The 72,089-nt window shown below is 40.5% G+C and overlaps 1 protein-coding gene across 1 annotated transcript; it reads right to left on the reverse strand.

Moving 5' to 3' along the window:
• Nucleotides 1–2,652: 2,652 nt before the first annotated feature.
• RAB11FIP2 (RAB11 family interacting protein 2) lies at nt 2,653–35,151 on the reverse strand. The gene is made up of 5 exons (XM_028730116.2): nt 33,884–35,151; nt 25,956–26,398; nt 23,105–23,573; nt 13,422–13,467; nt 2,653–7,091 (listed from the first exon to the last, which is right to left on the reverse strand). Exons 1-5 carry the CDS (start codon nt 34,231–34,233, stop codon nt 6,864–6,866), a joined length of 1,536 nt encoding a protein of 511 aa, XP_028585949.2. The 5' UTR covers nt 34,234–35,151; the 3' UTR covers nt 2,653–6,863.
• Between the last annotated feature and the right edge of the window lie 36,938 nt (nt 35,152–72,089).

The following is a 72,089-nucleotide window of genomic DNA, read 5'->3' on the forward strand; positions in this document are numbered from 1 at the left end:
CAATACATTTGCCCCTGACATATGTCTTACAGACAACCCCTTAGTTACTAACCCATCTGCTAAACTTCCTAACATTTGTCATTGTCTTGCACTGGAAATCAGAGCTCCACACGGATCTCTTCCTCCCACCCCACAACTAAGCTGAACTATATTTAAGATTTGTTTCAGGGTGTTGTCCGAACGGGGGATGCGGTTAAGCTGTCTCCTTAACCACAATCTGTAACACAATCTGCACTGAGCTACAAAGTAGGAGGACTGGGGAGGAGTCACCCAGCAGTGACCCTCTTCCCATGAGCCAGTGCACTTACGCTAAGCCGTGAATTACCTTAACATTCAATGGGAACATGGGCATTCATTCTATTTGTAGTTGTCCTGTTTTTATTGTGGTTTTATTTCTTAGATGATTTATTTTATCATTTGTGTTTTTGCTGTCCAGAGCTCCTTTGGAAAGAAAGGTGGGACATCAATTTAATAATCAATGAGCAAAAACATTTATTGTCTTCAGGCACTTTTTCAACTGAAATTTCCAGGCAGGATTAAAAAAAAAAAAAAGAGGACACAGATTTAGGCATGGAGGATGAGTTGTTGGTTACAATCCTGCTGATGGTTATCTACACTGGCTGCATTGGAAGCAGGTACATTTCCAAGCACAATTTAAAGCACAGGTTACTATCCTGTTTTGAACCAGGTTTTCTAAAGGAATGCTTGCAAATGTACAAGTCTTCCTGGGCTTTAAGATCAGCCATAGGTGTAACTACATTCCCATTCCCCCCCTCCCAAAATCTTCTCCAGAAGGTGCCCCAATCCACCCCTAAAGCTGATTTTGAGGGCACTTAGGGATCAGAGGTGGGGAAAATTCCATTAGCAGAATTCTGGGCAGAATGAGAGCACTGGATACCACCTTGTGGACCAAACCTTCCAGTGTTGAACAGATTAATAATAATAATAATAATAATAATAATAATAATAATAATAATTTATTATTTATACCCCGCCCATCTGGCTGGGTTTCCCCAGCCACTCTGGGCGGCTTCCAACTGAATATTAAAAACAGTACAGCATCAAACATTAAAAACTTCCCTAAAGAGGGCTGCCTTCAGATGACTTTTAAAAGTAAAATAGTTGTTTATTGCTTTGACATCTGCTGGGAGGGCGTTCCACAGGGCAGGAGCCACTACCGAGAAGGCCCTCTGCCTGGTTCCCTGTAACCTTACTTCTCGCAATGAGGGAACCGCCAGAAGGCCCTCGGCGCTGGATCTCAGTGTCCGGGCTGAACGATGGGGGTGGAGACGCTCCTTCAGGTATACTGGACCGAGGCCGTTTAGGGCTTTAAAGGTCAGCACCAACACTTTGAATTGTGCTCGGAAACGTACTGGGAGCCAATGCAGATCTCTCAGAACTGGTGTTATGTGGTCCCGGCGGCCACTCCCAGTCACCAGTCTAGCGGCCGCATTCTGGATTAATTAAGTCTGAAGGGGGCTCCTGTGCATGTTTGCTTGAATGCAAGAAGCCTCCAAGTGATTGGGGAACCTGCTTTATCAAGGCTCCTGATCACAAAAAGTTCTTCTATTATTATTCTGCCCATGTTCAAGTGAATGTGGGAAGATAGCTCCCTTTGCATAAGAAAGTCAAGGTGGGGTGGGTGTGAGGGGATGCTGGGGACAGCAACCCATGTCTCCTACCTGGGTTGATAATTCTACAGCCCTGTTCAGAGAAACAGTCTGTGTTGACACCATCAGTACTTTTCTGCACTTAGTTTCCTTTCTAACTTCCTGGTTTACAATTCCTTCACCCCAAATGCAAATGAAAACATATGCCATAAATAAATGTGTTAGCCTTTAAGATGCCAGAATACTTTTTCGTTGCTGGAGGACACTAACATGGGCAACTCTCCAGGAATATAAAGGTTAAGTCCAGTCAAAGGCGACTATGGGGTTGCGGAGCTCATCTTGCTTTCACTCCAGGGGAGCTGGCGTTTGTCCGCAGACAGCTTTCCAGGTCATGTGGCCAGCATGACTAAACTGCTTCTGGCGCAACGGGACATCATGACGGAAACCAGAGTGTGCGGAAACAGCATTTACCTTCCCTCCACAGTGGTACCTATTTATCTACTTGCACTGGTATGCTTTCGAACTGCTAGGTTGGCAGGGGCTGGGATAGAACAATGGGAGCTTACCCTGATGAGGGGATTCGAACCGCCGACCTTCTTGGCAAGCCCAAGAGGCTCAATGGTTTAGACCACAGCGAATGCCTTGTGTTGGAAATCATGACATCAGAAAATGCAGGGCTGGTGTAGGCTACAGTTGAACTTACTACATCCATCACATTATTAATGCAACTGAAACACACACTGCAAGGAGCAACAAAAGACCTACTGCTTAAAATAAACTGAAATGACTTGCTTACTTCATGACTACTCTTTATTTTCTTACAAAACTGCTGCTTTTATCCATTTTTCAGGTTTATGATTGAGAAGCTAAGTACAAATACTACTCACAAAATTCTCAGACAAATTATGCCACCCATTTGCATCACTGATCATCAAACTTGTATTAGTTAATTTTTCACAGTATGAATATTACAAACCTTGAAGTGGATTTTAAATCCTTGCTGCACTGAATGTTTTAGAATGACCAGACAAATGGCTGTGGCTATGGAGTGCACAGTAGCATTTTATTGATGTCTGACATGCAACAATAACTGGAGTGAATCTCTAAAATTAAGATTACAAATTTTGATCAAATAAAACATGTTCAAGTTTACAAAAGCAATCAAAATGATAGTTCATGCATTTCATCATTCTATATATACAGGTGTCACATAAGATGTGACTTTTAATTTTGGAAGGGGAAAATGCGTACAAATGATTAGTCATTGCACAAAAACAAAGGAACCCTCTTTTATCCAAGACATGCGCATATCTTTTGTACAGTTGTTGTAAGTCTCTAGTACAGCTTCTTATTGCACTAAATACAGTTGCAATCAATTCAGAACAGAATGTGCTGTATTTGCTGCAGATTCCCGGAACATAGAAATGCTCTTCAGACATTACTCATGTGAAAAGGGACATATACAAATGGGTTGTGGTATGCGCATGTGGTCCCACCCCATTGCTGCACTACTTGTGGCTGCGCACAAATTTATCTGTACTGTAAGCACTGGAAGAGCAGTTTGTAAAGTCACACAAGGAGCCGCCATGAATAAAGAAGGTTCTCTGCTGCAGATGTCACAGCTGAGCTCCCGATAGCAGGTAACAACTGAAGAGGCCTATATTCTACAGGACTATGTGATGGCCAACAATGCTGCTGGCAGAGGTACCTTAATTGATAGATATCAATCTGAGAATCTTCACCAAAGAAGTCAATCGGTTAAAGTGCTGTATCTGTTGCATAATACTGCTGGTAATGGTACCTAGATTTAGAGTCAATTTGGACACGCATAAATAGGGATGTCAGAATGCAGGTCATACTGCTGCACAACCTGCTTCTCCTGCTCAGCCCTTAGAACGCCTGGGAGAAAAATATTTTAACAGAACCCACAACAGACTTGTTCATCTATCGGTGCTGTAATCCTTCATTAGTTGCTTGGGAGCAAAGAATTTCGACACACAACAAACATACATACATTTTCAATTCTTCCACTTCTACAGCTTTTAAGGACACACAGAGCTCAGCTTGTGGGGAAACCCTTAGCCTAAGTTACATTTTTTAAAAATATATAGTTGTAAATAATGTTCCACTGCAGCAGTAAATATATTTTAAGACATACGTTTCCTTTTTAATTGAGCGAAGAGCTTGGGGTGGGAGGTGGGAATAACGGTTCGTTAAAATGCTCAGTTGAGGATATGACCCCATTCACAAAGCGCTCAAATACAAGGCAAGGTTTTAACAGCTGGAACATTACAACTAGCCCTTGATTTACAGCAAACAACAATAGATGTAGCTAAGCATAATCTATGAATAAGTCTACATTCATTGGAAAGTGGCAATCAAGCTCAACATAAACATTTAAAATACAGCAGTGAAAAGTAATATAACACTAAACATTCTTTCTGGTAGTAACTTTTCACTTGATAGCTACAACCCTAAGAATGGCCTTCATATACTTTACAAGAAATGCTAGCCATTCTGCTCTTAGGCGGTGCAATTTGAAAAGGAATAAAGTACGATTGCCAAAAAGCCCTTCATGCTAATTTTTCACAAGACAGAGAATAGAAGGATGGTAAAAATGTGGGCATTCCCAATACTGTCCATCTTGGTGATGAACTGTACGTGGCATGAAAGGGTGGGTTTTGAAGCTCCTAAAACAACTCAGCAGAAATTGCTTAATGCGACAGGTAAATAAAAAAATATTGGGGGGCAGTGTTTTATTATAAAATGAATATTGTATATAGTTTAAATAGAAACATAGAATCTGAAGGAATACAAATACTGGAGTGTGCTCTCACCAAAGTTATTCTCAGGCCAGAGTTGCCTTGCGAATTGCCGAGGTGGTACAGGAACAACCACCCTCCTTTCATAAGCAGCCTCTCCTAATTTCTGCTTATAGCTGAACCTTGGTCATTGCTCCTAGAAGCATATATTTGTACAGGACAGTCCTGTGCCTACCCTATGATTTCTGTGACAGTGTAGCTCAGAAATGCTCAGAGAATATGGATCAGTATTCAAAGTTATATTTCCAGTAGTCACTTTTTGTCACAAATTATGAAGAGGTTTTGTTGCTTATAAACACTGTATTTTTCTGTTTTAACTATAATAATTTTACGAATGTATTTGCCATTGTTTCTGATATTTGCACTTAAATATTGGAAATACAAAGGTGCTTGAATTCACTTATAGATTAGATTGAAAGCACACGACAACCCTTCACAAAATGTTAACTAAAGTTCTTGTTAACTCTGTGTATGAGAAAAGCTCTATAGTCAAACAGTTTGATCTTTCACATTAAGATGCTAACAGAAGTAATTCAAAAGGTGATTGAAAATAGAAGAGTTAATAATTAACATGAGTTCAAAATTCTGTGGTTTATACTCTTCTGTTGTAGCTGAGGAATGCTCATTGAAGACACATAATGAACTTGCATATAATGGAAGTTCAAGTTAAACATCAGCGGCCCTGTAATTTCCAGTATCATGGATGGTAGTCATTAAGTATGGTACTTTGGATCTGCAAGCTTTAAGTGAGCAATGGAATTTTAAAATACATTCTGGTATAAATGATGATGGTAAAGCATCTGTTTCAAACACAGTAGTTAACCTTAAAACACAAAAATAGCTTAGAATATGTATCCTTTGGTATTCATCAAAAGTGAAAGTACACAGACTTACAGAAAAAGATCTTCATGTTCTTCTAAGACACAGTACCAACATTTAGAGTTACTCATGTATTAGGAATGACAAAATTGCTATAGGAAAGTGGAAATGAATTTGTCCATGGCACAATATTCTGCTTAATGTGGCTGAGGATATTCAATAATAGAAACACTCCCCTTTCCATCATATTCTGATGACAGCTCTGCCCTATTATTTTAGTTAAAAGAATGTTTTGATTAAGGAAAGGTTCTTGACCTGGTAACAACAAAAAAATAGAGCTATTTCAATTAGTATTCTTTATCAGTCTAAAAGGAGGGGGAAACCCTCTTTAGGTCTATATTTGAGAAATGTAGATTACAAGCAAGAAAAATGAAAATCTCAAAAGAAAAATAAACCTCCTTAACACTTCATGTACCTTATGTTTAAACCTATATTTCACTTCATGTTAGCAAGCATTCTGTTTAAGGTTTTGTATAAAGCAAATTAAAACAATGCAAAGTTTTTATTACTTGTATAGCAAATTATCTTTCTCTTCATGGCAGGGCTTCCCATTAGAATCGCATTTTGCTACTTTGCAACAGGCACACAACACTATACACAAATGTCACCTAGTCAAGAGACATGCTTAACCAAATACATCTGTCACTCTTAAGTGAAGGTCAATATTTGATTTGGACACAGAATATAGTACTTAAGAAAAGAACAACAACTCCCCATTTTAAAAAGCACTCTCCTAGATTGGGAAACACAAGCGAGCACACAATTTCCATTCCCCAAATTTGGCAAAAGCCAAGGAAATATGTAAATGCTGATGTGTCCATCAGCATTATCTCCCATAATTCATATAAACTTTCAGAAAATGAGGTATTCATTCATCACTTTCCTATGCTTTCTTTACTTAATGCATATTTGCATGCCATGTCCTCATATTTAGTATCCATACCAATTTTAATAAATTGCTACTTGCCATTTCAAAAGCCCCTGACTCTTATTGGGCACAAATGCTTCAAATACATTCCATTCAGGAACCATTGCTGTCAGCATCCTTATGTAAAAACACATGACACTTCCTCACTGATAATCCTCTACTGGTGATTCCTAGTCATAAAATGCTAACAATAAAATCTCACATCTTCAGATTTTCCTTCGTGTTTAGAGCTGCAAAACACATCCCACTTGTGCGCATACACATAGACAGCATGCTGTAACATCAAAGAGACTGACTGAAGTGCAAAATAAATATTCAAGTATGTGTCTGGGATTGTGTAGCTCATAGTGGTATACAAGTTACTACAAAATTTAAAAACAAAACAAAAGACACCTGCATGTAAATGTTAAGAGGAATGTTTCATAGCAAATGGAATTAAAATCTTACTTTTCCAAAAAGCGTTATGCAGCTCGTGTGTGGGTTGCCAGTTTTGACAATACTAATCAGTATTTGGAGTAAAACTCTCTCAGGATGTAAAGAGTTAAAAAGGGAAGCTAAGATATCAAAACACTGAAATAAGCAGTCCACCTTATTGAAGAAATACCATCGGGTGTTGGCACTGGCTTAGCTTTTTGAAAATTTGCCAGCTCGCCGAGAAGGTTCATATGGCACTCGGAGAATACTAGGAGTTTCTTCCATTACTCGCACAAGAAGATTGTCAATATAGTCCTCAAGTTCACGAATATGGGTGTCCTTCTTCTTCAGTTGTTCTTTATGTTTCACTAATTCTTGTAAGACCTCTTCATGTGTAAGGTTACGATACCCTGCAGCAGCATCAAAAGGATTTGCATCCTAGAATAAAGAGAGGTGGGTTTTTTTGAGGGGGGAACATTACAGAACTTCAAACATCACATTAATACCAGTACTAGTACTAGAAGAGAGGATGCGAATCGGAAACCACATATAGCAACTCCTTCCCCCTTTGACATAGTATCTGACTAGCACAATAACAGCCTATTTACATAAAGAGGAACAGAGAAAAGCAGCTGTGGTACCTTGAACAAGCTGTTTATCTGGTTCAGCTAAAGCATAGCTAGATGATTCATCAAGTCTATGTATACCTTGTAAAGGCATTTTTACAATGCTCAAAATTCATGCTGGCTTAAAAGTGTAATTTGCCAAATTCTTTAAAAATGTGAAAAGTATAGTCAAATCTTGTCTAACCTAACTCTGCCACCCAGTCATTAAATACTGGGCTGTAATACATCAGGCACTGATGCTGTGTAACTCTCATCTTCATGGAACATGAGGATAACACCCAGTGGGTCACAAACTTCATGAATTAGTGAGCAGTTTGCTGTAACAGAATCCCAGATTCTTAATACCTTACGAATCATTATACAAAGAAATGTTGAAAGAGCACCAGAATATAGGAATACTGTCTCACTAAAGTACATATCCTTTGCACCAAATGGACTGATGTGGACTAAGGACTTGATTCTTAGGCTACACCTACCATGTGGAGCCACTGGAAATATTTCTACTGGGTGGTCAGATCATCTGAGAATATTCACTACAGGGATCTCCCACTGTGTGTAGTACAAGCTTTATTTACATGGTACTTTGTAACCCATGCTAGCATGAAAACTACATGTAAGTTATTTCAAGTGTTTGCCCAGTGTATTTCTGTGTGGTTTAATTGGAATAGGCTCTGACAGCCAGGACAACAACTGACAACACCACCTGTGCCAGCACCCCCTGTGCTGTTTTTCAGTCAGTTCGCCATTACACAGGAAAACATGGGTTGAACCACCGGTTGACAATTCTCCTTTTTCTAACATTATATAATGAAGTCGGTCTCAAACAAGATCATTTCTGATTTGTGAGCATTTGCTTACATATAGTCTAATTCATTAAGCAATCACAGTCCCAGGAGAATATTGCAACCATCAGAATGATTTTGCTGATTAATTCTGGCAGCACTTCAGTAAGAAAGGAAAGAGAAGTTGCAGCAAAATATAAATACTGAGGAGTTTATAGTACACCAACTTTTCAAGCTCTCACTGTTGGTCTGTAGCAAAAGCAGGAGCAGATTGTAATTGAGATCTAAGGGAAACAGGCCTCCATCTGGGACCCACAGTACAGCATTATTAAGTGAACATTTCTCTGGAACATTTCCCACTTTCCTGGCAGAAGATGCTGCAAGGGAACCAGTCTATATTTGAAAAGAATCCAAAACGATTAAAATGGATAATAGATGTGGTTCAAAAACATTTCTTGGTTGCTTCCCAACAGTGAGATAATTCTTTTGCACTCTTGCTTTTTAATGAATCCAGGCTCTATTTTAAGACTTGTCTGCATCTATCACTTTCTATATTTAAATAGCAAGTTATGGATAATTCACATATGCACATACCACTGACTGCTCAAAAACCTGTGGCTCAATGAGTGAACTGCCTCCTTTGAGAAGTATTGTATTCGTGGTTATGTCTGGTACGTTGATTTGTCTGCGATGACCATTTCACAAGTGCAAGTCATCATTTGAAGTTGCAAGTCATCAAATCACAAATATGTATAAAAATACTGCTGCCTTTTGAAAGCAGTTATATTAGTATCAGGAACACAAAATAGGGTTTTTTATTTAAAAGTATAACAGCCAGACTCATCAGCACTGTCAGACAAACAGAACTGGACAACGGTTCTGCAAAATTTTGCCAGATTCCGTAGTTGCATCCCAAGCACTAACCCCAGCTAACCCCAATATCTCACCCCAATATATTTATCTATTGGCCTCTTTAAATCTGACCCCTTGCCCTAATCCTATGTGTGGAAAGGAGAGAAAACACATTCCTCTGTGCTCCATTTTTCCTTTCTTTTGGTAGCTCCTCTCTGCCACTTTACATGCCAAGCCTCGTCTACCATGGGAATGTGGAGAACGGAATTGCGTAAACCAAGGCATATCCAAAAACTACTGTTTGAACTGCCTTTCTTTCACAACTCAACCTTTAGGAATGCAGCCAAGGATTTATGTAGCTTCTTAAGCCTTGTTTGTCTAATTACCCATTCTAGTCCTCCTGTGTCTGTGATACAAAAATCAGAGCACTTGGATTTAAGCAGATTTCAATGGGACTAAATAGTTTATGGATCAGGCTGCTTATGTTCTTTTTCCAGACTGCTTAATGTGTGTTGCAACGTTTGAACAAAGTAAGAAATATACTACAATTATGAGACAGCAGTTAGCTGGAAAGGAAGACCTATTAAAACTGACCTACGGGGCTGCTGATGTTGCATACAGAATTTTGAGCTAGCCTACTAAATAAAATTAGAAACTCACAACACTGATGGGCAAATTTAATTGATTTACAGTCCAATCCTATACATGTCTACTGGGAAGGATTCTCCTCTGAGTTCAGTAACTTACTCCCAGGTAAGCATGTAGTGAAGCTGTGGGTGGGTGGAATTTTTTTAGGGGGAAATTGAAATATATGCAGTGCTTGTATCCCTATCAAATCTATATGTTTCACACTATGATGACACACATAATTCATAACCCAACATATACAATTGTACAATCTGATAAATTTATTCTATTTTCAGTGCGATTCTATGGATGTTTATTCAGACTCACTCAGTTTAGTGGGGCTTAGCACTGCAGCCTTAGAAGTAAGCATAATGAAATGTCAGAGGCTGTGCTAAAAATTGTGGGGGCGGATCCCTGGAAAAAGCAAACATTCTCTCCACCCCAAATTTCCCCAGACCTTGATAATAACTTGGATAATAGCATAGAATTGAAGTATTTTAAAAAATATAAAATTAGTGTGTAAAATATAGCTGATTAGAAAAGGCAAGCTAGTGAGCCAGTATAAATGTTACAAGTTAAAACATCAGTCAACTGTTAAATTTTTGAGCTCTTGATAATCACTGTAAGCAGAAGAATTTTTGACTGGTTTACACTTCAGCCAACTTCCCTTTATCAATTACCACAATTAAGAATATTTACATCTTGAGGTAATATTTTGTAGATTAATGTGTTTAAGAGAAACTTACAATGTGGTAAGTTTTTGTCTTAAGGATTTGAATTCAAAGCCAATTCATGTATAGTTATTTTATCTCTGCATTACAAATGAAGGGTTTGGATAATCAAAAATGTTTGTGTGTATGTACACAAACTAAAACCATGTTTGTAAACAAAGGCAATAAAATCTGACGTACTTCTAACCTACAAAAAAGCTAGTAGCAGTCATATAGTTTTTAATTATATAATATATCCCAGATGGTTCTGTGTGATGTATCTTTAAGATGTTCATTTATAAAACAGACCATATGATTATTTGAAGTAAAATGGTCATATGCATACAAGTGCCATAGCTATTGAAAACTACAATTTTAGTACTTCAAGTAAAATGAAAACATGCGTTCAACGACTGAGGACAAATCTTGCTGGAAAATAAATATTCTGCTGTAACTTCCTAAACAACAACAACAAAAAATCCCGCAGACTATGATACCTATCATTCAGGAAAGAGCAAGGAAAAGGGTAAGATTTCAAATGTGTAAACATGTAGAGAAAGCCTTGATAACCAAATATTATTTGGGTACAAACTGATAGTCACAACTGCTGGGAAACGGAGAGATAAAATGACAACTTGGCATACTTTGATCATCTGTTTATTGTTCTAATGAGGAACTTTGCTTTGGGAATATCATCTAAACCACTTTCTCATCTCTTGTCCTACTTGCTTCATCTCCCTTTCAGTTCCTAATTAGGCTTTAAAGAGCTCTTGCTGCCCTTTCAACTGGCTATTGCTCCTGTTTAAACACTGTTCATTCACAGACAGGTGTTGGCATCACCAGAGCACAAGGCATATAAACTTAATTACCAAACACCACTTCCAAGGGAATAAAAGAAATAATTTATTGGAGGAACGTCATTTAAATTACTTCAAACTACTTACAGAATAATCTTACAACATTTGAATTTTTACAATAGTTGTGTTTCAAACTTACTATATAAAAACATGCTCTAACTGTATTTTGCTCAAAATGAACCGGGCATCAGCATTGCAAGGTTAGCTCATTCCTAGAGAGGAACAAGTCCAAAACTGGATTATTTTTATCACCTTTAATTTCTCTAAGGAAAACTAATTGCTTTCTTAAAAAAAATTCGTTCGCTAGCAATTTATTGCTTAATGTTGGCTGTTATCATTAAAATACATAGAAGCCAATTAAGCATTTTCCAGACAATATACTGAAAACCATCTCTAAGGCTGCAATCCTACACACACCTACTGGCAGTTAAGTGTAAGCCACAAATGAATTCAGTGAGTGATATTAGTCATACTCAGAGTAGACCCATTTTAAATAATTGATTTCAATGGGTATACATTGTGTGTGACTAATGTTGGATACTAAATATATATATATATATGTAAGATATGCCTATGGACTTAAGTTATGACTAAATTTCACTAGAATGCACCCCAAAACAAGTTAAAACATTTTTTATAAAAATATTACCTAACTCATAGAATAGGCTTGAGCACTAGTATATTTCTAAAGCAATGGGAAGGTTTTTGTTTTGTTTTGTTTTTATTCTGACCACATTAGCTATTCTCCTGAATTTTCAGGGTCAGCTGAATATTCCAAACAAAAACAGATTACACTTTGTGAGCATTTTTAATCATCATGAGAGTTCATTTGTTATTTGTATTAGCAATCTTGATATATTTACTCATCAACTTAGCACACTCACTTTGTTAAATCCTCCTGAAACATCTCATAAAGATTCACAGGATTTAGAATTGTGAAAGACTAGTTGAGTTCATTGTCTTCCAGTAAATCTGTTCCTTAAGAGTGTGTATTCCACTGAGCAGACTGAATAAAGATGGAATAAAGACTATTGCTGCAGCTAATTTATTAACCATAACGCCATTATGGTACTGCATGCTGACTGCTCTGGTTGTCTCAGTTAACATGACTAAGAGACTGGAACAACTTCCCCGCAAGGAAAAGCTGAAGAAGAGATGAGGCTGTCCATGCTAGAAAAGGGAACAGCTAGATGTGGGAGGGACATGGTAACGGCTCTTAAAATTATGGATGAAGGATTTTATTTTTCTTTCATGTAAGGAATGCTCACCTGCTAAGAGGGGAAGTGGGGTTATGTTGGTGAGCACACTAGCAAACCAGTCAAACGCACTGCCAGCTGCATGTTAAGCAAGTATGAGAAGAATCCCTACATTAATTCGAAGAGATGTGTACAACTCCTCTACATAAAGCTGGGTCCTAGGTCAGTCATGATTCCACCCTCCACTTCACATGAGGAGGAGCTCTACACATGTATATCAGAATAAAAGGAGAGCACATTCTTGCAACAGGTGGTGGTGGTGGTGGTGTGTGTGTGTGTGTGTGTGTGTGTGTGTAGTCGGTGCAGCAAATCGATTTGCTAGAACTCTTCATAACAACCACAGAACTAAAGATCACCACATTACATTGATTGGCAGCCAGTTCAGGAAAGACAAAAACATTTATATAATATAAATAAATATGCCATTATCATAATCTACTTATGTAGATCTATGGTGTGGTCGCACTTGAAAACTGTGTTCCGTTCTAGCAGCTGCATTAAAAAAAGAAGATGTAGAGTTGGAAAGGTTGTATGGAGCAAGACAAACCAAGAGACAGTATGCCTTTGAATGCCAGTTGCTGGGACGCATGAACAGGAGTGCCCTATTGCGCTAATGTCCTTTTTCTGGGCTTCTTATAGGCATCTGATTTGCTACTGGGAGAACAGAATGCTGGACTTTGATGACTCAGCAGGGTTATGTTCTTATATAATTAACTGAAACTTACTACCACACTAGCTTTGATGGTGGTTGCTAAATCGAGTCCACATGTTCAGAGGCAGTAGACCCGCAAATATCAGGTGTTGGGATGAACAACAATGAAAGACTGCCTTGCTTATGAGCTTCTTAGAAGCATCTGGCTAGACACAGTTAGATGCAAAATGCTGGACATGCAACACGCTTGGGCCTAATTCAGTCAGGTAATTCTTATGTTTATATATATAATACAACAAAGTAAATATTTATGACACACTTAAATGGGGTTAAATAAAATTTACCCTGTTTTATTTTAAAACAACTCTCAGACATCAAGTGGAGTATTGATTAAGAAGTAACTTACCACAGTTTTCCTAAGGTCTTCGATATGCGCAGGATTCACATTAAAACTATGGAAGCAAACAAAATTATATAATAAATTCCTTTTTCCTTTGTTCATATACAGGTAGAACAGAGTCACCTTCAATTCCCACCGGCAGCCTTATCACCCACAAAATAACAACATATAATGTTACAATCAGGTTTGCCCCATCATTGTCACTGAGGAAGTCTTTATTCATTACAATCATACATGGGAACGGAAGGCAGGCAGAAGTCTGTTAGAGAGTTAAAATGCTAGTGAAAGTCACATGTAATCCAGCTGTTAACTTAAAGAGACCCAGTGGTGGGTGTACCATTTTGTGATCCCTCCTCCAAACTCAGTGACCCCGCCTGCCACATTTGCAAACTATTGTTTGCAAGGCACTAAGTAATGACTTGCTACTGTTACATGGCAAATGTGTCCAAAACAAAACATCAATTATCCATGATTCGATCCTGCAAAAGAAAGCTGGCACAATTTATATTACTGAGATCTGTGCGGAAGAGCTAGGATTAAATTTCTCCTGTGTCTGATAAGTAAGGGGACTGGTTTGCTACAATCTATAAAGATTTGATCTCCTGTCCCAGACTTGACAGTCAGGACTGAGGACTCTGTTAGAGTACCATCCACCACATTGCCCAATAGCTTCCCTGCATGAGCTGGCAGAGGTGGCATGTATCTGGTTTGGTGTTGAGGACTCCCATGATGTAGACTCTGAAGGACTTCAACATCCTTGCCAAAGCTACCTTCACAGTCACCACGACAACCATGGGGCAGCCCCAGTGTGTTATCAATCCAACAGAATGACACAAGAAAATATGGTTATTTTCAAGCCTACTCTTGTGTCAGTGAAGAAGTAATCCTTCCCAGCCTTCTTCAAAGCACCATCCAACAGGGGTGTTCTGAAACTCATTCAACAAAATTTAATACACCCATGGGCTTGGCTGAAATGCCAATGGTGAAAGAAGAAGAAGAAGAAGAAGAAGAAGAAGAAGAAGAAGAAGAAGAAGAAGGGAAAATGTTTTAGAAAGCTCTTCAGGACACCAATGAGGCAAGGCCTACCCTAAAGTGCAGGAGTCTGTCGTTGGAGGAGACAATTAACAAGCTGACCTTCATTCCTACTGTGTAGGAGGGGCAATCATGAAGGATGAAAAAATTATCCCCTCCACTTACCAGAAAAAAGGGATTTATGAATAATTATTATTATTATTATTATTATTATTATTATTATTATTATTAAATTGTACTGACTCCACCAAGGGTTGCATTTTTAAATTCAATGCATCATCAACTCTAAATTGCAAGAAATAGTTTCTTAAGAGCTAGCAAACAAGGAATAGCAGATAATTTTTCCTAGTTCTCTCAGAATGACTATGGGAAAATTCACAGGGACAACTCTAAATATAAAAGCCTTAAGATATGTTTTGGCACCTCAGATACACGCCTTGGTATAATTACCACTATCTCTGTATTGCTATTAATTGTGCAACTGCAATAATTATAAAATGACTTAAATGCCTTTTTGAATCTGAAAAATAAAAATGCCCTCGTGGAACATAATTTTCTAAAACAGTTTATACAAGAAACAAAAAGTTGTCTTTATGAAAGGCAAGATTTTAATTGTACATTTTTTAAAAAATAAGAGTTGCTAGGATCAAAAGATTATAAATTTAACTGTCACAGATTAAAAGCCCCTACAGTTTGGTATGTGTTAGTAGATCCATTTCAACATTTGCTGTTCAAAGATCTAAATGACATTCATTTGACTTTGTACTTAAAGATCTGAAAATCAAGATTATTTATTGCCAATTCTTAAAACCAATACATTTTAACCCTTTTGTAAGGAGGCTATTGGAACAGCCTTAGTATGACCAAGGTAGAATAGAGAGGGACTATTACTTCCCTTGATTGGGAACACTCTACTTCTTTTCAAGCAGTCTAGAATAGCATTAGTGGGGTTTTTTTTGGGGGGGGGGTTGTTTGTTTTGCAGCACACTGGGTACTCATGTTAAGTTTGTGGTTTACTAAGACCCCCTATATTCTTTTCACATGTACTACTGGTAATACAGGTATTCCCCATCTTATATTTTGCAGCTGGTTCTTCTTGCCTAAGTGTAGAACCTTTCATTTGTCCCAACTGAAATTCATTTTGTTAGTTTGGACCCAGTTCCCTAAACTGTTACGGTAATCCTGAATTCCAATTCTGTCTTCTACAGCATTAGCTAGTTTGGTGTCATCCCAGTTTGGTGTCACCTGCAAATTTGATGAGCATCCCCTCAATACCTTCATCCAAGTAAATAATAAAGACACTGAACAACAGTGGGCCCAGGAGAGAACCGTGCAGCACTCCACTTGTCACTTTTTTCAGGGATGACAAGAAACCATTAGGGAGTACTCTTTGGGTTCGGTCAACCTGCTACAAATCCACCTAACAGTTACCTTGTCCAACCCACATTTTACCAGCTTCTTGGAAAGAATATAATGGGGGACTTTGTCAGAAGCCTTACTGAAATCAAGATATACTACATCCACAGCATTCCCCTGATCCACCAGGTTTGTAACTCTATCAAAAAAGAAAATGAGATTCGTCTGGCATGATTTGTTTTTGAGAAACCCATGCTGGGTCTTAGTAATCATAGCATCTTTTTCTAAGTGCCCACAGACTGATTGTTGAATTATCTGTTCTAGGACCTTTCCTGATACTGACGTGAAGCTGACTGGTTGGTAGTTACCTGGGTCCTCTTTTTCCCCCTTTCGAAGATGGGAACAACATTTCCCCACCTCCAGTTTCCAGGAATTCTCATCAGGCCCTGGAGATGTGAATTCATTTAAAGCAGCTAAGTGTTCCCTTAACACCTCTTTCCCTATCTTTGGGCTGCAGCTCCCTCCCTGCATCATTTATTCTGTTGGGCACTGCTTTCCTTCCGAGTGAAGACAGAGGCAAAATAGGCGTTCAGCAGTTCTGCCTTCTCCCTGTCACCCAATAGCATTTTTCCATCATCTCCATGCAAGGGACCTACTGCTTGCTTGTTCTTCCTCTTGCTTCAAACATTGTCAAAGAAACCTTTTTAATTATCTTAACCTCCCTTGCAAGCCTGAGTTCATTCAGAGATTTGGCCCTCCTTACCTTCTCCCTGCAGCTGTTGGCATCTCTTTATGATTTCTCCTTTCTTCCATTTCTTATATATGCACTGCTTACATCTCAGATCATCTGTAAGCTCCTTATGCAGCCACACCAGTTTCTTTAGGTGCCTCCCACTTTTCTTTCTTGCTGGAACTGTCTACCATTGTGCCTTCAATATTTCAGCCTTTTGAAAGTCCAGAGTGCATGTCCAACTTCACTCAGTTTTCCCTTGCCTGTGGTGTTTACCTCTCCTACAATTTTTACCCATATACTGTAAGGAACCCAGGGATTCAGAGTGCAGTGTCATCAATACGCAGATGACACCTTACTCTCTCTCTCTCTCCATTCCATCTGAAACAGGGGAGACATATCCATTTCATCTGGCTTCTGGGTTCCAGTTCATTATGACTTCTGTTTGGCTATTTCGTAATTGAACTGCAAATTGGATAATTCTGTAATTTTACAGTTGTTGTTTTTTGTATTTTAAAACCAAGGGACACTTTGTAATTAACTTCACTCAAATATAACACACACACACACACACACACCATTTTTGTGCTTTTCCAGTACTTCTCTAGTATCTATCAATATTCAGGGTTATTAAACACACACACACTCTCACACACACAGAGAGAGTAAAAAACAGTTCATGAAAAGTGAAAAGAACCACACTTTGCAAATATGGAAAAACAGTAAGTCTCAAGACAGAAAACAATGGAACTATTAAGACTGTTTGAAACTTTACAAATACCTGTATTGTCAACAAGAGGCATTCCAAGTTAATGCCCAACACCCTAAAGCCATCAAGCCTGAACATTAAAGCTCATCAGCGTGCAGAAGAATGAAAATTCACAGATGAGGCAAATAATGTTGCAGCTGAGACTGACAGACAAGAAAGCAGAAAGATAAACATAACAGATGGAGATTACTTAAAATATTTAATTTTTTCCTTAAGCTGTGATTTTTTAAAAAAAAGAATGTTTGAAGTAGCAAAAGAACATTTCAAAACATAAGCTGTAAATATAGATTACAAGATATAAGTCAAACCTGCTTTGCTTCTATTTGCCATGATACAGCAAACTAAAAAAAAAAAATGTCAATCTGCTCAAAATCACTTTAAAATTTTGCTATTTTCATTCTTGTCTTCAGAATGTTAGTTTTGCCTGTAATTAGTTCCTTTTTCAGGAGTTAGAAGATCTTTTAATCAATTAGTGTCTTTCCTAGGGCAATTTATTAGGAAACAAAAGTTGAAAAACACAATAATCACATTCTAATAAACACATTAACAATTTTTTTAAAAAAAACTTTATGGCATTATGAAGTATATGTACTTCATCAGTTCATGTTGGCAGATTTACAAAACGCTACTCTGGTAATCTAGGAATCATTTATATTACTGCAAAACGAGGTTTAAAAAAAGGAAGAGCAATTTATGATTACTACTTTTTTAAAAAATCACCAATAAATAAAAGCACAATTTTACTTCAAAAGGAAGAAGGGGCACCCTTCTGACTAAACTAACATGCAGCATATATATATGTTACTTTGTGACACAATTATCTCAGTTTTCTGTTCCGCTGTTCCCAAAATGCAACAAACTCCAGATGTGATCTGGGGTTAATCAATCTCACTTTAACGGGTACATCCCTAGCAGTACCATCTTAAATCATTTATTTCATTGGGATTCATGCCACAGTAACTCTTTGACAGGACTATTGTGGGGCTGCCTTTGACAACTTCTTGGAAACAAAATACAGGTGCTAGATTACTGATTGGGACTGTTCCCAAGCACACTTCAACATGCTGGTTGTTACCCTTTGAAACGCTAAACAGCTTGTGGCCTGGCTACTTGACTCTCCCTCTAAATGACTGAAAATGTCCCAAGCGTTAAACCATCAATTTTGGTCTTGGTCAGCAGCTGGATGGATGATCACCTGAGAACCATGTGAATGCCACTTCATGTTCCACGATGGAAGAAAAGCAGGATATAAATGAAAGTAAATCAAAAAATGTTATTTTGCCCCTACACACATAAGCCTGCCTAAACCCTCTCACATTCTTCTCTTGAGTCTGTCTGCTAGTTGAGGGACTTCTCAGTTGAGTCCCTCTTGGATGTGGAATGACCTCTTCAGAGAAGCTTGCCTGGAATTAACTTTAATGTCTTTTCAACAACAGCCCAAGACTTTAATTACCTGGGCATTGTGTTATGTTTTTATAGGAGGTTTTAGAACTGCTTTATAATGTCACTAGGTTTTTGTGAATTTTAATTTTATTAAATTTATAAAAACTCTGTTTTATGAAGTACAGCTGGCTCATCTTCTGTGAAAGAATATAAGCAGAAGGAAGGAGAAGGTGATGCACTAAGCAACAACCTGTACTAATGTCTGGGAAATAACTACCAAATGAACTTACTTTTCTAGAAATGAATGAAAAGGTGGCAAGAGATATCAAAGAGACAATGATTACAACTTCCACAAGAGGCTGAACTTAGTGGAACAGAAGCCAAATACATGATAACGCTACATGTGAATAAAGCTACAGATCAGATAAAGCTGGAATATAGCTACTCTAACAATAGCTTTTAAGCAACAAGTTTAATACAGAATATTTGAAAAATGTTACAGAAATGTCATACTGACATCTGACTGTTCTGGAGTCAGATATTTAGAAAGCTTCCTTCCCCAACTTCAAAGGATTCACGGTAAAAGAAGAACTTTTCAGTAGAGAAGTGCTCATATATTTATTTTATTTTTATTTATTTGGGGACACAGCCTAGACACAAGAGGGACATAGCTTAGAAGGTTATATAAGCATGTTAGCCCTATTGCTGGGATGCAATCCAGTGGTCCCTGGAAGGACATTCCAGGGCCAGAGGATAAATCAGATTTGCCACCTGATGTTGAAGACAGAGATTTAATGTTGGAAAGGCCAATCCAATGTCAGAGACTCCTTCACCAACACCTCAACCCAACCAACCTTCTACCTACTCGTATAAAAATAACAATAAAGATGATAATGATATAACTGTTCTCATTGGCCCAGTTATTATCAATATATGCTGCCAAAGGCAGAGTGAAACAAAAATGAGTGACAATGACAAAACTGCCCAGTGTGCATGTTATTTACAGCCCCATATTTATGTAAGTGGGTACAGTCTTGGAGCCTAAGAACTTAATAGGAGTATATAAAACTGCACTACTAAACTCACAACCATCATGAGTGCTAGTTGCAAGAAAGACCCAAAAAGGGAAATATTTAAAAGATGTTCCCTCTAGAGCTTAACAGGGAAAGCATGCAAAAATATATAGGGATGCAAAGGGATGCAAGGCCCGGTTCCAAGAATAAATAAACAATATTCTTATTTAGTTGCAAAGTAATATGGTTTAGTGCTCGGATTTTCACCATCATTTAAGGAAATATGACGTGTCAATTGGAAACTTGATTAAAACTGATGATTCCAAATGACATTTTTCTGATTTAAATTAATGATTTCATTTTAAGTTGATCTACCCTGTCTAGACATAAATCCCATTTATTTCAGTGAAACTATGAGTTCCACCTAGAACCCTCTTTCAGTTAGGGATGATCACTTTCAAGGTGGGTTGGGGCACAAACGTCTTTCAGTGCTGCCGCCATTTCAGCTGATACCCACTTCTAGGGGTGCCAACTTGAACAAACTATTGGGGGGGGGGGAGGTCAGTCCTGCCCCGCATAATCGATCACAAGATTCAGTGCACACACACACCATTTGAACGGCAATGCCCATCAACTTTGGGGGGCCCTGGTCCCCTCAAATATTTTACTGGGAGGAGCCAAAGGGACCTTGGCCCCTATAAACTGGCTCCTATGCCCACTGCTAATGGGCCTTAAATGTTGCCTGGGGCAGGAAAAGGATCCGTTTCCTAAATCTTACAGGAAAGGGCTGCCCCTCTGGGATGCAACCTTTTATGTATCCCAAAACCAGCACAGAATAAAGGTATTACCTATCGTGGAGGACAAAGGGCAACAAATCTCTTCAGCCTAATCCCACCACCGACGTTCAAGTGACGTCTACTCCAACTTTGGCACCTTTCGTTCTTGCTGCTATCTAAGAGTGAATTGTGCCCCATTCGAAGATAAATTACCTCATTAAAATACTATTTTCTTAATATGCCATTTTCATTTTTCTCTTTTCTCCCTAGTAATCATTGTAAAGGGCACTACATTTATTGCCAATTTTTAAATGAAATTTCGATCTTAAAAGGGTCCTCACGGGTGGGTGGGTGTTGCTATTACCCTGACTGTTATATTGTAGAAATGTAATCTAAGGAGTTTATATATAATAAAAAAATACTAATTAGACACCTCACTGAGACACCTATCTATTCACATTCTCAAATCTGGCATTTGATCATGCTAGTAACAACCTGTCCCCTTTAACTACTGGACTATTTGTTACCCTGTGTCCAGTGCCTAAGAGCTTGTTAATTACCCAAACTCTCTTTCTGTAGGTCTTGTTAATTACCCGTCTCCTGTCTCAAAGGACCTTGTTAATAACTTCCACAATCCCTCTAAAGAGGGCCTAACAACACATTAAAATTAAAGATGCTTTTCTTTTAGCACCTGTCAAGTGCTGTAAATTGAGAAATTTTCACATCAGTGTATTAGCCTACTGTAGCGTAGCTTTAAAAAACAAACATTTTTTTTATGGAAATGTTGCACATAGTGCTAGCTATTTTATGGGAAGTTTGTATATTAAGTTGACATTTGTCCTCTGGTATGCTCACTGTACAAGACTGCCATGACAGAGAGCTGCAGATTAACCCCTTGAAAGCCAGTGCAATGAATGATTGCAATTAGACTAATGAAAGCAATCAAACAGCTTGCAAATGCAAACTTTCAAAGATGTGGATTGGGCTTAAAAACAACATAACCCTATTACCACCAAATGCTAACGGGTAGGAGCTACCAAAGCCTAACACAGACTTGTCATTAACATATAACCTTGTCACCATTGGTGACTAGAAATTGCCTGCTGCCCAAGGTAACTAGGCAATAATTCAGATGCTCTGATGTAGCACCCATTTTTAAAATTCTCAACCTGTGGGTCCCCAGATGTTGTTGAACTACAACTCCCATCACCCCTAGCTAGCAAGGCCAGAGCTCAGGGATGATGGGAGTTGTAGTCCAACAACATCTGGGGACCCACAGGTTGAGAACTGCTGCTAGCAGCATGGGGGGGGGGGTGGGTCAGCCCAACATTTTGTCAGTTGCAAATCCACGCAAGAAGATTTTTCCTAAAGCTTTTGCAAAGGCCTTTGCTCTTTGAATTCTTTTTGTGCCCCATCAAGACCTAGTAAATTATGACAGAGATTCAGTCAGCTGAATTGTTCATGTTCTCAAAATATAATCAATTTTTTAAAAATTTAGGCTCCAGGCAAATGCATTCTTTTTCACCCAGGGCCTTTGGATCTTAATTTTTGGCTTATCTTTCAGTAGAGTGAGCTTAGGTCTGTTTTTAATGTGCATTTTATAAGTCACCTTTAATTTCATTTGGGGGGAGCAACTAAATATAATAATTAATAATCATAGATAAAGTGTGGAACACATCTACTTTTTACTACTTCACTACTTTTAGTAGCATAAGAAAGACAGTATGCCCATTCAGATCTAATTCCAAAACCATGATTTAATGCTAGCCAGCTCACAAGCTTTGTGTGCATTACTACCTTCTCTGTTTTCACACACTGTGCAAAAGAAATCAGAGCACACATGTGTGAAAGTGAGAGTGACCAAAACATGGCTCAGCATTACATCTCTAGTCTGTTCCTCTAAAAAGGTCCACCCTACAAAGGAGGGAGCATTTCAAGGACAATAAGAAGTTTTTCTTGTTTAAATGGACTTAAATCCTGCATTTTTAGCCCTAAGCCTTTTTAAGTAGCTAAAAATGTTAAATAATTATAAAAAAACACCACAGTATAAAAAGCTACAATACAACCTTTTTTAAACTAAACAAAAACAAGCCAGTTATTCAATAAAACAGAACTCAAACAATGCAGCCAAAATGCTTTCCTGAATAAAGTTTGTGTAAATCTTCAAAATAAATAAATAACTGGGCAATGAATCATGCAGGCTAGCTTCTCTGGGTGGAAAGCACACTGCAAAATGTGCTTGATCTCTCAGGCACTGTCCAAAACTTTGATAATAAGGATACACTGAAGAGGGTCTCATTATTTTAAGGTGGATTTGGGGGCATATTCCTTCAGTGCTCAGAAAATTCTATCTAATCAGTTAAGGGTAGAATTGGCCTTTGCATGCTGAGCTATGCAAGGCTGTTATTGGGGGAAGGAAAGGATAGAACTTCCCACACAAAAGCTGAGTGAGCTCCTTTATAGCATAGCAGTAGCCATCTGGGGTTAAATATTACTTTTGAAATATACTTCTAATAAGAAAAAAAAATGATAACCTTGATGAATTTTTTTAAAAAGGTTTGCCCAAACTCTGTTTTCATTTTTATAAGACTGATTCCAAGACATCATATCTCAAATACAGTAAAGCTTACCGAGAAGATGGCAGCACTTTTGTTGGCTTGAAGCTTGTTGTAAAGGGATTAGTTGAATCAAAATCAAAACTGTCCTGATGATTTTCGCCGAGTGCACTAGGTGATTTCAAATCAGCAGAAGCATCTGATCCTCCATTGCTAAGTCTGTCAGACCGCTTGCTATCTTTTTTCCCAGTCACTCTTTCAAAGAGACTAACCTTCTCCTTTTTCTCTTTCTTAATGTCTTTTTTTATTTCAGCAGGTTTTGAAAACAGACCTACGTTTTGGTCCCATGACATGGGGCTTTCTTCGAATGGATTCTTCTGCCTTGGCAGGGTGGCAAACTTCTGAGGCAACGAAGCACTCACATTTTTAAAAGGGTCATTTTGTGCTCCAAAAGCTGAGTCGCTGTCATCAACTGTGCTGTCTGGCTGACTCACTTTAGTTGTATCTGCACTTAACGTCCGTCTGTGCGGAGATTTTACATTTCCTGCAAATCATTTTGTCATTAGTATACAAGAGACATCACATCATATTTGGCAATACCCACACAAAAGCTTGCATAACTACGTTTAGAACAGGAAGGGGAACCTGTGGTCCTTTGGGTATTGCTGGACTACAACTCCCAGCATCTCTGACCCGGCTGGCTGAGATTTCCCATCCTCATTTCTGAATGTACTCAATTGATCATTATTACAATAACCAGTCAAACTGTTGTTGATTTTTTAAAAAAGGGAGGGGCATGATCCACAGGGATGTCCAAGTCCCATTTGATTTAGTAAGAGATTTGGGCACATACTTGGTACTCCCAATGAAATAATGTTTCTATATTAAAGATTTATTGTAACATTCTATATGCACTACAAAAGGTTCTGGAAGGCTGTCATGGTTTAAAAGAAAAGTGGATATGATTGAAGTTTTTTATAAAATGGCAAAACAATGTGTTATTATTATTAATTTCCTACGCTTCCTTCAAGGAACATAGGGAAATGTAGAGAAAAATAGAAAACACAGGCTGGACCAAGATCTCTCTGAGGTATTGACGGTCGAGTGGGAATTTGAATCCAGGACTCCTCGATCCTGGCTTGACACTCTAACTTAGGGGTGGGAAACCTCTGGCCCAGCAATTCTCTCCATTTATTACTATTATTATTTATTAGACTTATATACCACCCTTCATTAGGGCTGTGGGTGAAAGCACAGAGCCTAGGACTTGCCGATCACAAGGTCAGTGGTTCGAATCCTTGTGACGGGGGTGAGCTCCTGCTGCTCGGTCCCTGCTCCTGCCAACCTAGCAGTTCGAAAGCACATCAAAAGTGCAAGTGGATAAATAGGTACCGCTCCAGGGGGAAGGTAAACGGCATTTCCGTGTGGTGCTCTGGTTCGCCAGAAGCGGCTTAGTCATGCTGGCCACATGACCCGGAAAAGCTGTCTGTGGACAAACGCTGGCTCCCTCGGCCAGTAAAGCGAGATTTACGGCCACGACTGGACCTAATGGTCAGGGGTCCCTTTACCTTTTACCACCCTTCATTATAAGATCTCAGGATGGTTCACAAGAGTAAGAATAAGGTAAGAGCACAAATAAACAGTTAAAACAAAGCAACCAAACCACACTCACCTCCCCCATCCCTGACATCACGTCAGGTGTGAAGAAGGTGGTGATGTGGCTAAAAAGGAACAATCAGGAGCTTAAAGTGAGCTCCCAATTTTTCCACTGAGGGAGCAAGACATCCCATCACGTTTAGCTGATGGGTGTGTGAAGTGTACCATGCTCCAATGGCACCAAGCAATTTGCACTGAAACTCCTGCTAAAAAAGAATGGGGAAGCTCCATTTTAGCAGTGGTTTCAACACAAAATGTTTGGTGCTACTAGAAGAGCAAAGCCTCTTGTGCTGTGGTTTCCCAAAAACACAAACAACCCATTGGATTATCAGTGCTTGGGAAGCTCTGCACAACAAACTTTGGGAGTGGATGGGGCAACTAATCACATGGCATCATAAAGACAGCTACACTGCCTGCCTAAAGATGGACTCCGGGGATGGGGGGGGGTCAGATAAGGATCTGGTCCAGCAGGCTAAAAAAAAAGATTCCTTACCCCTGTGTTCCAACCACTAAGCTACACTTGATATATTTACAATTAGCTTCAGTATCTACTTCATGTTTACTATGCTATGAAATTAGAGGACAATATTATAACAAGCTCCTAAGACTCAATGAACCACCAGATAAATCTGCAAAATGGGCCAAATGGTCAACACAGTATTATAATCTAGTGTTGCACTGGTCCAACAAGCTAACTTATATCACATCAACAGAATGTAACTTTAATTGGGAACAGACAACGTGAAAAATTAACAACTCTGACGTACAGAGCTCTAAAGTTTCTTGATTTCCCCAAGCTTTTCAATCACTAATCTTGTTGTATCTCTGCTGGTTCCTTTTAATGTTTTGATACTCCCAGTAATTATTGTTTTATTGTATTTGTATTTTGTGTTTTACTGTATTGTTCTTTCATGGTATTTTATTTACCAGCCTGAACGTTTTAAACTGAACGGCACACTGCAGCTTGAGTTGGACCTGGAATTATTTATATCTCAAGCTTTCCTAAAAACATCACCCACCTGTCAGCTGTTTCCAGAAACCTTTGCACCTAATATTTGGTGATAAGCTGCTTGAACAGGATTGCTGCTGGTACATTACTGATGTGCCCCATTTGCCTTTACCTTACAGTGTAGTCAATATACACTGCTCTGTGAGCTTTTGCAACCACACATTTCTATAAAGTAAGAGCGAAAAGATAACAGGCTGTAAGCAACGAGCAAGAGTCTGTCGAAGTTTCTTACATCAAACAGCATCAACAATTTTCACTTACCACTTTCATCCGCAGAACCAACAGACTCAAGCTGACGTCTGAAGAGGTATGCATTGGCAACTGTGCCCGATTTAATTTTTTCCGAAGTCACCTGGGGCCCAGTTAAATCGGACATTGAATGAGCTGAAGATAGTCGCTGAGGTCCCAACAGGAAAGGCTTTTTTGGTTTAGATTTTAACTGTATTTCACCAAGGGAAGTTACAGTGTTAGTTTCTGGCATGTGACTGCTTGGAATGATTGCAGAGGATGTATCCAAAAATGTTCCATCAGTCTTCCGACCCTTCATTTTGTCCTTTAGTTTAGCAAATGGAGATTTAGTTTTGTCCTTCATTGAAAGGTCAAACATACTTGCTGTCATATTGTTCCTCATAAACTGAATATTGACCTTTATTTCTCCTCTGTCTTTAGTTCTCTTTCCTTGTTTGGACTCCAGGCTAAACCACCTTCAAGATAAGATAACAACACACTGTAAGTTGTGTAACATTGTATCAAAAAAAATTTTTTATTTAAACTGCTGCTTTTTTATCTCCCTTTAATCCTATCAGATAAATCATATAATTGTTAAGAACAAGTAACCCAAGAAATAAAAATTGCCTGCAACCAGAGATTTGGGCTGGTGTTTCAAATATATGTATTTCATAATAAGAAAAGCTGCCTTAAATCAGGGCAGATCACCTGTCTACCTAGCCCAGTAAGGTCAATGCTGCCTGGCAGCAATTTGGGGGGGAGTCCATCGCATTACCCTATATAGATATGGGTATATGCTCTATAAAGAACATTTGCATTACCTATTACTTGATCTTTTTTTAACTGGAAATGCCAGGGACTGAAACCAGGACCTTCTGCATGAAAAGCATGAGATCTACCATTCAGCCTCCTGCAAAATTCAGTTAATATGATGCCCATGTAGACGAATAGAGAAAACAAAAATTCACTTGTCCAGAGCCATGTATTTGGAAAGGTACAAAAAAGAATTAAGACGACTTCTTTTTTAAAACAAACAAACAAACAAACAAACCACCCTATGATACAATTTGATGAAATGTTACTTTATGAACAAAAATCTGAATTTGTGTTTTGTTCAAATAAACACTGCAGTTGTAAAAGGCCCATAAGAAAATAACTTAATTAGTAATGTGAAAATCAAAAGTGATTAAGACTAATGTATTTTCCATTATGCTTTCTTCAATGCAACACATAAATGATAGTATCAATGTTCAATTTAGGAAATGATCCTTAAACCAGCCAAAGGCCAGCTGAGGGACTGTAGGAAGTGATGTCAAGTGCTGCTTTGCTAATGGAGAGGGAAGTCTTGCAGCGCTGGAGTCCCGCTCCCCACACACCCATGGAAAGCTCAGCAGGCGCAGATGTTCTGCTGCACCAAATGCCAAAACTGGGCTTGTCAGGAGTGGGATCCTTTGTGAGTAGTTCTTCCCCTGACATCCTCCCAAAGAGAAGCCTTCAAAGAGACCAGCCCGAGAGATGGAACAGTATATTCCCACCTGCTGACTACAGTTTGCGGGGTGGGGAGAGAAAAAAATAACGGGGCAAAAAAGATAATGAAAATCATCCTGCACCTCCATCCCTGTTGGAGTGAATTGGCAGGGCTCAGGAAGTAGCGGTGGCTCTGCCACAGAATCTCACCACAAAGATTGCCAAATTTGTTCTGCCTGATGCTTACAGAGATTTAAGAGTTTCCCCAAATACAGAGATTAGAAAATATATCAAAATGCCCTCAAAAGTACTGTAGTTCAATGCTTTTGTTTACTCCTGCTGTGATACTGATCCAAACCAAATACAAAATGCTTTCCAGTGAGAAATGCCAACCGGTTATAATATGAACCAGGCTGTGCCACTTACTATTCAAATGAGATATCTTATCTCTTAGATTGCTGTAAAAATAATAATAATAATAATAAATTCCATTCTTTCTGGGAACGGACTGAATGAGGCATCACCCTGATCACCTAACAAAAGTGGTACAGCCTTATTCATTCCTTAACTCTCTTGACAAGAAGAATGAGAAGAATGAGTTCGCCCAAGCCCTGCAGCAGGTTACGATTTCTCCCCAGGAAGTAACTAGCAAATAGGCCTTACGCCAGCACATATTGCCATGCTCAACTTCTAATCATGAAAGATATGAATAGCTCGGGTGTTCTTGGTATAACAAAACTAGGACTGTAAATAAAGCCTTGAAGACCACCACCTGCTCCAAATCTCAACTAGCCGTTCCAATAACCCCTTATTCCTTTTCTTTAAAAAGCTAATGATTTTTCACACTCATGAAAGGGAGAGCCATTCTGGAATAAAAATATTTATGTGCTAAGCTATATTAGCTATTGTTTTAGTTTCTTATATCTTGTGCCAGAATGAAGATATTAAAAAATACGACAGGGGCCCTCTCATAACACCACTGCTTCAGGAAACTTTGCTGCCTTTATTTTTAAAGGCATATGTTTGTTTTAAGGTGCAACCACCAGCAACTTAAAAAGTGTTACATGCAGCAGGCTATTAGTTTGTGGCTTAATACGTGGTTAAAGTCACTATGGGCTGGCATACACACTTCTCTCTGTTAAAAGAAAGAAAGCCCTGCATGTTGCATGCGCTGAAGCTTTCCTAGAAATTCTAGATCAGCTGGTAGCCTTCATTTTTCTTACAAGAAAAAACACACATGGGGGAATTGCTGACAAGGTTCAGCATTGTGCAGAATATTAAATATCTTTTTTTGTAATACTCTAGTGACTCTGAAGTCTGTCTCTTGGAGAACCATATGTACAGCTGTGTTGGAAGGAGGAAACTATTAAATATATTAAAAACTAGAAATATTACCAATAAAGACACTTCATCAAATATGTGGATCTCATTTACCCACAAACTAAGCAATGTTCAGGTTACATCAACTTTAAAAAGTCACTCTGGATATAAGGCTCTGGGTCTGCTAAATGCATCTGAAAGCAAAAAACCACTATTTAATAAAATTTGTATTTATCATCAGTTTTGAAAGAAATCAAAATTATATTGTTAGGTATCAACTTTTGTTTTAAAACTATGGGGTCACAGCTGTGTGTCCTTAATTTTAATTTAAATAACTGAAATTTTACTCTGTATTTCCATAATTGTGGTTTTTTCCAGGCAACACATACACAATTCAGCCATATACCATTTGAAAAAGCAATAGGCTACCTGCCTCCCAGTTGTGCTGGCAAGTTTCTAAACACCACAGTGATAACATTTCCCTAATTTTTCCACTCCTGAACAAAGAGCATCTTCCATCTCTGCAGTGCATTCCTGATAGTAATGACACACTATTATGTTGTCCTATCTCACAGTTCCGAAATCACCACGTACAGAATATTCAATTTCAGTAGTACCTTACTGAAGCTATAGTTCTTGTAAACAACAATATGCAGACTGAAAATGGATATGTATACAGTCATATCTTGGGTTACGAATGCTGCGGGTTGCAGACCGCGCTGAACCCGGAAGTACCGGAACAGGTTACTTCCGGGTTTCGGCACTCACGCATGCGCAGAAGTGCAAAATGACATCATGTGCATGCGCAGAAGCACCAAATCACGTTGCGCGCGCGTGCAGACACGGTGCTGCGGGTTTGAACATGCCTCCAACACAGATCACATTAGCAACCCGAGGTATAACTGTATAGGTAGATTTCTGGGCCAACTCATAGCCCTTTCCATGTTACAAAAGTCAGAACCGGACATTCCAAATAGCAGTTAAAAACAACATGATCTCGCCCCTATTTTCAATGCTACAGCAAGAGTATTCCAGATCTTGAGTTAAACGCTAAAGCCCATATGCTGAAGTCCCTAAAATATGCATAGTCATGGGTCAAGACTGCACTGCCATACACACTCCAGAGCCCGGGATTTCACATTTGCATAGGAAGCTTACTCAAGCAGAGCCTCAAACATATAGATTAGAACTGTGCAAACTGTACACCACAATATCAAGCAATATGCATTGAAGTTTGGGTCAACAGACACTGGCTTCTCTGTGTACATGTGTACGCATGTGCACATGGCTTCTATGTGTTCTGTGTGTACATCTTACACAGATGTAAAAGCCAATATGCAAGAATCAGAAGTTTGTGGCTAATATTTTGTCCCAATACAACCAACAGGAGACATAGCCTTACTGAAAAGAGAACAGACTGCTTTTTCATTCTTTCCCCCCTCTATCTCTTTTCGTCTATTTTGCATGCTATGTGCGCTTCAGCACTAGAAAGCAGAACTTCTTGGATGGGCACTGTATGAGAAGGTGACAAGTAGCCTTGCTGGGTTTTCAATTTGCGTGAAATTGCGGGTGGGGAAAATACTGTATTTTTCGCTCCATAAGACGCACCTTTCCCCCCTTAAAATCTAAGGGGAAATGTCTGTGCGTCTTATGGAGTGAATTTGTGGTCCCTGGGGCTGGGGGGGGGGGACCCGGGCTTCCCCCGCCAGCCCCAAACTGCTCTTTGGGGCTGGCGGTGGGGGAAAGCCAAGCTTCCCCTGCCAGCCCCGACAAGCTCCCGAGCAGCTCTGGGGTAGCCCGCAAAGCCTTCATCCCACTGCCCTGGGGAGGCTTCGCGCGGCTATCCCTGGTTTTTGCAGGAGGTGGGAGAAGGGACAGAGCGAGGCTCTCACACTTCCCCCACCTCCCGCAAAAGCCCCCAAGAGCCGCATATTTATTTTCTTGAATTCCCCCCCCCCCCCCAAAAAAAAAGTACGTGCGCCTTATGGTCGGGTGCGTCCTATGGAGCGGAAAATACGGTTCATGTATGATTGTAGTACCATGGGGAGTATTCAGTCACCAAGAGCAAAGAATAATTTGAAAACACTTTGTTAAAGGTATTTCTTAATGGCACACTCATTAAGGCAAGAAGTGGGAGAACAGCTTGTGAATGGTTTCAAATGATGGCACAGATACTAGCCAAGAGATACTCCTAATACTGATGCAATCGTGGAACAAACGGAACTCCAAACTGCAATGTGGGGAGTACAACGGTAGGCAGAGGCGCATCACCTTTCGCCAACAACAAAATATTGTTTATTGCTTGGCAAAAGCAATTTCTCTTTAATAAATGCACTTATTGGTGTAAAAGAATAAAAGGCAGGCAGATGCTTCCGCAACTACAAATAACAATTTCACATTTATTTTGTAATAAACACTTAACTGAAACAGCACTATGACTGCTGCAGTAACTGTGTACGCTTAGGCATAAATCTTAAATTCACATAGGATAATAGAATTGTAGATAGGAAGGCATCATAAGGGTCACCTAGTCTAACCCGGCAAATGCAGGAATCTCAACTAAAGCCTACATGATAGATGGCCATCCAACCTCTGCTTTAAAGCCTCCAATGAAGGAGAGAGTCCATCACCTCCAGAGGGAGGGTATCCAACGTGAGGACAAGGAATCAATTTTGTAGCTCCAGAGACACAGCATGGCCCCTGGCGGTCCTGCTCTCTTGTGTCACGTTCCTCCAGGGGTTCATCTCCTGAATCACTTTCCCTCCTGCCACTAGATAGCACTGCCTCAGAGTAAGTTCCATTGAACTCAGTGGAATCTACTTTCAAATGCAAGTGCAAAGGAATGCACTACAGAAGTTGCAAGATTGGAATTTACAGTCTCTGACACTGAAGAAGTTCACATACAACAACAATTTATTATTTAAATCCCACCCATCTGGCTGGGTTTCCCCAGCCACTCTGGGCGGCTCCCAACAAATTAAAAACAGAATAAAATATCAAACATTAAAAACTTCCCTAAACAGGGCTGCTACAAGACAAGCAGATTAAAAATGCAAATTATAAATATACAGGCAATTCCTGATTTAGGCGCATCCTATATGTGTGTGATCGTGCACATGCGCACAGTCTGGAAGTTTTTAGATATTTCTAGCCCACCTTTCCTCCAAGAAGCTCAAGTGTCAAGGTGGGAGTCAGGAACCAGTCAGCAATAACTCACAAGGTGTCAATGAAGTTAATTTTTTACTCAAGGAAACAAAACAGCTCAGTCCTATTGAGCACAGCAACTCTTTCCAGCAGGTCTTGCCCCAATGGGGGAATTGCAACTGAAGGTCCACAGTTCCCTAAGTTTCCTCCTCTCCCAGGTCCTTCCTAAGCAATCTGAAACACCAATGTCTAGTCTGTCTCTGCTCCACCCTCTTCATACCTTTGTAGGTTCTGAGAGACCAGCAGGGAGGGGACCTGATCACAGTCAAGCTTTACTTGTCAGTTTATTTCAGCGTGTTTATAAAATGTAGGGTTGACATATTTCAAAAAGTGAAAATCCAGGCACAAAAGTTGTTGAGTATTGTTGGCAGAGTTGTAGAACTTTTTTAGTGGGGGCAAGATTTCAAAAGAAGAAGCAGCTTTTAAGCTGTTTTTAAGGAAATTCGACAAAATCTACACTTCTGACATGGGTTGCCATATATATGTTCGGATACTGATTCTGCTGGCCAAATCCCAGCAATGTCCAGGAAATTCTGGATGTTTGGCAACCCTAATACAATGGATGTGGTGATGTTGCAATCAGTGAATCACTTCCCTGTAATGAATTCATTTGCATTTCAGAAACATTTCAGTTTGACTGACTACAAATGACATTTCATTATTTCTTCATCATGTCATTCCATTAGTCTTCCATTAACCATTTTTAGCAGTGATCTGTGAATAAGAAACTATTTAATGATCATTTTACCTTATTTTATCTTAGACTTTGAAGTGGTGGACATTTCAACCAGACATTCTATTTTGACATGGTGTCAAAATCTGAATAGTAAACATTATGAAACCTTTATGGTTCTCTCGCAATGCTTAAGGCCCAGAACTCTATCCTACAACGAACAGCATTGCAGTTAAAAGTCTTAGACAGAATTGTTAAATAGACTGCCTGTTAAATAATAAATTATATATATAGGCTGTTTTGTAACATGTAACACATGAATGAGGGAGATGTTAAACATATAACAGCATTATGGCGACAGATATCTATTAGCAACAGTTAGGTGCAAAAAAACCCAGCCCTGAAATGGTTAAGACTTCCAAGTTTGGAATCAAGGGTTAACTAGGAAAACTAGTATCTGAAGAAGTGTGCATGCACACGAAAGCTCATGCTACTGGAAGGATTTTTAAAATTTTGTTTCGACTACAGCAGACCAACACAGCTACCTACCTGTAACTAGGAAAACTAGTTATTCTGAGATGTTATACCATCCCAATAAACCAAAAGCTGTATGACCGACACAAGTAGATACCACATGCTCATATTGTGTCTGCCATTATAAATTATAATACCAAAGGCTTCATTGGGAACAAATTGATTATTGTCCTAAGGGATAATGTAAAAGAACGCAGTACTGTACTGAAGCATGTAACGGTTCAGACATTCATGTGTTATGGAATAACAGAAGAACAACCAAACTTATGAGTGAAAGAACAGAAGACAGAGTGAACCTACAAAACAGAGTAGGCCAAAATGGTGTGCAGTATTTTAAAAATAAACCATTTCTTTCAAATGGCTATTCCCAAAATAGCAAACTTCATAGTATAGAGGTATACCAGTGGGATTTTCTTTCTTCTGCATTTCAGATTAGCATTTTGGTTTCATCCAAAGTGAAACTCCTGCACAGCTTGTTCTGCACCATCCAAATACCTTCTGTTGACAGGCTAGCAATCCTCAGCCCCCAATTGACTGATGAGACCCTACCTACCATTTGGGAATAATTACTATGTATGACCACACATCAGTAATGAAGTGTGCATCAAAATCCTGAAAGGCTAGGTGCCCCCAGGTAAGCACAAAATGATAATACATTTATACACCTATTAATACTGCTCTGCATATAAACTGGTTTTTGGAGCATATGGGTAAACCTTAAAGCAAAAAAAGTTCCCAGCATATATAAGAAAATAACACTTACTCAGTTTTCCTTCTGAGCTTGTCCTCAAAGATATCATTCAGATTTATTGCCACTTGTCCCAGAAACTTATCTAGCCCAACAAGTGACCTGTGCATCACTATCAGGCAGAGGACGTATTTCTCAGGATTCCCTTCCATCAGCAATCCGGGCAACTCAAAGGAGGCCTCTTCTTTCCATACAGGATCCAGGGTCTTCTCTGCCACGGAAGTGGAGTATTTCTCCTTTCCCAACTGTATGATTGTGTATGTATCATTAGTGCCACTTTTGCCCTTCGGCTTCAGGTCTCTGGCCTGCAGGACTGTGACCTGCACGTGAGTTGGGAACCACTTCTGGGCTTGCTCAGCCAACATACTGTCGGCCGGGGTGGGGGGGTCTTCAGCAGCAACAGCGACACAGGTAACCTGTTCTACAGGCAGGTACACTTAATACTAAGGCAGCTCACTTTAGGCTGACAGACCTTTGAGGACATACAGGCACAAGGGTCTCAACTGCTCCTTGGTCAGCTTCCTAACAAGTGGGGCAAGATTTTAGCTTCGATTATGCCCTCAGTATTCATTTGCACTGTTTCCCTCCCCACTTTCTAGCATCAGCCCTGTTTCCCTGCACTTGTGTTCAGGGCGCAGCTTATATCTTAAGCCCCCTGCTCTGACTCTGGCCAGCGGGATTTCCACCTGCTACCCCCTTTGCTTTTTTAAAAGTGGCGGGGTGGAGCAGAGGGCAGAAAGCAGCACTGCAGGATTTAAAGGAGCAGGGAGAAAGTCCCCAAGGGAAACTTCCCTCTCCCTCCCTCCCTAGCAAGCACCCTCTGCGCTTCCCCCACAGCCTCGGGGACGAACCCAGCGCCCTAGGAGTGGGGCGGGGAAACCCCAAGAGAGCGGCATTTAAAAACAACCATTGGGAGGTGGGCAAAGGGGGCTCCTGCTGAGGGAAACCTGCGCCCGCCCGGGCGAGGCCTGTCTCGCTGCTTCCCCTTGCGGTTCTCTAATGCCTCCCCCCTCCTCCCCACTGAAGCAGCTGGGGGAGCCTAGCCGGGGCAGAGGGAGAGGCAAAGCCGCCGCTTCCCGCCCACGGAGGCGTCGCTTGGGGCGAAGCAGCGGCGCGTCCTACCGCGGGAGCGAGAGGGAGAGACGCCCCGCCGGCCCCTCAGCGCTGCCCGGCCGCCTCCCCTGGGCAGAGGCTGCGAGGCCGCCGGGCCGAAGCCGCCACTTCCGCCTTCCCCATTGTTGCCTTGAGCCGGCGCCGCTGAGTGGGAGAGGACGAGCAGCAGCAGCAGCGCCGCCTCTTTCCCTGGGCGGTCAGAGGGCGGAGGGCAGGGTTCACGCCGCCGCGCCTCTCCTCGCTACTCCCGCTTTGCCCTGCCCAGATCGCAGCTGCCTCCGCGCGCGGGGGTGGGGGTGCTTTTATTTATTTATTCTCTCCCCCCCCCAAAAAAATATCCTTTTTCAAGGCATACAGAGGAAGAAGGATGGGGCTCCCCGGCAAGCGGAGCATTCCCCGCAAGGCACCGGTGCGCGCAGCTGAGCACGCTTTGTAGGACATCTCTCTCTCTCCCTCTCTCTGCGCGCGTCTGGTGTGGCGTTTAAAGTCAGCGCTCCCCCCAGGACTGAGAGATCGGTCTTGCCTCGCTATGTACCCAGATTGGGGTCTTTTTCTTAACACCGCAGTCGGACGGTGGGGCAGACGCGGGAAGCCTCCCGATGGGTGCCTAGTCCTTTCGAGCCGATCCGTTTTGTACTTATATGCCGCTATCCCGCGACCAGCTGTGTGCCCAAAGCGGCTTACTACACAGCAGACATCCCAGAACAGCAAAACGGAGAACGTTGGAAATAACAGATGTACAAAAGGCAGAACATGTCGGTAGTTTCGAAATAACTTGAAATTTAGCAAGCGCAGAATGGTAATAGTGCTAGCACAGGACTCACACAATTTTGAGCTTTGATTCGCACAAAATCAACCCTGGTAGTTGACGTCAATGGGTGATAGTTAAAGCTAGTCATGATGGGAATAGGTCCACTGAAACTAATGGTCTTAAAAGACCATTGATTTCTACTGGTCTACATTGTGTGTGAACAGATTTGTTTTAACACTCATTATTCAGTATGTTAAAACCATGACCTCTTTTCTGCCACAATAGAGCTGGGCGGTATTCTGCTAAATTTTACTTGGAGTGGTTCCACTGAAATTAACATAACGTAAGTTAGATCCTTTAATTTCAGTGCATCTGCCCTGAGTAAAACTTAGTTCATTATCTCCTTCAGTGCCAAAGAAACTCTTATTCAATTGCCCATAGATTAAAAATTACATTTTTATGGGTCATGATGGCCTGAGAAACTACAGTGAAAATAAGAGCCAAACCTGAACTGAAAGGTGGAAAAACTCCAAAGAGGAATCGTAGGGAATGGGCACGATTGATGTGCAGTGACTATAGTGGAATGACCACAAGAACAATGAAGTAAAAGATCCCCCAAAGTAGGAAAACAGCACAAAGCAGAACAATGATTTTCAGCATACAGGGAAAAAGTGGAATTAATGTACTGGACGCCGGTGGCACTGTGGGTTAAACCACAGAGCCTAGGACTTGCCAATCAGAAGGTCAGCAGTTCGAATCCCCGCGACGGGGTGAGCTCCTGTTGCTCGGTCCCTGCTCCTGCCCACCTAGCAGTTCGAAAGCACGTCAAAGTGCAAGTAGATAAATAGGTACCGCTCCGGCGGGAAGGTAAACGGCGTTTCCGTGTGCTGCTCTGGTTCACCAGAAGCAGCTTAGTCATGCTGGCCACATGACCCGGAAGATGTACGCCGGCTCCCTTGGCCAATAAATCGAGATGAGCGCCGCAACCTCAGAGTCGGTCACGACTGGACCTAATGGTCAGGGGTCCCTTTACCTTTACCTTACTGTTCTGAAGCAGAATTATAGTGCCACAATAATTCCACAAATGGAGTAACAGCAATTAAGAATGGTAAATTCAGAGAAAAACTAGTTTTAGTATATTATAATTCCCCAAAATATTCAAGTCCACGAGTTTTAATGATAGTAGCATTTGTTGCTGCATACTCCTTTCTCTCTGCCTTGCTCAGCACCTGAAAAAAGGAGATTCAAGCTGAGCTCCAAAACTTTGAATGATTGGTACTGTGTATTACAGGGATTATTCTGGGATAAAAGTGCTGCTAGGAGTGAGATGTTGGTGGCATAATCTTAACTTCTTAACGTTAGGCACAGAAACGGAATTACATTTTCTGGAACAGTATGACCATGGAATGGCAGTCCATAACACAGAATAGAATAATAAAGCCTGCTAATGCGTGTCAGGGTATAGAGAGGCAGGTATGACATTGTACAGAAAACAGGAATGTCACATGACTAAATCATAGTTGACTAATCTTACCTATTTCATTTAAATGTATTATTGAATTAAAACTGTGTGTATCTGTGTAAAAGCAAAAGCTGTTTTTATTTAATGTATGTGATGTCACAGCAGGCACCATTGTTGGAGAAGTAGTTCTGCTGTGTTAAAGTGAAGGCATAATATTTAAAATTTTGCATTTCTTTTCAAGGTTGATCTTTCTTCAGCTTTGGGTTCCCAGGTGTCGGGCTTCCTCCCCTATCATCCCAGCCAGCCTCGCCAATTATCAGGCATGATCAGGACCCAGTGCTGAACAACACTCATCTAGTGAATGCAAGGAACCAAATAATACATCAGTGTTTGTCTCCGCTTTACAGCCTCTCAGATCTTTTTCAGCAGCCTAGTATGTCCAAGACCATACCTTGTCATTGCTTCTTAAAGCAATGTGTTATTCCTTAAAGCTATTCCATAAAATAGCTTTTTAATAGTAAAACCATAGACTCACTGTACCTCAGACCAAACAGTAGAAGTGGCACTTTAAATCATACACAACTTGGTATGTGTGCAATTCATTAATACAGGTCGCCAAACACTTTTGTGGCATATGTGCCTTTCATTGCAATAGGATTACACAAAAATAAGGACAATTCCAGCTGAAACAAATTGATCTTGCTTGCCCAACACTGGAGCTGGATGGATTTAATCCTTGAAAATCAAGGTAGTGTTACTATTTTGATACTTCAAAATGAAAATGCAAGAATTTGACTATATTTTTCTCAATCAACAAAACAGCATTAATGTAGTAAACTACCTTTACCCATCCTAAAATGAAGATGAAAAAATAGCCCTGTCTTTAAAAGAACTATCGTGCTGTCAATTAATCAAATTGACAGCATACTAATATGCAAGTATTCCAATCCTATACCCACTTCTTATGAATAAGGAGGACTTCTAAGACCGCACAAGACTTATTTTTTCTTACTGTTGATTTTATTCTTCATGTTGATAATTTTTGCCTGAAGATAAGCTACATAAAGCTCAAACCAATTGCTCTGTTTTTCTGTTTCCATCAACAAATGATCTGTTCAATGAGGCCTTATCCATTGGTAATTAATTGATTAATTAATTGTATGTCATGTGTCTACAACTGAGATGTAAAATCAACATTAACTAGAATTTACATCCAACAAGAAAACGATTCTCTTTATCTTCCTGTTCCACTTTCACATGCACAAGCAATACATCCCAGATTAAAATGTGTTCTTGGCATCCAGTTAAGGAAATTATCTAATGAATGAAAAATAATAATACATATTTCCTCTATGGAGAAAACCTGGAATAAAGAAATACCAACCAAAATAATTTGACATGAATGAATTAGTGGGTAAATACTTTCATCAGTAATTGTTATCTACACACATGGGAATAAAGACACAAAGTATGATTCTGCACATATATACACCCTATGTGAAATTAAATTGGTTTGAAAGCAGCCTCACTCAGCTCAAAGATCATGATTTTTCAGGATTTTTTCCCTCCATGTCTGGAGCTCATTATGATTTTCAAAGGGGCTCCAGTTTGTAGGAGAGGGCAATTCCTGGCACATCAACTCCAAGACTTGATTCAGCTGCCATTGAAGCTTCTGCACTGGAGATATCCAATAACTTCAGCGTGAGTGGTTTTCCCCTGCCCCCAATATGGGCACAATCAAAAGACATTCAAGCCATCTGTTAATCTCACTAAACCAGCAATGGTTCAATTTACTTAACAATATGTATGTGTGTGTGTGTGTGTGTGTGTTTGTGTTTGTGTGTGTGTGTGTGTGTTTGTGTGTGTGTGTTTGTGTATGTGTATGTGTGTCTCCAGAGCACAAACATATGCATTTACATATCTCCATACGAACTTAAATTATTTAGGCATACAGGAGTATCTTCATACAGTATTAACAATACTACTATTTCTGCAATCCTGAAATCACTTTATGTGGAAAAATCCATTGACTTCTATAAAACTAGCCCTATGTTTATGTTTTGGGGGTTGCTTGTTTTCTGCATTGGACTTGAAAATGTATGCAAGGACAACCACAAGCACATCTGCCTTAGCAATGTTCCTGGGCACAATTTGGTGAAGTAATGGGATTTACTCATTCCAACTGTGTGCCAATCCATAGCATTAGCCTGCAGAATTGTTAAGTGACAAGCTGGTGACAACAAACAACCTTAAGCAACAGGATGAAGGCTCAAGGATTTAAGATCCTTGCAAGGGTTCCCTTCTTCACAATTTACCAACCATGAGCCCTTTGAAAGGTACGGTTATAGATCAAATGATGAATCTTTAGATACAACTGAACTAGATTACACCAGGGGTGTTATGTACTGAGTTGAATAGGATCCAAAAGGCAGCAGTCTGATTGGTCCTAGAACAATAGGATTCAGAATGCAGCAGTCTGATTGGTCCACAGGATCCACCCAATCCAGCTCCAAGTGGAAGGGAGTCCGCAACCTGATTGGCCTACAGGAGAATCCTGGAATTAGCCAATCACATGGGGCCCATTGTGTAAATAATATATATAAGGCAGACATTCCGTTCCTCCTCACCACTATGAGCTGAATAAAAAGCATGAAATCCACTCTTGACTCCGGGTATATTTCAAGGATGTTTATGAGGGCCACTATATTCATTCACTAAGTAGGCCTGCCTCTCTAGTACAACCTAACCAGTTGAATCCAGCAGAGCGGCCTCAACTGAGCTACTAATTTACCCAGTGGCCCTTCAGTAATTACTATTTAGTGACTGGCCTTAATAGTACAACAGCTTTCTTTCATTTACAGCTTTGTTTAAGCAGAGTTTGGTCCAGCAGCAACTGGTCAGATAAATCACACAGTATTGGAAACTGCTGCATGGCTACTGAGCCATGTGCTATTCCAGCTCCTCCCAGGCATGCCCATGTTTTGCCAGATTCTAAGTCTCTCCACGAGTTCAAGTTGCACCACAGGCACTATGGCAGTTGTTCTATTAGCACAAGCAGTGATGGGGGGGGGGGGAGTGACTTTCCCATTATGGACAATTTTGAAATACTAGTAACACAGCATGAGCAAAAGCAGAATGACCACACATCCTTTAACACAGTATGGTAACAGACAGAGGTTCAGGCCTGCTTTTGATGTTGCGCCTGTGTGAGTGCAAGCTGAGGGGGCAGAGCGACGCATGAGTCAGAAGGAGATAAAACATCACAGTGCAGCTCCAAACCTACATCTCAACTCCAGCTAATAAGATGGGAGTCAGAGGAGTAGGAAGACACAAGAAGAAATTCACAGGTGTAAGAAACATCTTAAGTTTTCAGCAGACCTAGCATGCTGTTTCCTTAAAAACAACAAACCAGTTTTACATAGAAGCTTCACAAGAAGTGAACGAGCCCGTTCCTAATTTATTTGCTATTATTTGATTGATTTCACAGAATTCTAGATCTTAATATTTCTAATTATTATTTCAAATAGTAATAAGAACTCTTGTGATGTAGTTGCTCAAAAGTGGAGAATATACACATTAGGTATGTAAACTAGGCAAGCATGCAGTTGTGTCAGCTAATAGGGTAAGTTAGCGTGTTTTTGGTTTGCTTGGGCTCCTGTAGTTCTCTCCTTGTTCTAACTGCTGGGAAAGAAAGGTTGCATTTGAAGGCCTGGCTATGCATTGCTTTCTGAACCCCAACAAAACAAAACACTATAAAATAATAAGAATAATAAGAATTCCAACTGTTTCTGTTAGACACAGTCCATTTTTTCCAACACCTGTCTCTGGTAAATTACCATCCTTTTGTCTTATGAGGAGCTCGGGGTGTGTGCTCTATTTATTTATTTACAGTAAGTTAGCCTGTGTGTGTATGCGTATGGACAAGAGTATAGACTTGTTTTCCTTCCATTCCATTCCACTACACAACTGCCCATCCCAATAGCAAATGTTACTGAATGCATTTTGAGTTGCTACTCTTCTATGCGTAGATCCATTGCATACTGTTTTATCATTCTTACTTTCTTGAAAAACAATTAAATATCTTAGAGGGCCAAGTTAAACATCAGCTCAGCTGAACCTGCAACAGTTCTAAAGCTGACATGTGCATTATCGAATACCATGTACGATCCTGTGACAATCCTTCAGCAATATGTGACAGATTGTAAGTGCATTGAAGTAGTGATCCTGGCTCTGAAAACAAGGATCATATGTAAAGTACTCAACCCTGTTTTCAGTTTTGGAATGCATAGAAACAGAGTCATACAAATGTTGAATGATGAAATAATTGAGAACGTTGCTGAATCTAAATGACTTGGGTGGGTACAAAGAGAGCATGTTTGAACCATGGTGTGGTTCCAGATAATCTGAGGAATCCCTCTCCCCCCCCCCCCCCCGACCCACATACGGTAACAATTGGAATAGAAAGATTCCAATGTAGTATGTGGTGGAAAAAAATGGTTCTTGAATTTGTACATAAAATGGCTGCTGTGGTCTGGCTGGAGGCAAGTACTATCCCATTCTTTGCCAAGATAAGAATGATTCAGTGTTTCACTTATTCCAAATAGCTTGTTGAGCATCTTCTTTCTGACCCCCAAATCAAAAATGATTGCAAGGGCCATGGGAATTGTCTGAATTTACTTTGGCACTCACAAGTGTTAGAAGAATATTGGAAACAAATCTTGGATATGTTCTCGTCATATGAATATAAATTAGCTTTAGGCAGATTAGTTGGAGATTGAACTGGGAAACTCTAATTGAGGCCAATAAATTGCTACATTAGGGCCAAATCTTCTTGTCATTTGCATTATTATAAATTCTGAGGAACTTCTATTGAAAGTCAGTGTTGGAGTTACCATGGATTTAGGCCAGGGAAATCTGATTGGTATATGAAGTTTGAGGGATCATAATTTAGTATTAGAAATCCATTCGCTCTTACTAGCCTAGTCTGGAACTTGAAAATGGGCCTAGGTTCAATTCATACAGTACCTTATCGGTTTCCTCCTATGACTAAAATCAGCCTAAATTAAATGGGTGCTGCTTCACCCAAGTGACTAATCAACTTGGTCAGGATCCTGGTAACTACCACTGCATCCTGATACCATTTGTTGAGGCCTTGTGTTTGGCAGAAAGGAAAGTTGTATAGCCTGAATAGTCATTTTACAATGGATACAAAAGAGACAGTGCTTCCTGCAGTTGGAGGAAAAGAGCATTAGAATTCACTTTTTTCTTTCTTAAAAGAGTTCTATACTTAATTTGTTGGGGTGAATTTGAGAGCTACTCTTCTAAACACCCGCATGCCAAATCCTGGATACACTCCACCAGCAACTGCCTTGTCCCAGAAGCAGACATCTATGTATCTGGTCTACTTCTAATAACACGTTTTGTCAGATTCTTCCATCCAACATCCACCTTGACTTTTACAAATATGTGAGGTGACTGCAAAATAGAGTAGTAATACTTTTATTGCAACAATTAGAAAGGGGAGATACAAACCCTAGCCTGAGTGAGAGATACAATCTGAACTTTCCCATGTGGCTGTCCCCTGTTGATGACATTCCAGTCCTTAAAGCATTATTTTTTAATTAAGTGAATAGCTAGACTTAATAGTTTTCTGTAACTATAAGTGTCAGAGATTTATCCTTACACGCAACCCAAATTAATCTTATGTTTATCCAATTGAAATAGTTCAGCTGAATTGGACTAAGAATGTTAAGAAACAAGGAAAATGTCTAGTCAAAGCATTCCTTTTGCTTAAAGTGCCTACCGATTACTTTTTTTTTGTCAGCATGGCACAGAAAATTTACTTAAAACCTTAATTGCTTGCCTTGGAAATTTAGTCCAAGGTTGCAGTGCTACGAGCACTTCCTTGTGAGTAAGGCTGCACTCCTAGTGCTGGGAGGGGGCCAATTGTAGGTCAGGCATGGAGAGAAATTGTGATGATGGAGGGGGTTAACTGTAGTAGAGGGTAGTAAAGAATTGCCAGTGGGCTATCCCCCCAATGGAAAGCTCCCAGTTGAGGTGTTTGGGCCAGAGACAGAGTGCTGGAAGTCTTGGCTGTTTGGCTCCTAAGCTGTGCCATCCTGGAGCTGGCACAGAAAAATGGATGAAAAGCTACCCTCTCCACCATCAGCAGCTTCCATTCTTACTGACCAGAGCCAGTCCTGGTCTTTGCTGACTCCACCACTCCAACATGAGAAAACAGTTTTGGACTGAGAAACAGGCAATGCCATTACCAGTATCACCGCACGCACGCACACACACACACACACACACCCTCTTCTAATATTAGGGGAAGGGCCTGTAGCTCAGTGGTAGAGCACTTGCTTTGCACACAGGAAGTCCCATAGACAATCCTTGGCATCTCCAGGTAGGGCCAGGGAAGACAGGTCTGACTTAGCTTCCTATGTTCCTAAGATGTGTACATTCGATGACCTTCAACATCTGTAAACCATAACAAAACAAGGCTCCAAGTACACCAGAGGAGGAATTGGCTCTGGAAGAAGAAGCATCAAGGATCTTAACCATTTTTCATTGTACAGAACTTGGACACGCTGTCAGTGCGGCATTCAGGACAAGAACAGTGTTCATCCAATAGGTGAACTCTTTGTACACTGACCCACCCTGTCCTTTAATGCTTAGCCGTTTCAGAATGAAAATTCCATACACTTTAAGTCCAGCGTTTTCTTGGCGACCCCCTCAGCCTTTTGCATTCTGCCAGCTTTGAAAGCCAATACATTATTTCCATAAAGAAGGATTGTCAATAGAAAACTCAGATAGTTAGTACTTACAGAAATAGAGCCCAAACAGGGACAGTGAGAATCAAGTGGAAGGCACCAGCACACTCAGGGAATTCTTCAGGTTTGCATACATACAAAGCAATTTTCAAAAACCCAACCACTAAAAGCACACAATCCTATATAGGGGGTGGGAAGAACCCCAAAACAACCCAATGAGGACTGAGCATGCTAATTCCTCCTCACTGGACTGTTGGAGAAGGAATAAAGATGAAGGGAATAGAATGCCCTGCATCTCAAGCTCCAGAGCCTGAACAGAGACACTTATGTTAGGAGGCGAGGACGCACTGAAATTATATCATGTATGAGATAATGGCACAAACAAACTTATTCCTCTTGGCTCAAAGTGCACCCAAAGCACCCACTGGATGTTCTATGTACCTTCATACTTTGAAATATGATGCGTTCCTTCCTGACTTTCAGTTTAAATCGACACTATAAATTGATTTTCATTTAAGAAAGTTTTGAGTTCCCTAGGGACAATCTTTTGTCTTCTTTATATATTATGTTTGTCGTATTTTCTTTACAGTAAGGTATTATATTGGGCAATATATAGGTTTCCTTTGGAGAAACCAATAGATGCTTGAGTTACAATTTAATTAAAAATATTACCACTGATAGGTCTGCACACTCAAAGTAAAATCCTTTGGATGTGTAGGACCAGACGTTTATAAATAATAAGACCTGTTTTCAATGGGGCCTACTCCTGGGAAATGTGGGCACAAGGTTTGCAGCCTTATAATGTCTGCATATAGCTTCTGTGTGCATCAATGTGCATTGATTTTGTCTTGTTTTGAAATGTAGTTGTTTTATAATAATATGTAGAATGAGCACAATGGAAGAATAAAATCTATTTGAATAACTTCCAGTGCATAAAGTTTCAAACAGCCTTAGACCAGATTACCTGAATTACCACCTAGATCACAGTGATCATCTGGATAAGCCCTCCTGCCTACCTCACCATTAACTCATGATTGTTTAGTTTCTATGTGAACTGTGTGACACCAGGATTTTGGAACACTGTTCCCACTGTAACCAGGCAGGCATCTACAATTTTGATATTTTGTTTCCTGCTGAGAACATTTGTGTTTCACAAATGTTTCTGTTAGAGAATTTGATTCAGTGTTAGTAACTTGTTTTGTATGTTATTCTTACAAAAATCATAAATTTATGTTTTAATGATTTGATTGTCTGCTGTTATATTTTTCTTACGGGGTGGCTGTTTTTAAACATTCTTATAAAGAAAAGGGGGGAAAGTAACAATGTGACATATTGTTTATTCAGAAGGAAGCCCCAAATTCAGACAGACAGACTCTTTATGTATCATTAACAAAAGGCTATAATATTTTTAGTACTGTTCTGGATAGTCCGTCCTATGATTTACTTCAGCCTTGTAGTACAGTGGTACCTCGGGTTAAGTACTTAATTCGTTCCGGAGGCCCGTTCTTAACCTGAAACAGTTCTTAACCTGAAGCACCATTTTAGCTAATGGGGCTTCCTGCTGCTGCCACACCGCCGGAGCACAATTTCTGTTCTCAACCTGAAGCAAAGTTCTTAACCTGAAGCACTATTTCTGGGTTAGCGGAGTATGTAACCTGAAGCATATGTAACCTGAAGCGTATGTAACCTGAGGTACCACTGTACTTTAAATTTAGGCATTCTGATCCCCGTCTGTATTTTGTTCTGGTTGCAGGTCAAACACCAAAAAGCTTGCAACCTTGATGGCTTGTTGTTAAGGCAGAAAGTGTGCATGAGAGCGCTCTCTCTCTCTCTCTCTCTCTCTCTCACACACACACACACACACACAGCCCTACCTTGGTGCCTAGGTTGAAGTATTTTCTGCCCCAGATAAAATACCTTTTTAATCTTCCAGGCTTTCTAAGAGACAAATTATATTTCTTAGGACTGAATGCTGTTTTAGAATGATTTTATGCTGCAAGTGTTGGCTTTATGTGAGTATTTATATTGATATAATACTTTTAATCCCATTTTATTTTATTTTATATATAAAAAAAGGTCACCCACCCAGAGGGCATGGATAAAAGGCAGTATGTAAAGTGCCAAATATAAACCAAGAAAGAAATAAGCAGATAAGTTACCCGTGCCACTAGTCTCCTTATAGTGTGAGGGCATCTCACAGTATTCAAGAATTAAGGGGAAATGGAGTAATTGCTTACAAAAGATTGCATTACCGTGATTCCTTTCATTTACAGAAGCTTTAAATGTTTGATGGACTACTATATTTTAATATTTTGTTGGAAGCCACCCAGAGTGGCTGGGGAATTAATAATAATAATAATAATAATAATTCTATGCAGGGCTAGTTCACTACCAGCTATTGATGATGTGTCATTCTTAGTTATGGACAGGGGTGGAGCTTGGTGGGATCAAGAGGGAAAGTCTAGGCAGCTCAGAGTTCTCTCCCATTAACCTGGTCCATCAGAAGACAGGAAAGAGATTCCAGCTGATGAGGTTCTAATGAACTATGACCTGTAAATAAACCCTCAATGAGACCAAGTTAAATTCTCAGAGTCTTTCCAAACTGACTGCTTATATTCCCTCCCTTTCATTAGATCAGTTGGTATTTCATCCAGCAACTAAACTCCCTGAAAATACTGTTTTAATACTTAACAATCCACCTTCGTAGCTTAATAGGTATTAACGCACAGATACGCCTCCCCACCCCCACCCCCAAAATTAAATAAATTTGATTTGGAAGTTGCTGGGTCCTTGTGTTTGTCATGCAAATTCTCAGTTCTGTTCTTTTTATGATAATGTAAAATAAAGTAGTGTCTTAAGTAACACTATAAATCATTTGCTTTCTATTACACACAGCTGGTTTTGTTACAGTAATGGTTTTGTGTGGGTGCACACTTGCCATGCATTTTAAAGGCATTCTTTTCACATGGCCTGCCTGCAATTGATGTTTGCTCAAATATAAGGAGATAAAGACAGAAGAGTAATTTATTCTAATATATTAACATGTTTTCCCCCCAAATGCACCTACCATATAAAGCACTTACTTCTATTTACAAAAACGACTCTCTCCCTCCCTCCCTCCCCAACTCGCCCTGACACTGCCTAGAGTTTTCAGCATACTAAAGATCCAGAATGAAAATGAGAACCAGCTGGGCATGTTATATGGGTTTAACTTACTCAAAAGAACACAGGACGAACGGTAAGAATTAAACAAACCACAAATTATTTTGGACTGTCTGGTTTACATTAGAAGTAAACTTTTCACTGCTGGTTGTTGTTTCAAATCTATCGCCTCTATTTTTGATACCCTTCCTTGTGATCTAATACAAACGATGTCCCACTTGTTTAATCCATTGTTAGTCCAGGATTAATTATATATATATATATTACACTCATATGCCCTGAAATATTTCTCACTCTGTTTTTTTGGCTTTGCGCCAGTGAGCAATACTGTTTCAAGTGGAATGAAAATGTAATATTAAAAGAAATGTTTCCCTTTGTTGTTGGCACATACCGATTTCACACCTTGAAAAGAATCTAACCACATCAAAAATGGGCTCTGTCTGTTTCCAATATTCAGATGAGGCAGAATGTTAAAGGGAGAAGTGGAGAGTTGTTGGTGGGGGTGGCGGTGGGAATAAATAAGTCAGTGCAGTATAGTGGTTAGAGCAGGCATAGGCAAACTCTGGCCCTCCAGATGTTTGGGACTACAATTCCCATCATCCCTGACCACTGGTCCTGTTCGCTAGGGATGATGGGAATTGTAGTCCCAAACATCTGGAGGGCCGGGGTTTGCCTATGTCTGGGTTAGAGTGTTGGACTAGAACCTGGGAGACGAGGGTTCAAATCCGCATTCAACCATGAAACTCACTGGATGATCTTGGGCCTGTCACTACCTCTCAGCCTAACCTACCTCACAGGGTTGTTGTGGGGATTAAATGAGGAAGAATATGTAAAAAAGGTAAAAAAAAGGTAAAGGACCCCTGGATGGTTAAGTCCAGTCAAAGGCAACTATGGGGTACAGCACTCATCTCGCTTTTCAGGCCAAGGGAGCCCGTGTTTATCCACAGACAGCTTTCCATGTCACATGGCCAGCATGACTAAACCACTTCTGGCACAATGGAACACCATGATGGAAACCAGAGCACATGGAAATGGTGTTTGCCTCCCCGCCGCAGCAGTACCTATTTATCTACTTGCACTGGTGTGCTTTCAAACTGATAGGTTGTCAGAAAGTGGGACAGAGGAATGAAAGTTCACCCCATTGCAGGTATTCGAACTGCCGACCTTCCGATCAGCAAGCCCAAGAGGCTGAGTACGCCCCCTTGAGCTCCTTGGATAAAAGTGGGTGGGTGGATATAAATGCAATAAAATGGAAAAATAATAAACAAATAAGCCTAAGGCAATAGCACCACTGTATGATCAACTTGTTGTTTTGCATAATGAGTCATTTTAATAAATGTAAACTACTTTAATGAAGAGCAGGGCCTGTCTGAACTACTACTTCAGCCTTCAAGGTTCAACTGGGGTAATAAACCTTTCCTTGTTGGTTTCCAGCTTGCAAATAGGCCATCATGTCTACCCATTGTGATGTACAGGATTTAGCCTGCATTGGCATATTTAGAGTGGTTTGTGATACTACTGCAAAAGCTGGATTCTAAGTGTTAGCAGCAAGGATGTCACAATTTATTTACAGTAGGCTAGGAATGCTGGGGAAATCCATTCATTCTGAATTCCGATGTGAACTGTTTTGAATTGCAAGTATTGAAATAATGTACAGTTCCAATTGAACCACTGGCTTTTTTAGTTCCCAAATCTTCTGATACTGCTTGTTATATACTAACCTTGGATCATAGAACAATAGGCAAGTAGAATCCTAGAATGCAATAACTGATTGGCTTGCAGGAGAAAACCAATCAGGCTCCAGGAAGAAGTTAATCAGCCTATCAGACTGGTAGGATCGTAGAATGCAACAACTGATTGGCCTGCAGGAAAAGACCAATCAGGCTCCAGGAGGGAAGCAGAATCAGCCAATCAGATGGGACTCACAGCGCAAATAATGTATATAAAAGCCTGAGGGTTGGGGGGGGGGGGGGCAATTCAATCACTGTTTTACAAGCTGCAATAAAAAGCATGAAATCACTACAGGACTCTGAGTATATTTCACTGCTCTTGGCTCAAACACCACCAAAAAAATAAATACATCAACAACATATACTTGAAATGTATATGTTTGCAGGCTAATTTGGACTTGACTTGAACACATACAGAAGTGATATTAATGAGAAATATACTTATTCACTTGTCTCTGTTATAGGCAGTAAGGCAATATAGGAAAGATGTGTGAAAGGCCCCCTAATTTCATTAAATTACCAAGTTTTATCTTGTACTGTTCAGATACTAAACTGAAGCAGTATCTGTAGAATAAAGTACCCTCACAATCAGCTATCTCAATCCAACTCATGCTTAAGAGCCCATGGAAATCAACGAGGTTTAAATCTGTCACAACTAACTTGGCCTATATATATTACAAGTGAACTCTCTATTTACTGCATTTGCATATTGTTTAAGATAAAACCAATTTGGGAAAGAAACTCTTTTTGCCATTTTTAATGGATGTTTAGTGTTTGTTTACAGATACAGTCGTACCTCAGAAGTCAAATGCCTTGTGAGTCAAATGTTTTGACTCCCGAACGCCACAAACCTGGAAGTGACTGTTCCGGTTTGTGAATGTTCTTTGGAACCCAAATGTCTGACGCAACTTCTGTGGCTTCTGGAGCTTCCTGCAGCCAATCGGAAGCCACACCTTGGTTTCTGAACGTTTTGGAAGTCGAACAGACTTCTGGAACGGAATCTGTTTGACTTCCAAGGTACCACTGTAGTTGCCCTGGTGATATTATCTTGTACCACAATGAAAGCAGGATGAGTTCCTAATGACTAAACTCCTCCCTTTGCTCCAATTATAAAGGTAGGGAGATTCCTATCTTTTCTATAGCATATCCTTCGATAGATGGCCTAGTGTCAACCCTTCAAAGGAAGTGTGATATTTATTCACCTTCCTGCCAATCTGGGCTTGCATTTCTGAAGATTTGTGTATCATTGGATGTCTACTCCATATGACTTCAATTGTCTGGATACACTGACTGAGGATGAGAGAGACATACCAGAGATATTAAAATGAATGTAGATCTCTGAGCTTTGATTCAAGATCACCAGAACCACTGTCCCAAACGTGGTGCTGCTCAATGGTTACATTTCATGTACCTCCTGTCTCTACTGCTGCAGCAGCCATGTCTCTATGGGCTAATGTTTGTGTGGGCTCCCATGCCACAACAAACATGGGTTTTGTGTGTTGCGGTACTATTTCTTTTAAAGATGGTAGCTGCTTTCGTAACAGCACAGTAACTTAAGAAACCTGGGAGATGTAGATGGTGGCAGTGGCAAGTTTGTGTCAGACGCTGCTGGGATTTGCAGCTTCTCCTTCAGTAAATCACAAGACTGCAGGTGGTTGACCCACGGCCCCAGTCTGCAGGGGAAAGATGGTTAGGGTTGAAAGATCAATGTATAGCGTGGGAGTCTGAAGCCTAAATTGCAAGTCAGTATAATAGACTATATTACTCACATGGCATGGAAGTTGGAAGCTGGCGCCTGAATGCATAATTTTCATGCCTTTTTGGGTGCATGAATGAATAAGTGCTTTAACTTTTCTCACAAACCTGATCCTAGAAAATTGGTGGCTGCTTTTGAAACGAATGTGTGAAATGTTGGTATTGCTGTTTTGTAATTGGGGGGGAGAGAGAAAAAAATCTTCAAATAAAGAAGTTCAAACAAACAGATAAAAATAGGAACCGGGACTGATCGTTTTCCAACACAACTTTGGCCAAAAAGAGAGAGGATGCCTTACTTTCAGAAGCAGTCAGGTGGCTTGTCTGACTGTGCACCAGTGGTCCACAGAGAACCAGCTGAAATCGGTGCAGGCAGCTGTACATGCGCAAGATTTATCTGCTGTCTGTTGCAAGCTGATGGAGTGTCATTATCAGTACCATTATTATTTGCAGAGCAGAAACAATGTTTGGAACTACACAAGCAGAAGAAGGCATGGTCTCTGACCTTTGGAGCAGATCAGCCCAGTAGATCAAATAGATTAACACAGTGAGTTATTAGCCTTAAAAGCCAGGCCTCCAAAAGAATGGATTCTTTTAAAATAAATGTCTCTCCCTATTAGGGAGAGGGCTCTAATGGCATGTGGTTCCTTTTAGCTGTTAACTGCCATCGTGGCATTCTCAGAGGCCTTTTAAAACACCCCACTTTTGTACTGATGTGTTAATGTGCAGACACAGCGATAATGGATCGGATCTATGTAACCTTAAAGTAATTTTTGTCCTTTACACCAGACCCCCAGATGTGTCTGGCTTGTGTCTTCCATGCAGCGTGTTGCTCATATATGGACAAAGAGAGGGCAGCAGGCTGTTCCAAGCAGCCTTTGTTTTTCCACTCCTTTTTTTGGCCAAATTTAAATTTCTTTTGCATGTATGCAGACCTTGCCCCAGGCTATCCACCTGCCAAATTTTTTTACAGGTGGAGTATTTATCTCAAGAGCAACCAAATTACCAGATTCACAAAGGGTTGGATGCAACACAGAGAATTGTTTTATCCCAAGGCAGACTATTGATCCCAGAGTTCAGGGTCATTTACATTGATCATCTGTGGGTGTCAAGCAGGGGCCTTCTCCAGCCTTACCTGAAGATGCCAGATGTTAAGCCAGACAGCATGATCTCCATCAATGAACTGCAGCCCTTTCCAAGTTTGTTTCCACAGGTCTTTTATTTTTTTTAAAGGTAAAGGACCCCTGACAGTCAAGTCCAGTCGTGAACGATTCTGGGGTTGCGGTGCTCATCTTGTTTACTGGCTGAGGGAGCCGACGTTTGTCTGTAGACAGTTTTCCGGGTCATGTGGCCAGCATGACTAAGCTGCCTCTGGAGAAACCAGAGCAGCACACAGAAACGCCGTTTACCTTCCCGCTGGAGCGGTACCTATTTATCTACTTGCACTTTGACATGCTTTTGAACTGCTAGGTTGGCAGAGGCAGGGACCGAGCAGCGGGAGCTCACCCCATTGCGGGGATTCGAACCACCAACCTCCCGATCAGCAAGCCCTAGGCTCAGTGCTTTAGACTACAGCATAGCTGTCAACTTTTCCCTTTTCTTGCGAGGAATCCTATTTGGAATAAGGGAATTTCCCTTTAAAAAAGGGAAACATTGACAGCTATGGACTACAGTGCCACCCGCTTCCCCTAGGTCTTATTTACTTCAATGATATTTAAATTACTCATGATGACTACTTCTTCACATTAATTTGAACAGCCTACATGCAAGTTCATTATATCATCATTAATTTGGGTTGGACACAAGCCACAGTGACCATTCTGTATCTTGTGATGTAAATGATTCCAAAATATAGTTTGTAATCATTATGGAAAGCAATTTTTTAAAAAAATACTTGATACTAGATTAGAGCTATAATATCTGTTAAAAATGATCAAACCTGCATGAACACCATTATCCAGACCTTCTCTATATGAATATATCAACCACAGGAGCACTGGAGCACAATGCGTTCTCCAAGTAGATTTTATATACAGTATCTACAATATCTATAATCGTAGCTACACAATACATGCAAAGCTGATACCATACTTTTCTGCTGGACATAGCTCCTTTATGTGTGTGTATGTGCCTCCATTAGGTGGTTTGTTACTGCTGGTAAATTTGCTATTTCTGGTGAATGGGGCTTTCTGCAGGCAAGAGCAAACCTTCATTGTCAAACCTGCTTGAGAGAATCGTAATTTTCTATAATCAAGTTAAGGTCATTTAGGGGTACATTAAAGAGGCTTTAGATGGGAGCTGTAGGTATTAAGAATACATTTAGCACTTAGCCTTCTCAATTCCAAGGGATTTATGTACACTTGCATTGTGCCCACTGGATCGAGGCTTGCAGCAGAGGAAAGAAGTGAAGCTTTTCTTAGGCTGTGTCATTTCAGGCCACAGGAAAGAGCGTACATGCCTGAATTCTTCTCCTGTAGCCCACTAGGGCAGGGAGAAGTGTTCAACATTGCAATCTTCCTGCCGTGCTGCTTTTCCCAAGGGGGTATTCAGACATGTCCACCTATGACGCAAAATGGTACAGTCCAGAACCATTTCATAAAGAAGGCTTCCACTTTCTTTGTCGAGGTGCTATGCCTCTGAAAGCCAGTACTGTTGTGCTCAGGTCCGCTGTGAGAACAAGATGCTAGATGGGCCATTGGCTTGATCTAGCAGGTTCTTCCTATATATTCTTGTCCCAGTATCTGAAGGACAACTTCCCACTTTAACCGACTCCTTCCAAAACTGAAATCCTCTAGCAGGCATGAATAGCTTGAACCTTGTTGATAGAAAGAAAATGACTACATCAAGGTTGCTGTCCTATCTTTAGTAGCCCAATACCTTCTGCACATTTTAAAGCCCTTTACCTGACTACTAGTCAAATTTAAAGTATTCTCCAGCTCAACTACCTAATCAGGATTTAATTTGACAATTTGTAGATGGTATTCTTGTATTACCCTCTTAGACCTTAATAATAGTTTATTTTCCCCCTTTAGTGGAACATTAAAACATTAAAGGCCATAAATTCCACAGTCACCTGTATCCATTTATTTCTAATTTATTATGGAACATATCATAAAACTTTGCTTGACATATAGGCCTCTTCATAACTATAAATCTTTTTTCAAATGTTTAGATAACTTATGCTTAAGTTCAAGAAAAGACCTCTAGGAGCAAACATTTAATACATCTATTTATTATGCAATAATAGGTTAGCCATGCTGAGTCCAGTATGAAATATTAATCTGCATTCTGATTATTTATCACATCAAGCTCCCATTAAGACAAATTAGAGTCTTGCAAAGAGATAAAGAAGAGAGAGAGAGAGAAAAAGCCAAGTTATGTGTCATATTCTGCTTGGTTAAATGCAGCGAGAACATTTAAACAATTGACCTGCTATTGGAGTCACTAGGAACATGACATTTCACAGTGCAATACACATTTATGCAGTTCAGTAGCACACGCCTCCAAAAAGTGTGTATAGTATTGCAGTCTTAGTTCTCTTCACTACCTACCAGGATAAGTAAGGTTGTAATTCTGTGCACACATACCTTGGAGTAAGCCCCATTGAACTCAGTAGGATTTACTTCCGAGGAGACATGCACAATAAGCCAATAAATCATTTGAAACCCCGATTGTCCTGTGGGGAGCACACTACCAGAGCAATCTAAACTGGGGAAGCAGGAACAGAGTCCTATACAGTATATCCAGCTTTATCCTTTTGCTAACTAGGGCAAAAATTGAGGTGGTTACATTACCGCCAAGAGCCAACTGGTCCTGCCATTAGGAAGAATGAGATAACTGCTTCAGGTGATTTTAATTCTCATTTTATTTAGAATTCTTATATTACGCTTTATAAACTTGAGAGGCTTACCAAAAAAAAATTCTCACAATAAAAATGATGTCCAAGAAATGTCTCTATAGTGGCAGGATTACTCAGCTGGCATTTCCTCCTGCCTTCAGTCTCCATCTTACTTGATGCTTTCTTCTGAAGCAAGAGTGGTGGACTGAGAATTATAGAATTGTAGAGCTAGAAGGGACCCAGAGGATGAGCTGGTTCTCATTCAACCCATGATGGAGGCAAGTCAGTTTCCAGTTGCCATTGAGGTCCTCTGGGGGCAAAGCTGTGTCTGTTGCTCAGTCCATAATGGAAGCAAGACTTTCTTTACTGGAATTTGGAGTGGTCTCTGTGATGGAAGGGCTTTGCTACCCCAAACTGAACCTGACAGAATGCTTTGAACTTGCCATTCCTTGGACTTTGATCATTACTAAAGAGTAGCAAATGTTGAGCTATTTACTGTATTATTATAAGGCTGTTGTATTTTACAGTAAGGTAAAGGTAAAGGGACCCCTGACCATTAGGTCCAGTCGTGACCGACTTTGGGGTTGCGGCGCTCATCTCGCTTTATTGGCTGAGGGAGCCGGCGTACAGCTTCTGGGTCATGTGGCCAGCATGACTAAGCCGCTTCTGGTGAACCAGAGCAGCGCATGGAAACGCCGTTTACCTTCCCGCTGGAGCAGTACCTATTTATCTACTTGCACTTTGACATGCTTTCAAACTGCTAGGTTGGCAGGAGCAGGGACCGAGCAACGGGAGCTCACCCCGTCGTGGGGATTCAAACCGCCGACCTTCTGATCAGCAAGTCCTAGGCTCTGTGGTTTAACCCACAGCGCCACCTGCGTCCCTGAATTTTACAGTAGGGAGTACTGTATGAATTTTACAGTAGGGAGGTGCTGTTTGGATTATCTGTCTCAGACTGTAAATGTGACTGTCCACCGTCTTCTCCCTTTCTAATTTCAAGCTCAGTATGTCTGCTTTGTAAAATATAGTCCAGACGCCTTAAAACAAAACACAGTGATTAAACTCATTTTATCCAGCGCAAGCCAAAAAGTAATTTTCTGTTGCAGAGAACTGAATTTATGTTCCACCAGCAACTAAACACTGTATTGTGTGCCCTGCAGATATTGCTGGAATACTGCGGCCCCCATCGTTCCTGAGCATTGGGCATACTGGCTGGGGCTAGTGGGACTCTTAGTCTTATAACATCTGGAGGGCTACAGCTTCCCCGTCCTGACTTAACAGGAAGCGCTACAGGAAAAATCACAAACAAATCCTTATGCAGGAGCAAGTCTCTTTGTAGAGGCTGAGATACATTGTGGAAACATCCAAGAGGAACAGTCTTCCCCCCTCCCTCCCCACTGTAAAGTACATGTCAATAATACAAATGTACAGTACGCATCGCAACGTAGCGTAATCAAAACTCCACTTCCCCCAAGTAGCTTTAAACAAAAGATCTTTATTTGCTGTGTCATTCAAAAATGTTATTCAGAATCTGAACATCTGGAAACTAAAATAATATGCAGAAAGGTTAAAGCAGAGTAATATATATGAGATGATTTTGAGTCTGGTATTTTTAAGAAAGCCATACTGAAGATGAAATGCGATGCACTGGCACTTCCAAAATATGGTTTATACTTTGCCAATGGTTTGCTTTATTTTATAATTTCCATTTTTGTAATTTCAGATTTGAAGCAAATATAGGAACTTTAATATTTTTAATCCTTGTTGGGGCTGAATATATTTATAATTACAAGAACTTATAGGTATGCAGTAAAGAAAATACGGTGCATAAGTGTAACATTGTATGTATTTGTAGTGCACTATTCTGTGCGACTGGCAAATGAGCACCTCAGTCTGGTGAATTATTGTGGGCACAGGACCAGTGATGTATTCATACAGCTCTTCTGCCCACAAAGACTTCCCCTTTTCTTTCTGAGCAAACCAAGCACCTCTCAAGTTCTACATCTGTGGAATGTCCTCCCCAGAAGAGACTTGCTTGGTGCCATCTTGGATATCATTTCAGCACCAGGCAAAACCCCTTTTATTTGCCTGGGTAATGTAAGGGAGCCGTTATCCTGATTTTATATATTCTGCTGAATTGAGGGGGTTTGCCTTAATTGTTGCCTCTGCTATTTTATTTTCCCAGTGTTTTGTATATCAACTATGCTTATGATATGCCAGCATGAAAGTGTTTTCTGGACGGCAGCACAGGAACGTTCCAAATAAATAAATTCCACCACATTCTCCCTGGGCCTTTCTCATTCTCACCTTGGTTTCTAAGGTCCCAAGGGAAAATCTTTCCTGGTTGCAGGGTTAGCTACTTCACAAAATCCCTCTAGTGGCTGTCCCTGTAGGCAGCAAAGATATCTAACATTTCTGCCCTAAGACCTTTCAAGGAAATTTTCTGCCACCTGCTTTGTGATTTTTTTAAAAACCAGTTCTCTATGTTTGTTTCCTTTCCCCATAGATCTTTCGGAAATGGGCATAGATTTGTAAACACCACAGTGATTTAATTTACTTCATAGGCAACCAGTATAGACTTGAGAAATTTTCTCTGAAGCAATCTAGATTTACAAAGGTCCTTGGACAGTCGTCCTGTTTTGATCCTGAATTTGCCACTGTGTTCTCATAGGACAGCCTTCCCCAACCACATGCCCTCCAGATGTTATAGACTCCAAATGCCATCAGCCCCAGCCAGCATGGCCAAAGGTCAGGGATGATGGGATTTGTAGCCCAACAACCTCTGGAGGCCACTGGATCTGGGAAGAGCAGCATAGAAAATAGCTATCGGTGAGAAAGAAGTATGCTTCTCAAAGACCATTGCAAGCATTAGATTGACCCTGAAATGTTGAGGAAGTGCTGCTGAGACCCATCAGGGTTAACTCTCTCTCATAGTGTAGTCACATCACAGGCATAAACACTACACCTTTCTTAGGTCCAGCTAATATTTTGCTGCCTATTGACATCAGTAAGGTAAAGGTAAAGGGACCCCTGACTATTAGGTCCAGTCGTGGCCGACTCTAGGGTTGCAGCGCTCATCTTGCTTTATTGGCCAAGGGAGCCAGCGTACAGCTTCCGGGTCATGTGGCCAACATGACTAAGCCGCTTCTGGCGAACCAGAGCAGCGCACGGAAACGCCGTTTACCTTCCCGCCGGAGCGGTACCTATTTATCTACTTGTACTTTGACATTCTTTCGAACTGCTAGGTTGGCAGGAGCAAGGACCGAACAATGGGAGCTCACCCTGTCGCGGGGATTTGAACCGCCGACCTTCTGATCAGCAAGTCCTAGGCTCTGTGGTTTAACCCACAGCGCCACCCGCGTCCCATTGACATCAGTAGGCTGATGTTTTAGGCTACGGTCCTACATACAATCCCATTGAAGCCAGCAGGACAAGCTTCCAAACAAACATGCGTAGGATTGTGTTGTTAAGTGTTACAGATCCTGCTTTTAGCACTTCCATACCACTGTTTATTGTGGATGCCATGCTGTTCATCCATGCAAATTTTGTCCATGGACCACCCAACACCATCCTCATCAGAATGCCATCTCATCTTTCCAACCCCAGCCTTCATTTAATCCAGATTTACCATTTCTATGTTGTTGTTGTTTTACTTACTGGATTTTCTGCAGAGACTGTAAATCCAGATTAAATAGGAAAATAATGGGGCAACATTTTGACATAAATAACGTTGTGTAGGCACTCCACAAAACTTCCATGCATTGGCAGTACGAAGTCCATAATAAACTGTTATGTGGAAGTGCTATTAGTGAATATGAGTGTTCCATACATGCAGTACATTTAAAGCACATGACTTCCCCCAAAAGAATCATGGGAACTGTAGTTTGTTAAGGGTGCTGGAAATTGCAACTCTATGAGGGGTGAACTACAGTTTCCAGGATTCTTTGAGGGATAAACATGGGCATTTAAAGAATAGTGTGTACACAGCTAAAGGTGGAAGACTCCTAGGATTCCTTTCAGCCTCACAATTCAATTTATTTTGGCAGCAATACCATGCACAATCTGTCTGGGGTCAACCGTGTCTGTGACCACAGCATTTCTTTAGACATCATTGCATAATATTCTCTTGTTACAAGCTTCCTTGTTTATCCTCCCTTCCTTTTTTTTACCTACCTTGAAGTTGTACAATATATTGGTTTCTTTTTTTAACATACCTATATCTAGAGCAATAGGAAATGATAACTGATTTTATTATACTGGCTTTTTCTTCAAGCGTGGTAATGTTCCTAAAGTGGAAGTACTAATGGATGGTTTAATTATACTACCAACATGTGATGGAACTAACAGATGTCTGTGTTATTTATGATGCTAGGGTTAGCTAAACTGCGTATAAAACGTCTGCATGTTTATGAGCATAAACCTTCTCAAGTAAAGAAACACACCAAAGAAGGCTAATATTAGACAATTGGCTTAAGCAATACTGTACCGTCTCTCTACAAATATTTCTTAAGGAAACGACAGGAGAACCTGTCACAATATTTATAAAAGAAACTGGGAAGAGAAATAACATACCAGGCTCCTTTTTTTGCCTGTGGTAGATTTGCACTGAAGATGGATTTGCCCGCCTGTGTTTCTTCTAAATAAATTAGGGGTCATTTGGAAAGCTGTAAATAAACCTTTCAAATTCTTTACAGAAAAACTAACAAATCTTCAAGAGGAAAAGGAGAAAAAAATGATTTATTCTATTTTCCCAGCATTGCTAGTTTCCAGGTGTTCACCTTTTGATCTGGCTACAGGCAATGATTTTCTGAAGTGGTTTCTGATGGTGTTTGACATCATTTATGGCACTCTTGAACAATCCTGTAATGTGCTAAACTACACAAAATTAAGTGAGTTAGTGGCTAACAAAGAACACTAAAAGGGCCATGGCATCACAGGCTTGTTCCTACCTGAAGCAGCTTGTGGCAGCTTATGGGGGGTGGGCAGGGGAGTCCTTTGTTTTGGCACATGGACAAGCATAATTGACAATACAAGGATTGTTATTGCAGAACTGGCCAGTAGCCTCTGATCAGAACCAGTTTTCTCCTGATCAGTTCCTCTACTGCACATATCCCATGCTAGCCACTATCTGCTAGGGTTTCATCGTAAGATGAACTAATACAGTGGTACCTTGGTACTCAAACACCTTGGTTCCCAGACGCTCTAAGTGTCCAAGAACGTTGACGTCCAAGTTGCTGATCAGTGTGGATTTAGAGAGAGGGGGGAGGTGGAAAGGATCTGGTCCAATTGCTTCCCCCAAACACCTGTTCTTCTCAGATGTATCAGTAGGTGAAATCAGAGAGGTGGAGTTTGTTTCAGAAAATCTGCTTTTGGCATATTGATAGTTCTCTCTGCTTTCTTAAATAAGTGGTGTTTTAAAGGAACAACCAAACATCTGCCCACGTATGTCGCTTGCCTTTGTCTTACACAAAAAGTCACATAATACCTTCCATTTGGCCAGTTTTCCTTGGCTGTTTGCCTGCTCCTTGGCTTCAGCACGAGTTGCTGTTTTAGAGTTCAGCATTGTCTTCTCACTGCTGTTTCCCTACCATGGGGATCGACCACACACAGCAGGCCTGGAGACAATAGTTTCCTGTTTTGTTTTGTTTGTAACACCCAACTGCCTTCCATTAAGCCATGGCTGTGCAACGTATCTTGTTGGCAGCCAAAGCCAACTTATTTTCTTGCTTTTCAGAAATGTGTCTGGCATGGATTGCAAAGGGCCAGCAAACATTTTCAACTGGAGGGAAGTGCTGAGCGCAAAGAGCAAAACTTGGTACTGTTGGAAGGAGAGACCCATGAATTTGCCAGGTTTGCGCAGAAAAGTAGACTCCTGTTCAGGACAAGCTGTGTGTGGTGGGCCAAAGCTCAGATTTCATCAATGCCTTTGTGCATTCAGCTTTCTCTGCTCCACAGCATGGAGCACATATATATATTAATTAGTACATTTATACCCCTTTCTTCTATTATGGAACTAAAGGAAGAACACATGAGATTCTCAAGGTCTGGCAAGTGTCTGTATGGCAGGCCACCTAGCTTCAGGAAGATGGCTGCATCATGTGTCTTCAGACCACACCCTGGGATGCATTTAGGGATGCAATTGGTGCTTTCCCCCATGCTTCCCCCCCCCCACGCTGCACCTGAATGAAGCTCATGGACCACCGGTGGTCCTGTGACCACAGTTAGGGAACCCCTGCTGTAATATATGGGATCTAGTAGTTGTAAAGTAAGTGTGGTTGCAGTTACTGTTCCTAGTTGGCACTAGTGATAACAGAGTGATATAAGATGTACTATATAAACCAAAGTGAAGAGTTCTTTGTTACTCAGCAATCCAAGGCCCATGCCTGTTTATTCCTGCATAGCTTCCTCAACAGAACAGGTGTCAGGAATGAGCCAGCCCCCAGGAAGGGTTGCAGCCAGATCCCAGGGAAGGTTTGCAACCAGCTGAAGGAAGCAGCCAGGAACAGAGAGGGTTAACTGCCAGGCAGGATGAGCATTGGCTAGACCGTAGCCTATTCCAGTGTCAGAAACCTTTTAAATGTTGGGAAAGAAGAAATTCCTATATACTAGAGCTGCATAGTAAATATTCCCAAATCGATGTAATCTCTGTCACATTCCCACAACTGGGCTTTAAACAAGTAGGAATATAATCTTGTGGGGGGGGGGGTGTTGGAGGGGGGGTTGCATTCATTTCACTCAATGGAATGAACCAAACAAGAAAATGAAGTGATATAAAGAACAGAATGAGTAGCAGCAACTGCAAAAACTATATTAATATACATAGATACATTTCAATGCAAATACTGAAGAGAGAAAAATGTTTACTGCCAGAACTGGTTCATGCCACAGTTCACCAAGAAACAAGTCAAAATAAGTCAAACGATGAATGAAGCCTGAATATTCATCAAAGTGCTTGAAAATGTGAACATTGGCTTCACACTGCAAAAGACCTATCAATTCCTCCCTTCCAAAGACATCTGAAACCATCTAATCATTTAGCTCCAACACTGCCTTTTCTTTCATCAAGCACCTGGTGTTTATAATATGTCATGGATGTTAGTAGACAATCTGGATGACCAAATAATCACCAGGATGCAATCTTATGACCATCTCTTCCTACTCCCAAGATGAACTCAGTATGAATGGACTTTCCCAGTGGATTTGGGTGTGCTGATGTAATGCCAACAGTTCAACAAATCACAGCTCACCACGTAAGAGCTGTTCAACAGTGAAATAGACTCCCTTGGAAGGCAGTGGCCATTCCTTCATTAGAAGTTTTAAAGCAGAGTTTGGATGACCATCTGTCATGGGTGCTTTAATTGAGATTCCTGCAGTGAGGGGGTTGGACTAGATGACTCTATGTCTTGGGAAAAAATATTCAGAAAGCATTTGAACCAGGACATGCTAAATCACACCTGTTGAGACACCTGAAATTTGGATTCAGCTCCTTCAAATCTAACGAAAAAAGAAATCTGTGCTGGTGTCAATGGGTAATGAAAACTTCCCTAATACCCACTTGATTAGTGCAAATTGTATTTTATCCAGATGTAAGTCCTACTGATTTCTGTAGGATTTAACACCTTAGAAAGTATGTGTAGAATGGCAGGCTAACATTGATTTCTTGCAGGCTTCCAAATTGCCATGGAAAACAATAGCACTTAAACAAATGTTTAACTATTTTGCACAAAGACAGGAAATAAGACACCACTTCATACTATTTGAACTGAACTGCACTTCCAGGCAGCACTTTTCTCAGCCCAGAGGTTAGTAGAGCCCCAAAATGCACTCACATATGTTTCTGTTTTTACCACAATAATCTAGTGCAATGATAGCAATCAGCACCATAGTCTCTGGCTCCCATATTGATTCCTCAGTGATCACAGAGATCGAAACAACAGCCATGTGGATTTTAGGCAACGAAACAGTCTTCCTGAAAATATCCAGTCATGCATTTTATAGCTCAGTGGATCAAGGACAATTATGCCCTCGCAATGTAGGAGTCAGCCTAAAAAGGGAGTTGTTCTCATACAAGCAATACAATTTATTTGGATTTTAATAGAAATATATTGGGATTGTAAATGCATTTCAAGAAAGTAGAGATGAGGAAGAGGTACTGTCGTGATAGCATTAACTGTTAGTTATTGTTCCTTTCAAGAAATTTGGGACAGATGTGTGCACTTTTCTATTTCAGCAAATGCAACAGAGAAAATGTATTTTGTTTCAGATGAAATAAATTTCCCCTGTTCATCTCAGTATGTGGGACTGTCAAAGTTTATAAATTTGGCAGCATTTTAATATGACCATTCTGGTTTTCTTTAGATGCAGTTATTAAACCGATCTCTTTTTTTTTATGAAAACCAGAACTCAGTGGGGAGTATGTTTTCATCTTCTGCTGTTCAGTTCCTGGTGAAACATTTAACGTCTAACTGTATTTTAAATCCAAATGCCTGAAAAGTTTTGATTTGAAGAATTAAGAGCTAAAGAAGATCAGCATAATAAGATATACCCATACAATTGTTGTGGATCCCCCCTCCTGTACTTGTTTAAGTCTTGTTGCTTTCTATCATTAATGTCAAAAATGTGGGTGTTGGGTTCCACCCTGCCTCGAAACAGCTCCCTTGAAATATGCTTTGAAAGACCCCTTCCCTTCTTACTTTGCTACCTGCCCGTGACAGTATGGGAAACAGTGTCTGCACAACAGGGGGGAATCCATGCAAAGATAACACTGCAACACTATCAGGCCTATTCCAGGAGATCAACCCTGGCTCCCACCTCAGTTACCGCCCTGCTGTATCCCGCGAAGAGGCTGAATGCAGACTGATGTGTAGGCTTGACTGCGGAGGCAACTCCTGCAGTGCTGATCAAGAAGAACGCGGGCAGGACCAGCGTCAGTCAAAGCGACAGATGCCAGAATTGATTTGGAACGATCTCTTTCAGGCAGTCTCTCTGACCTGACCGCCTAACAAAGTCTAGGGCGTTTCATTTTAGCGGGTGAAACTTAATTTTTGCACGTTTCTCCAGTGAGGGGCCTTTAAAATATCATTTTGGGTGTGAGGAATTAAAATCAGCATTGATGCTTTGTGATCGGACGTTTAATTTGGTTTGATATAGAAGCACGTACATCTTCCTAAGAAACCTGAGGCTTTTCTCCTGGGCATGGTTGGCCAATTGGTGTCAAGGAAGGATAGGACATTTTTTATGTATGCTACTACAGCAGCAAGAACTCTTCTGGCAAAGTATTGGAAGACACAAGAACTACCCACTCTGGAAGAATGGCAAGCGAAGGTGATTGACTACATGGGACTGGCAGAGATGACCGGCAGAATCCGTGACCAGGGGAGAGAGACAGTGGAAGAAGACTGGAAGAAATTTAAAATTTATCTTAAAAATTGTTGTAAAATTGAGGAGTGCTGAGATGTTAAGGTGTTAAGAAATAGAGAATTGCAGCTGTAAACAATAAGTTAAGGAAATAAGAATTTAATGAAAGTGAATTAAATAATTAGTTGGAGGGTTGCTGAAGAAAGGTAAAACAAGGATGCAGAAAAGGGGAGGTATGGGGAAGTCCGGGAAGTAAGGTGCATGAAAATAAGACTATGAAATGATACATGTTTATATGTTTGTATGTTTTGTTTTGTCTATTGTTTGTTTTTATTATGTGTTTGGAAAATTAATAAAAAAAATTATTTTTTAAAAAAATGATATAGAAGCACGTAAACTGCTTTTGAATGCTTTAGTTGAGATTCCTGCATTGCAGGGGCCTGGACTGGGCGACAACTCTACGATTCTATAGGTCTATGACTCTTACCTTTGCATACAGCACCAGTAAACAGATGTCTGAGTCTGTGCTCTTAATCCTCCTTAGATGATTAGGATGTACCTAAAAGGAAAAATGGATCGAAGGTGAACAAACAAAAGAGCATTCATGTTAGTTATTTGTCATTATGTGATAAGTTTTTCATTCCAGTTTTTCCCATTTCATCTTGTCCCACCCCCACCCCGTTGATGTGAGGTGCAGCCACAGGAGAGAATTTAAGTGTAAAACAAGCAATGGATTGAAAAATCTGCCTAGGTCATGAACAATAATGAATAGTACCTTCTTCTTTTTTAACAAGAAGCCAGAGAAATTTTATCATGTCAGTTGACATTAACGAGGCCCAAGGGCAATGCATTACTGCAACACGGTTATGTCCACAGAACGGTATTTCAGCTCCATTGGAGAACACAAAGCAACCCTGACTGAAGCTCTCTGTTTAGAAATAAGACTTAATAAAAATTGATGACTCAATAAACTAATGATTGTGTTCCTTTCATTTTTAATTGCTGTTGTTCCTGCTGCAAGTGAGGCCAAGAGATGAGCATTCTTAACAGGACGATTTTGAGAGCAGCTAGAGTTCAATTTAGGTAGAGCTGAAGTTAATCGTTTTGGGTTGTGAAGGATTAGTTCTCTGTGAATGAAATAAGCATTATAGTGCAATCTTATACCTCAGGCTTGGGGAACCTCAGGCCTAACAGTTACAGCCCCTGAAGTCTCTCTAGATGGCCCCCAGTCAGAAGTTTCCCCAGGTCACACTACTCACCTGTCTTGCTCCACATCAACCTCCTGGACTTTTGCCTGCTGGAATGTGACAATACCTCTGGTTTCACTGGGTGGGAAAATGGGTTGTGCTGAAACCTCTGGCTTGTGTGTGGCTGCTGCAATATAGGCTAACATTTATCTTTGTTGCTTTGTCTACTTTTTGCCTCTGGCTCTGCCCACACAAGCAAGTCCCTGGAAGGTTGCCCATGAAGGAATATAATCATCAGACAGGAAAATAGTTTACTCACCCTTGCTGACTTCATCTTTGGATTACTGCAATGTGCTCTGTATGGGGCTTCCCTTGCACTCTATCTGGAAGCTGCAGATAGTGCTGAATGCTGCAGCATGGTTGCCAACACAAGCGAGACCCTGCCAGCATATCACACCTCTGCTCAGAGATCTGCCCTGGTTGCCTGTGAAAGGAAATCCAAATGCCCCACCCCTCCAGCCTTGATGATTTAAATGTAATGAGATACTCAATATGTGACAACTTGCTTTCCATTAATAGTGCAACAATACCAGCTGCCTGGGTTGGGCCAGTTAACCTTGCCCAACAGCAGGGTCAGGCAGCTCTGGAATTACATATGTTTATCAAAGGAATATACAGTATTGAGTTAAAGAAGAAGCTGTCCACATGTCTCGGGTGGGCAGGCATGGGGGGAATCTGCTGGTGACTTGAGGAGAACAAAGCACATGGCTTCCTGGAGAGACTGGAGGTGGGAATGAGCTGGTTGTTTCCCTCCTTCCACTGAGCACCTGTCTTCATTATACAATTTACTGTTCCACCTGATGCCTGACCCTGGTAATAGCAGCAGGAGGTAATTCAGTGTTGAGCGGTGTAATCCGTCTCTTGAAGATTAAGACTTTTACAGCACCGATTCTCCTAGTCATTGCCAAGCCTGGCATACCAATGCACAGCTCGCATGCGGACTTTGCAGCACAATAGTACATGATGTTGCCAGACAACACAGCTCACGTAAGACTTGCTTATTAACTCCTTTCTTCAGCAAGAATGACACAACAGTCAGAGTGGATCTTCGATTTTCTTTTTCAGCGTGGTGGCTTATTTCAAACATAAATGAAGCTCAGGGGTCTTTTTTTCCTTAAAATGATTTCATAATATTGTCCATCAAAGAAACAAATTTGCAGCACTCGGAGACAGTTACAGCTGGCTGATGAAATGCTCAAAAGCTGAGAAATGTCAGTTACTGTTTTGTAACTACCATTAACCTTAACGTTGCCTTCTTTATGCATACACAGAGAGCTGTATCCAACTCAGGATTCCTCAGAGTAGACTCATTAAAATTAATGGACCTTCATTAGTTATGTTTATTAATTTCAGTGGGTCTATTCTGAGCAGGACTAGCACTGGATAAAATCTACAGTATGGGGGGAACCTTAAGTGGATACTAATGAGATGAAAAAGTGAGCTTTGTTGCAAGAAGGTTCCTTGCTTTTCAAGGTTCGAAGGAAATGAGACATTCACTGGTGCATACATGAAAACGCATGCATGTTGTCACTGAAGGCACAGAGGGGTGAGAAATAGATTGCATCCACTAGCATCACTCCCGGTGTCAATGCATTCAGCATTTGTCCTGTTTTAGAAGCATTTGCAGTGGATGATGGATACCCTACTCCTGCTTGCTGATCCATATCTGCTGGATGGTGGACAGGGGGCAAGGACAGAGTCACCAATCCAAAAAAGTGTGAGACAATCCTCTTTATTTCACTGTACTCAATGTCAGAGCTATGATCTCCTTCTGCATCCTATCAGAGATGCTTGAGTATGTGCCACCAGCCAGGATAGTGTTGGCATAGAGGTCTTTATTGATATTTGCATCACACTTCATGATGGAGCTGAAGGTGGTTTCATGGAAGCCACAGGACTCTGTACCAAAGGAAGATGGCTAGAAGGCGGCTCCTGAGTATCTGTAGCTCTCATTACCAGTGGGAGGAATCAGGAGATGCCTCCACCGGATCAAAAAACTCTTCCATGGCTGCAAGGTACCAATTGGAAGTCATCTATTGTCCTTTATTGTTCCATTTCACTGTTGGGTATGCTCTCCCATGGACATCTGTCTTTGGTTATTATCATCATCACCACCGTCCTGCTCAAGAACTTTCTAGACTCACCTGTTTGAGCAGGCCCTACCTGTATGGTTTGATTTCTCCACACACCCTCTTCTTGTCCAGAACTTTTGCTTTGTGATTGCAAGCTCATGAGAAGGATAGCGAATGTCCATGTTAGAGCTTAGGCAAAATCCATTGACATGGCTAATCAAATAAATGACTCACTTGGGTCACTCCATGGTCAGCTGCTCATCTCCACTGTTGTTCTAAGCACCCTTACTGAGACACCACGGGAAGGATGAGATGATTTCTTTAAGGAATAGCGCTATTTATAAAATAAATATACCATCTAATCTCTCTTTTGCACAAATGACAGGTTAAGAGAGCTCCAGCAGCTGTATATTTGTTGAATACCAGCCTCCTGCGACTATAAATTGCACCTTACAGGGCAGAAATACAATACGGTCCACCAGAGATTTCCCCGCAAGGTGTAGCCGCTTGGCTACGGGCAAGTAATGACTTGCGTTTTCAGCTGCTTCTTAGTAAGAGCCTTAGTAATTGGAATCAGTTATTCAAAACATCTCTAAATGTGATTTAAATGGCACGGATTTAATAACATAGAAAGAAGTCATTACGCAGGTTCAAGCAGGGGGAGAAGGGAATTCCGTTTTTGAGAGCAGAGGGAGAAAAATAAAGCAATTACTTGATGTAAAGGCCAGCAACAGAACTCCCGCTGTCACAGAGAAATCAAATCTGTCAGCAATTAGTGGGATCTTAGGAGGCAAAGAACCCTTCAGTGTGGAACAGTGAATAAGGGGTTAGCAATTATATGAACTGATAAAAGTGTTCTGGTTTTCAAGCAGCAGGTTAACAAGCCCCACTTTTTTCATAACTTGATGCAGATGTGATGATTCACACTTGGTGACTTTTTCAATGGGTTTCTATGAAAAGTTGTGGTCTTGTTTTGTTTTGCTTTCCCCCCCTCCAAAAAAAAAGAAGCACCCAAATGATGCCATGGCCAGACTCTTCCCAACTGAATTTTAACTTCATTGTACACCGAGGAATTGCAAGCAACACCACCACAGTGTGGAATACAGTTCAGCCTCATTTTTTCCCCTGTTGTCAACTGCTAGTGGACAATGTGGATCTGGAAGATAATGGTTCACATGTCATGGTTTCTCTCTTTCTCCCTCCCCCCTCAGTTTCAGCCCCATCAAATCAGAATTATAATGATCTCTGTTCACCGGATTGTTAGTAGGATGAATGATGTAAGGGCTGTAATTCACTTTACACAATAACAGCACAACCTCCTGTAATGGTTTTGGTTCCATGAAATTGCAGAATGAGGAATGGCATAACCTTAATCTGAAAAACTTTATGCGGTAGTTTATACAGTAGTTGCAGGCTTCCTCTGCTCCCAAGAGTTCATTGTGTTCTGTACTCTCTGTGCACAGAGACACATTGTACATACACCCGTGGCTCACCGGTGGTTAGGAACGATGAACAGCTGGTGCTCCGGAATATCACTGGATTGCAGGTGAGGTTTGTTCCTTTCAAGCATATCCCAGATGGGATCCTATTGATCTCAAGGGGAACCCTTGACAACCAAGCCAGACTCTTTCTGTGTAGCTCTACTGGCCTATATTATATATTATCATATCTGGCCTGTATGTTATATAAAACAGCAACAGGGACTGTAGAGAAATAGCAGATTGAGAAAACTACAGGCTAGTCAATAAGCTGGTATATAAGAAAATTCTCTGTATACAGCGGGGTACATTTACATTCACACTCCCCCCCCCCTCTCTCACACACCCCATTTCATATAAAAAGAGACATGGAAGAAGAGTGTGGCATACATTCAAAGCACGAAAGTGCTGCCAAATCATCCTGGGAGCTGTAGTTTGTTAACAGTTCTGGGAACCAGTTCTGTGAGGTTTAAACTACAGTTCCCATGCATCTTTGGGGGGAAGAATATGCTTTCAGTGTATGGTGTGTACACAGCCATGCAGTGCTTCATAAGAACGTCATTCTGTAATTCCATGTTTCTGGGGGAGCTAAGAAGCATAAAGAAGCACAGGTATTGCCACCATGTCTTCCACTTTCTATTTAACGTTGGGAGGTAGACAGTGTAGAAGAAAGGGATCCTTGGAGAATAAAAACTATGAAAGTAGCCAAGATATCTACATGTCCTGGCAACTTGGGATTTTTTTATCAGACCTGTTCGCCACATGGAAAGCCCACACAAAAGCCTATCCATGAGGCATGTAGCCACCATTCCCAAAGAAATATAGTTTCATGAATCAGCCTGGAGAGTTATGAATACATCATTGCACCACACAGTCGGCCACAGAAGTGGCTAATATCATCTAAGCTTATTCAGTCACACACTAGCTCACCTATGTCCTATCTTTTAAAATTACTGTAGCAGCAAGGTATTTGCCTGGTTTAGCCTCCCTGTTGATTCAAAAGGGTGTTTGGCAAATGTAAGCACCCAGGCTCAACCTGTTATTGTCTAGGAAAAATTCATTTCAGCACATCACAAGCTGCCAACACAACCATATCATTGCAATTTTTCAAGCATTTGCTGTGTGTGTGTTTTGTATATTGGGCAAGTCTCATCTCCCCTAGGCTATTGGAACAAAGCTCAGCTAAGTCTCAAACATACAGAAGGAGAGAGAGAGAGAGAGAGAGAGATTGCACCCAAAATGTTAATGGATGCATCTGGGCATTACTCTTGAAGATGCTGGAAGACTTCAAATAGGCCACATGAGCTCAGAGCGATGGACTTATTTTGAGAGATATATTTACATTCAGTTTGGAGGGGGAAATTTCTAATGAGGTCAAATATCCCATAGAAACACACACATTTTAAAAAATAAAATAAAAATTGTCTAGTGTTCCATTTTTGTTTTTGCTTTCTTTCTTACTAAAAAACTGTTTCACACCATTGCTCAGCCCCTTTTATTGCATTCTCTTGAACATACATCACAATTCTGTATAAACATATTGCTTGTATAGAACTAGGTATTCCTCACTTTGACTTGCTTCATTACATGCTTAGCAGAAATCGAGCCCTGATCTCCATCTGATAGCAAAGAGACCTTTTGAGTCTTTGCCAGTGAGGAAAGAAGCCAAGGAGCTAGGATCAAAGCTCAGCCTTGGCAAACAGGTACGGCAGCGTGGCACATGAGCTGCAAAGCCAGCCTTGCTGATCTAGAGGACCTCGTTAAGCTAAAGCTCCTCGTGAAAACATGCTCACCATTCCTACTAGGTAGATGAAGCACACCATCTCATGCTCGTGCAAGGACATGGTGCAAATTTGTTCATAAACACAGGGGAAGTTTTCCACGGGCATCTGTAATTTCCTGTGTAATGCCTACCAGACTTTTAGGAGACATCTGAAGGCAGCCCTGTTTAGGGAAGTTTTTAATGTTTGATACATTACTGTATTTTTATATTTTGTTGGAAGCCGCCCAGAGTGGCTGAGGAAGCCCAGCCACATGGGGCGGGATATAAATAATAAATTATTATTATTATTATTATTATTATTATTATTATTATTATTATTAGTGTCCCTTACATACTAAAGGCCAGCCTAGTGGTGAGTGGCACCAAAGGTTTGATTTATGTGTTTTAATCTTAAGCCGGTCTACTGTAATTGAGAGAATAAGTCTGTGTACCCTCTACTTCTGCAGTTGCCTTATTGCCTATCTAGCATGTTTTATTTATGTAAGGAGGTGCTTTTACCTTAGGCTGGTCTATGGCCGTAATAAACATTTCGATTGGTGGTTAGTGGTACAGCGGTTAGTAGTGCAGGGCACCTGGGTTCATAGAGCTGATCTGCTTTCCATTCTACATCATAACTGTGGCGCCCCCTGCAGCACTCCCGAGACTTCTTGCCCGGTGTGACCAAACCAGTTGTACTCCCCTAAATCTGCCTCTGTTGTCTGTCTCCACATCTTGGTACATGGTAACATCGCTGTTGTGTCAGCCCAGAATCCCAGATACTTTTTCAGTTGCCTAGGATATGTCCATGTCCAAGAATTTAACCTTGTGATATCAGTTATTTCCATAACAATCTCTCAAAGACTACCTATTGTAATGTCTTCTGGAAGAAGCAGCTGGGAAGGTCAACTGTATATCGAGGGGGGAATTGGCTTTTTTTGAGATTACATACATTTTGAAACATAGACGATTCCATTGGGAAATAAAGTTTAACTTCTAAAGTAAAGCTTGTGTTTTTGCCTAAGAGGCCAATATTTTCATTGCCATCTTTGCAAGCCCATCTTGCATCATATATGCTGTATAGCGAGTACACTTTGGTCAACAATTTTCATTGGTTCTAAAGTAATACATTAGAAACAGCCCCCTGACAATGTTTTTATGCCAAGATTGTATGTAGCTTAAAGCAAGTTGTCAATTAGGCTATTTAAATTAATTGTTGGCAGCAGTTAATTGGAACTTAGTGTCTTTTGTCTTTTAACTGCTAATCCTAAACAAGAAAATACAATGATTAAATGTTCCTTTAAAAAATATTATTCCCATATTTTTACATAAAGTATTTAATTAAGATTTGGGTTCATTCATCTTTTGAAATAGTTTTTAAAAATAGATGAATTTAATTTGAAAACAAAACAAAATGTTGCCATAAGAGCCAACTGGCTTGCCCAGCTGCAAAAGTGATGACGACAATTGTGTCCCATTTCATGTTCAGGACAGACTGTGTGGAATTGCTAGTGTCAAAAATGCCACTTTAAGGCTATAGTTGTTAACTTAGCACTGTTTATTTTGAGTGGCCTCAGACAGAGGTGCTTGAGATCATTTTAAGCAGAGGGTGGAGGGGATTCTATCAGACACGTTATCAATCCAATGCAATTGCAGTAGAAATTTTTGGAGTGTGGTCAACACAGCGCTATGGTTAAGGTTCTGTCAATGTAAGAGATTTTCCCTTT

Source organism: Podarcis muralis, chromosome 6, assembly GCF_964188315.1.
Source record: "Podarcis muralis chromosome 6, rPodMur119.hap1.1, whole genome shotgun sequence".
NCBI lineage: Eukaryota > Metazoa > Chordata > Lepidosauria > Squamata > Lacertidae > Podarcis > Podarcis muralis.

Coding starts and splice junctions, on each gene's coding strand:
- RAB11FIP2 (XM_028730116.2), bottom strand. CDS start 34,233: ATGTTGGCTGAGCAAGCCCAGAAGTGGTTCCCAACTCACGTGCAGGTC. Junction 23,574..25,955: donor TGGTTCTGCGGATGAAAGTG/GTAAGTGAAAAT, acceptor AATGATTTGCAG/GAAATGTAAAATCTCCGCAC. Junction 13,468..23,104: donor AAAGTGCTGCCATCTTCTCG/GTAAGCTTTACT, acceptor TTGCTTCCATAG/TTTTAATGTGAATCCTGCGC.